The sequence below is a fragment of the Humulus lupulus genome, chromosome 2 (genome assembly GCF_963169125.1).
Source record: "Humulus lupulus chromosome 2, drHumLupu1.1, whole genome shotgun sequence".
NCBI classification, from domain to species: Eukaryota; Viridiplantae; Streptophyta; class Magnoliopsida; order Rosales; family Cannabaceae; genus Humulus; species Humulus lupulus.
The window spans coordinates 142,963,424-143,035,512 of record NC_084794.1 but is presented as its reverse complement, the minus strand read 5'-3'; the positions used below and the strand labels follow the sequence as shown (position 1 = coordinate 143,035,512).

At 40.2% G+C, this 72,089-nt stretch overlaps 2 protein-coding genes and 1 pseudogene across 2 annotated transcripts in view; 1 reads left to right on the top strand and 2 right to left on the bottom strand.

Annotated features, from left to right (window-relative positions):
- Positions 1–3,283, bottom strand: part of LOC133818591 (probable fructokinase-6, chloroplastic) — a 4,919-nt gene extending 1,636 nt beyond the window's left edge. Inside the window, exons 1-4 of the mRNA XM_062251554.1 lie at positions 2,830–3,283; positions 1,329–1,537; positions 552–764; positions 1–39 (exon numbers count right to left, since the gene is read on the bottom strand). The exon at positions 1–39 is cut by the window's left edge and continues 159 nt beyond it. Coding sequence (XP_062107538.1) covers positions 1–39; positions 552–764; positions 1,329–1,537; positions 2,830–2,974 — 606 coding nt within the window. The 5' untranslated portion in view covers positions 2,975–3,283. The remainder of the gene's footprint in view (positions 40–551; positions 765–1,328; positions 1,538–2,829) is intronic.
- A 1,406-nt stretch (positions 3,284–4,689) lies between these two features.
- Positions 4,690–5,256, top strand: LOC133814806 (uncharacterized). The gene has a single exon (XM_062247720.1). The coding sequence runs from the start codon at positions 4,690–4,692 to the stop codon at positions 5,254–5,256; it is 567 nt and encodes a 188-aa protein (XP_062103704.1).
- A 7,727-nt stretch (positions 5,257–12,983) lies between these two features.
- Positions 12,984–30,563, bottom strand: LOC133818590 (thymidylate kinase-like; annotated as a pseudogene).
- Between the last annotated feature and the right edge of the window lie 41,526 nt (positions 30,564–72,089).

Sequence of the window (72,089 nt, the reverse complement as noted above, 5' to 3'; positions counted from 1 at the left end):
CGTAATAAGACTTATAGAACCATAATGAAATATTTTTGCCTGCCACAGAATAAATAAACAATATATTAGGGTGATGTTTGGTTTGAGGCAATGGAATGGAAATGAATCAATTTTCATTTCATCCATTTGTTTGGTTACATTTTAGAGTATTGGAATGAAATTCCAATGGAATGGTTATGGTTTTTCCACCATTTTGGTGGAATGAATATTTCATTTGAAAATTGGAGGAAAGATTATTCAATTGCAAATCAATTTTTTTATTCATATTAATCTCTATTCCATTCCATTCCTATTCCTTTTTCCATTCTCATTCCTATTCCTCCATTTTCATTCTCTCCAACCAAATGTTACCTAAGTTCATTAATAAGTTAAGTAAGATAATGAATAATGGACAACTAGGACAAAGAAAATGAAAACAATGAATTTATGTAACAAGTAACGACTAAGGGAAGCAAAGCAAACTTGAGGGTGAAAAATGGAATGGTGTATGAAATAGCTGGTTTTATAATTGCGTCTTCAAATAATCACCACGATTAGAAATTATTACATACCTTCCTAATCAAATCAAAATCAATTTCAGATTCTTCAAGCAACATGTCAGCACTAGGGTTACGGTAAAACATGAACTCACGCTCGCCATTATTCTTCAGCGTAACAAAAGCTAAGGCAGTCCGCGCACCACGGTCAAAACGCATTCCTTCACAGTTCACATTATTCTCCTTCAATATATCAGAAAGCATGTAACCAAACTCATCATCCCCAACCTGTTGACAGTACATGAAAATGAGTTATTTGCCAGTCAAGTATAGTTTTACTTTGAGATCATCAATAAATTAAAAGTTGGTATCTATGCAATGTTGGACTATCCACTAACTGGTTATACTTGATTATTAGGAAGCTTCTTTGCTTCATTTGTAGAAAACTCCATGGACATAAGTATGCTCAGCAAGTGCTTGGAAAATAAAATATTTATTGACATAAAAAAATAAGGCTTCATTTTTTAAGTTAGGAGAATTTTATTGTTTTCTTTATCTTGCCATCATCACTATTATTTCACTGACCATTTTTCTGGATAAGTTGAACTATTGGAATAGAAAAGCAACAGTATTTTCTACTGGTTACTCAGCCAAGAGTACATTTTCTGAAGCATTTAAATGCAAATTTTGTAACAGCTAATTTTGTCACAGGTAAACCATTAACATAAAATGTCTTGCTTATTTTTGTTAATGAATAAAATATAAAATTAAAATCTTTTTGTTCTGCTTTTCTATTTCGATAAAAAAAATCATAAATGAAATGAAAATAAAGATAAGATAATAAAGTGATACCTTGCCAATAAATGCTGATGAACCACCTAGACGAGCTATACCAACAGCAACATTAGCAGGTGCTCCTCCTGGAGCTTTCTTAAATGCAGGTGCTTCAGCCAATGACACTCCATTAACAGTCGGGACGAAATCAATCAATAATTCTCCAAAACAAACCACAAGTGAGGAATCCTCTGTTTTGGGAAATCCATCTCCTTGTAATGCTTTTGCTATAGCATAAAATGTGAATAGAAAAAATTCATCATTTAATTGGGGTCTGAACATGATATAATTGGAAAAGATAAATAAAAAACAGGACAAAATGGATAGTACATGTACAATAGTTACTAAAAAGCACATAAGATTTCCCATGTACCATAACCATAGAATATGAATTAAATAAGTTCTATGTGTGTTACATCTAAGTATATTATTATAATTTGAGCGTGTTTTTATGAATAAGAGAGGCAACAAGTTCTAGAAGAATGCTTAAAAAAATGGAGTCTCGAATCATATATTTATTTAATATTATCATTTATTTATTTGAACCTCGGTCCATAGAGAAGGTCGCTTGTATGAAATTGAGGTTCGAGAATTTTTCTTTTCCAAACATATTGTAGCGATACTCCAAGAAGCTGAAGGCACTAATAAGCAATGCTGGCAGAATTCTTCTCTCAAATATATGTACTCCATATCTATTCAAGCAATAACTATTTCATTGATTGAACAATTTAAGCCATAATTTACATCTGAACTATTGCTATTTACTAATCAATTTTTAAACTTTCTTAATGCTTGAGTTCAATCAGTAGCCGCTATGACAATAAGAAAATCATCAATTTGGATGCATATTAATGGAATGTGATCCACAAGCATCCCTGATAATTCAACAGACTAGTTCAATTCTTCCATATTGCCCAATATAAGTTACCATCGTATTTACTAAATGTTTCTCAGTTTCAAAACTTTCCAATATTTATAACAAGAAACATTGTAGTCAAACTAAAAGTTTATGAAATAAATTCTCACGATAATGGAAATCCTAATTTTAGAAAGAATTAGAAGTGTGGAAGTATATCGTTTTGTCAATAAAGTGAATTTTCCTAAAATGGTATGTAGGAAGTTTGCTGGGTCAGATAAACACACCGCACTCTATATTTAGTATACCAGTTCAATGAGGATGTTAGAATAACCATATTTTCCCATTAACCCACTAAATCCTTGCGTTGTATTAAACTTTCCCGTTCGTTTCCCAAAGTAGCTCTTGCAACCATAGTTCAACTTATCCATCACTAATTTTGAGAAAGAAAAATAACATTTGTATAGGGAAAATATCACGTAATGTTTGACCGAAGATGTTGCTAAGTGATAAATCAATGACATTGTAGCTATTCACACCAAGTTCAACAACTCATTCCACCAAAACCATAAAATTCTTGAATCTAAGAAGAAACTTTCTCATAAAAATGAAAACCCATAAAATATTTTTATTCGAAACAATACAATTAAGGAATTTGAGTACCTTTTTCATTCAATCTGGCAAATGAAGGGAGTGGTGGGGAAGAAAACCCCGAGGTTCTCACATTCTTCCGTTGACCAAAACTGACCGAGTTGCGAGGCAAAAAAGCCACACTACCGAAGCAGAAAGCGCCCGAATAAAGGGCCATTAAAGCGAAGGGATCACAAGTCACAACAATCCGACAGAATCTTCAGAGAACAAAGTGAAAAACACAGTTGATCTTCTGAAAGCACTATGCCCAGATGCAGTTTTGTTAGGGATTTGAGTAAGACAGAGGTGAAGAGTAGTGGAGAGACTGTGACAAGAGAAGAATGTAATTAACGGAGAAAACTGTGTCGGAAATACTATTAAGCACTTCACTTATTTATCAATGCAATTTTTTTTTCGGGACAACCAACGAATTACAACTAACTACCAAGTGCCTCATAGTTAGCAAAACAAACTACCAAGTACCTCATTATTGGATTATTTATTTATTTATTTGAAGAGATGGTTATTCATCTAATTGATCAAATATTCGCCGAAACTGGTCAAGAAATAAAATGATCGCTATAATTTAACTACTAGAATAGAAAGTATTTTCTTTTTTTATTATTAATACTAATCATTTAAGTACAAATGTTCAAGATAAGGAGAAACTAAGTGAGCTATATGTTATTACATGTTTTAGAGTCACACATGAAATTTCCAACATCCTAAGAATAATTTCTTACTTGGAAGCATAAACGTGTTGTGATAGAATAAAAACAATCATAACCTAATCGTTACTCTCTACTACAAAAATGGTAAGTCCAATGTCAGCCAACCAATGAAGAGCAAGTACTTCAACCTCTTTTAGGTGTCAAAATCAGTCATCTTTTTAAAGTTTGTGGAAAACCACCAGAATCTCGTACAATCCCTCCAATTTCTAGGACACCTTGTTGGATATTGAAAGTAGCATCGACATTCCATTTTAACTCATTCGAGTGTGGTGATCGCCAAGTGACTGGTTTCACATGTCAAGTCTCCATGCGTTTGAGAGGTGGATGTTGCTGAACCAGTAACCATTTTGTATAGAAAGTATAGGCCCAATCAAGAAGGTGTTGAGGAGGACGGGTTAGAGAACCATGCTTTACTTTGTTTTATTACCCCCAAATGCTCCACGCTATGATATACGAGTTACAAACCAGGAGTGAAGACAAAGATGTGCTTGAATAGTATTGAACATATCCACTACATCCCATGTAAGACTTGGACAGTATTAGTAGTGTGTCTGATTCAGTTATGAGTTAGTTAGCTGAGCTGGGTTCTTTGTAATATTTTGTACCAATTCTGTTAGAGTTTGTTATAACAGAATTACTTCTACAGGGTTCTTTGTGATTATATATATTTTGGAATATCATTCAGTCAAGAACTGAGCTCATTTCATTTCATTTACCTTTTGCATTTCTCTTTTAGATCCTTTCTCATTTGGTAACAGTGCTTAGGTTTTTTTCCCTCGATCTTGCTCTTGTTTCCATGGCGTCTTCTTCGAGCAATGCTCCTCGGGTTACTTCTTCCACTTCCTTCGGCATTACTCAGGCCACTGCTGCAACAGTGATTCCGGTGCACCTTGTTCCTTTGACTCTTCGTCTGGATCGGAACAATTACTTCTACTGGCGTTCTCAGGTTTTGTCTACTGTTCGTGCGCATCAGCTGGAAGGTTTTATGGATGGTACTCGACCTCATCCAACAATGGCGGATCCGGATGCTTCTGACAAATCGGTTCCTAATCCGGAGTTCACAAACTGGATTCGATTGGATTAATTTCTTATGAGTTGGCTCTTCAACTCCATTTCTAAGAGTATGCTCGGGCATGTGGCTCGATGTCTTTCGGCTGGCGAGATGTGGTCTGTGTTAACTCAGATTTTGTCCAACAAGTCTAAGGCTCGTGTTCTTCAGCTTCGTGGCTTACTTCAGACTACGAAGAAAGGGGCTACACATGTTGATGAATATGTTCTTAAGATGCAGTGTTTGGCTGATGCGTTGATGGTTGTTGGTCAAGCAATTTCCGATGATGATCTGATTATGTATATTCTTGGTGGCTTGGGTAGTGAGTATGAGTCGGTGGTTGTAAATCTCACTTCCAAGGACTCGGTTACTCTGCAAGAAGTCCAGTTCATGCTCCAAAGCCAGGAGTTGCGTCTTGAGCAACAACATGCTCTTTTTGCTTTGGATCTTCACCCTCCTACTGTTAATTATGCTTCTGTTACTAAGAATGAGTCTTCTACTTCATCTTCTGGTTACTCTGCTCATAATCGTGGTTCTCAATGTGGCCGAGGTGATCGTTTCTATCCCAATCGCAACACTGGTAATCGTCCGATTTGTCAGCTGTGCAACAAGCTTGGTCATGTTGTGCTCAAATGCTACAAGCGTTTCGATCTGAGTTTTCATGGAGATACTCGTTCTTAAGCCATTTTTGAAGTCATGTCTGCTGATCCACAAGCTCTTTATGCTTCTGCACATACTGTCAGTGATCCCCATTGGTACATGGACAGTGGTGCTTCGCATCATGTGGTTTCAAATGCTGATCATCTGACTGAGAAGTGTGATTACAAAGGGAAAGGTAAACTAGTTGTAGGTAATGGTTCTCTTCTTCCTATTACTACTATTGGTTATGTTAATCTTCCCTCTGTTACACCTCTTCACTTGCATCGTGTGTTACTTGTGCCTCATATCCAAAACAATCTCATCAGTATTTCTCAATTAACTGCTGATAATGATGTTATTGTGGAATTTACCTCTGATTCTTATGTCGTTAAGGACAAGGGGACGAGGAGAATTCTTCTGCAGGGCGTTCTTAGTCAAGGTCTCTATAAGCTTTGTCTTCATGGTTCGAGAGCTTCTAGTCTCTCTGTTCTTCCTAGATTTTTTTATTTCAAGTCTTCTGTCGGTCTTAGTACCTCTACTACTGATTGTAATAACACTGACTGTGTAGTGACCAGTCCTTCTTCATGTAATCCGTCCTCTCGACTTGCTGCTCTTTGGCACAATCGACTTAGACATCCATCTAGTGTAATACTTACCAAAGTTTTACAATTTATTAATGAGAATTTTTCCAAATCAGATTTGTCTTTCTGTGATGCTTGTCAATTTGGTAAAATTCATCTCATGCATTTTGCTCTTCTACACTTAAAACCACTACACCACTTCAATTAGTGCACTCAGATGTTTGGGAACCTTCTCCTTATCCTTCTCCTGAGGGGTATCGGTTTTATATCTTGTTTGTAGATGATTTTACTAAGTATAGTTGGATTTGTCCCATGAAAGCTAAATCTGATGCATTTTCCATTTTTCACAACTTCAAAACACTTGTTGAAAAACAATTTGCTACATCTTTAAAGGGTTTACAAACTGATTGGGGGGTGAATATTATAAACTTCAACCTATTCTTTAACAACTGGGTATTATTTTTAGGCATCCTTGTCCTCACACTCACCAACAACAAGGACGAGTTGAACGGAAACATCGCCATGTGACTGAAATTGGTTTAACTCTTCTTGCTCAAGCTAACATGCCTTTATTGTTTTGGTGGGATGCATTTGTTTCTACTGTCTATCTTATTAATAGGTTGCCTACTGCTGTTTGTGCTTTTAAATCTCCTTTTGAATGTCTATATTCCTATAAACCCGATTACAATTTTCTTAAGGTGTTTGGTTGTGCTTGTTTTCCCTTTCTCCGACCTTACAATACTCACAAGTTTGCTTTCAAAACTTCTAAGTGTGTTTTCTGGGGTATAGTCCTTTTCACAAAGGCTATCGATGTCTTTATTCTTCGGGTCGCATTTATATTGCTCGTAGTGTCAATTTTAATGAGTCTGAATTTCCTTATCGTACTCTTTTCTCCTCTTCCACTTCTGTGAATCATGGTTCTCTACGTAGCAATTTCAATGCACCTGCCTTTGTTTGGTCGGTTCCTGTGTCTTCTTCTCCTGAGTCTACCTCTCACTTTACCTCTTGTTCCTCATCTGTCTCGTCTAGTTCTACAGCTTCCTACTCTTCCCCCCCCCCCCCCCCTTGTGCTTCTGATGATGTTGTTCCATCTAAGCCAGCAGCTTCAGCTCCTGTATCTTCATAGCCTTCTTCGCCTAGTGTTGGTATGGCTGATCGTGATGAGGTTGTGGTTCTTGCGCCTACTATTTCAGCTGCTCTGCCTACTTTGCCTCACGGTCATCACATGCAAACCAGGTCTAAATCTGGTATCTATAAGCCTAAAGTTTACTTGGTTTCTGCCTCTACCTCCAAGATTTATGATGAGCCCACTTCAGTTAAGGATGCCTTGAGTCTTCCTGAGTGGAAAAAGGCTATGCAACTTAAAAATTTTGCCTTGGTGGATAAGGGTACATGGAGTTTTTTGCCAGCTACTCCTGAAATGAATGTTCTAAGTAGCAAATGGATTTTTCGCACCAAATACAATGCTGAAGGTTCCTTGGACAAGTTTAATGCTCATCTGGTAGCGAAAGACTTTCAGCAAACTCCGGGTTTGGATTTTACTGACACCTTTAGTCCAGTTATTAAAGCTTCCACTATTCGTGTTGTTTTTTCTTTGGCAGTGACTTATGGCTGGGATATTCAGCGAATTGATATCAATAATGCATTTTTAAATGGTGATTTACAAGAAAAGGTGTTTATGCGCCAGCCTACTGGTTTTGAGGACCAGTTTAAGACTCATCATGTGTGTCAACTTCACAAAGCCTTGTATGGTCTCAAACAAGCTCCAAGAACTTGGTTTGACAAGCTTCGTCAGGCTCTTATTGCTTGGGGATTTCAAGCATCTGTTTTAGACACTTCTTTGTTTCATATGAAGAAAAATGGTTCTACTCTTCTCGTTTTGGTTTATGTGGAGGATATTCTCATCACTGGCGCTAATAGGCAGCATATTCTTGAGCTTATTTCTTATCTTCATTCTCGGTTTGCTCTCAAATCTCTTGGGTCTGTTCATTATTTCCTTGGTTTTGAAGCTTATCGCAATTCCTCTAGTCTTTATCTCACTCAATCTAAATATGCTGCTGACCTTTTACCTAAAACTCAGTTTAAGGATTCTAAAGAGTGTCCTACACCTATGGTTTTAGGTAACAAGCTTGCTTTACATGACAGTGACTTGTTTGGCAAACCTGAGCTGTATAGAAGTACTATTGGCGCTCTTAAATATCTCACTCTTACACGGCCGGATCTTGCCTTTGCTGTGAACTAACTCAGCCAATTCTTGAAAGCTCCAACCGTTATTCATTGGGCCACTTGTAAGCATGTTCTTCGTTATGTCAAAGGTACTCCTCATCTTGGACTGCACTTCAAACCAGCTTCCTTATTGACTCTTGAAGCTTATTCTGATGCTGATTGGGCTTCAAGCCTTGATGATCGAAAGTCCACTAGTGGTTTTTGTTTGTTCTTGGGTGAGAATCTCATTAATTGGAGTTCTAGGAAACAGAGAGCAGTTGTTCACTCCAGTACTGAATCTGAGTACAGAGCTCTCGCCTAGGCAGCCACGGAATTGGTTTGGTTGCACTCTTTACTGTGTGAGATTGGCATTCAAGTTCACAATCAGCTTCCTATTTTGTGGTGTGATAATCAAGGTGCTCAATCCTTGGCTCTTAATCCTGTTTTTCATTCCAAGACTAAACATATTGAACTTGATGTTCATTATGTTCGTGCTCAGGTGGCTTATCACAAGTTGGAAGTTCGGTACATTCCGACAGAAGAACAACCTGCTGATTTGTTTACAAAACCTCTCTCTTTTCCTCGATTCATTTTCTATGTAACAAACTACATTTGGCTCAGTCCAAATATAGTTTGAGGGGGGTATTAGTAGTGTATCTAATTTGGTTATGAGTTAGTTAGCTGAGCTGGGTTCTTTGTAATATTTTGTACCAATTCTGTTAGAGTTTGTTATAACAGAATTGCTTCTACATGGTTCTTTGTAATTATATATATTTTGGAATATCATCCAGTCAAGAACTGATCTCATTTCATTTCATTTACCTTTTGCATTTCTCTTTCAGCTCCTTTCTCATTTGACAGCCACTAGACAGGCTACTCACATAGGACCAAATCATGCATCCTGGATGTCACACTTGTCCCGAGATGGACATGTGGCCCAATGAACAACTCACGCGAGAGCTTTTGGAAAAATACTAGTTACAGAGTCCTTAAGGAGATAAAATCACCTCAAGGAATACAGACAACTGTTGTACAGTTTTTCACCAAAGTACATATGGCATTCAAAGATTAGATCTCATGAGTTTCCAATCTGGCGAACGCCATGACACCTTCTCGCGCCATAAGCATGCTCACGACAAAAATGGGGAGGCGAGAAGAGTCCTCGTGGGAAGGAACGTACCCCAAATTCTAGTGGAACCATAAATGAGTTTCACCCTCCATGAAGCATGTCTTGCTAGAACCAAACTAGTTGAGAGATAAGAGACAACCATGGGACACATAGCAAATCCAAAAAATCTTGGTAGTAAAATATGATATACCTAGCCACCATGTCACTTGACAAGACGGTATGTCCAAGCACTACGCTCAACCACTATCACTGTGTAAGAACAGAGGAGGCACATAAATTGACAAGCGCCATTGTTGGCAGCCTGCCACCAAATTATGGTGTCAATGGAAAGTGGTTGACACCTATCCTTACATGACTTTTGTTGGTATTAATTTAGAAAATTAGGGACGCAACGGAAGGAGGTGGTGGTTTTAAAAATCTTCAATACCGAGCCAGGATCAATGCATATGTTTATACATTAAATCTACACACAAAGTAAGAACAGAAGAATACCACTTCTGGCCTAGCAAGAGTCCTTGAGTCTTTTTGTAGAATCAAACGATCTCCCTATCCACACAAAGACTCACACCAAAGTCTTCCAAGTCATTCCTCAAACACACAAGGACATGTGTGGGCATGTGAGATTCATTGGTTTGATTATTTAGGCTCTCTAGATGTTCTTAACACATGAGATCTTGAGAGTTTGGAGAAGAGAAGGCTTTAGAGAGTTCTAGGAAAAAAATTTCATGCTTAGAAAATTCCATCGACTTTTTCTGACCTAAATGTATGATTAAAGATTGCTTCTTTTTAAACTTATAAAGATAATAAAAAAAAAATTAATTTAATTAATTCAAAACTCATCTATGAGATTTGTATTTTAATTATTTATTTTAATCAAATTAAAAAATAATTAAATAAACAAATAGTATTTTAATTTTAAACAATTCAAAATTCAAATATCAGGTACACATGGGATAGGAGTGTGGCGCCACTCACTGTGCACTCACTATGCATGCACAACGAGTGGCGTGCAACATACTGCTGCGTCCCTAATTTTTCTCATTTGTTTGTTTAATTAAAATTAAGACAATATATTTATAAAAACATGTTCCAACCATTCACGATGGAAAAACCTTTGATCGTACACCCTCAGTGGTGCCCGACCCATTATTGGGATCGTGGGGTGATCCCCTACTATGATCACTAGCTTTCCCAGTACCGTTGCTATAGAGTTGATTGCCTGTCTTTACCTGATTCTACCTTCCCCGCCTAGTCCATTTCTCTATATTTCTTTTGGCCTGAACTTTTTTTCCTAGTGTGTGGTAGAGTGTCTATGAAGTTTGTGCTAGTTTCTCTATTGTGTTCATTTTCTTTCCCTAACTGGTGTAGTTTGTTCATTTCCTTAACAATGAATACGAAAGAAGTTATGGCTGTCCAGGTCGAAGTAGATGAAATCGATAAAGTTGAGAGCCAAGTTGAGAGCATTTCTTTTGAGGACTATTCTGTGGAGCTAGTGCCGGATCTCGAAGGGGCATGTGGCACGATTTCAATGTCTCTTGTGGGTAGATACTTTGCAAAACGCCCAATTGCGAAAGGTCTGTTGCGCTCGATGTTGACCAAGGTATGGAAAGTGGCTCCAGAGTGGCGCATGCAAGAAGTCTCCAAGGGTATATATGTGTTTCAGTTTACTATGGTGGAAGAGGTAACCTTCATCATAAATAACACACCATGGTCGCCACGTGAAGGGTTTATGTTACTCACCCAAATGTCGGGGAATGAGATTTGGCGCTCGGCTGATCTGACTTCTACAGATATTTGGGCAAGAGCTCATGACATTCCCATTAAATATATGATTGAAGATAATGCTAGTAGGATGGTAAAAAGGTTAGGGGTATGTCTCCGAAAAAACTGTGTGCGTAATAATGGTATCCTCCTAAGCCATTTCCTAAGGTTCAAAGTCAGCTTGTGTTTGGAAAGGCTGGTAGTGGTAGGAGTCTTTCTACCAGATGATGGGGAGAAAAAGGTCTGGAGCTACCTAAAATATGAACGTCTCCCTTTGATTTGTTACAAATGTGGATTTGTTGGCCATGAGGAGTTTTCTTACTCAGGGAGAAAGTGGATGATGATCATGGAAGATGGACATACCATGTTTGGGGTCATTGTTCAAGGTGGGTTCCAGCATAGACAATGCTTTTTCCCTCCTGGAAGCAGAGGATTTTCATGTTTGACTCTAGATTGAGATGGATGCCAGACCTAGAGTCATTCATCGTTCTGAAATTGGTTTAGAACTATAACCAGTGGGCACGCCTCTCCAGGCAGAGGCGGTGAAGGAAGAGAATCGACAAAAGAAGCCTACCACAGACAACAGTAATGCGGTGTTACCGCGCATGAAAATTCCCCACTCTCACACTGCGTGTACGGAGCTGCAAAATAAGGGTATGAACACTCCGTGGTTGCATAGGGTGTTTGGCACCAACACCACCTTTCTAGTGATGGAAAATTCAAATGCAAAAAATGTGCCCATTACAGATGAGAATGTACAACACGTGGAAAATATTTTCAAGTAGTTGTTTGCCTCTGAAAATTCAAAATCAAAGGCCAAATGAGGTGGGCATAAAAAAGGGATAAATTGGAGGCAAAATCACAAAGGCCCATTGGACCCAGGGTAGTCTAGACAAAACCAATTTTTGGGCTGTTTAAAGAGGAGGCAATGTACATGGTGGGCTCCAAGAGGAAAAAGTTAAATGATCAGGAGTAGTATATTGGTGATAACCAGGGAGAATGTTTAGAGAGTATTAATGGGAATCCTTGGGTTCCAGGCGAGACAGGAGTGTTTGGCAAGGAAAGTACTACAATCCCAATAGGGAGAGACAACAATGAGGCATGTGATATCCAAAAAGAAGTCGAAAAAGGCACAAGAAAGGGATTATCAATGATCAGACCACAAATGGTAACTTGGGGGACCAATCTACAGATGGTAAGATGGGGGATTCACAAGGTAACCCTATATCGATTCCCTTGGAAGTACTCAACCAGTTGCCAACAATCATAATTCTTCTTATAATTACAACACCCAAGCTCAAGTGGGTTTTGGGGAGGCTGAGGAGGCGGGCCTTATCATGCCCCCATAATCCTCATGAGGCTACTATCCTGGAATTGACGAGGTTTAGGGAAACCCCGCGCTTTCAAAGTCGTTAAGGCTTTAGTGGTAGCTGAGGATCCATATTTGGTTTTCTTGATGGAAACAAAGTTAGATGAATCGTGCATGAATCGACTTTGGCGTCGATTAAGTTTTTTCAAAGCTATTGTTGTTGAACCTATTGGAACGACAGAGGGCTTTATGTCTATGCTAGAAAGTACGCCTTCAAGTTGAATTCATTTCCTCTTCTTTATCCCAAATTGTGGTGAAAGTTTCAACTGTCTTGAATGGACCGAGATGGCCAACTCACTACATATATGGCTCGTCATTTAGAGGAGAAAGTTCCCAGTTTTGGGAGAATTTGGCCTTGGAGTTTACTACTGCAACTGACCCTTGGGTCATAATTGGATATTTGAATATGGTGGTTAACCAATTAGAAAAGTTTGGAGGAAGTGAATTCCAATCAAGGGACGGTAAATATTTGCAAGATATTTTAACGATTTTGGGACACTACTACAAAATTGACATGGGATGATTGTTTTAAACCGTTGTATGGACTCTCGTACGTCGGTTCTAATAATGTCATCCCATGCAATGTCATGCCATGTAAAGCATGAAATGACGGTTTAAATAAAAGTGTCTTCTCTTGTCGTACATGAGACGACAGTTTTTGTGCAAGTGACATCCACTGCAGTAAATGAGATGACAGTTCCTACTCAAGCGTCATCCTCCTACAGTACATGAGATGACAATTTGTGTGCAAGCATCGTTCCCTGCAATACATAAGACGACAATATTGTGGAGACCGACGTCCCATGTAGAATATGAGAATTTTTTTCATTTATCTATTTTCAATAACTATATTCATTCATAATTTCCTGTGTAATTACAATATAGTTCAGATAGAATCAACGGGCAGACAAAATCAATAGAACTCAGTATGTTCCAAATCTAAAAATTACAAGATCAAAATATGTAAGTGCTAAATCACTTGGAATATAGAACTCACTTGGGATAACTATGTAAGTGCTAACTAAATACTACAGTTAGTATATATTTTTAATTATGATTTCAAAAGTTACTCTAGCTATGACTCACCCACTCAAGAAACTCTAGCTATGATTTCAAAAGGTAACTCTAGCAAGCCTCTTAGACCCTTACTCTATCTATGACTCATCCGCTCAAGAAACTCTAGTTATCATTTCAAAAGGCAACTCTAGCAAGCCTTAGACCCCCCAACCACAGGCTTATGAAAGTAGTCACTTTGTGTGACACCTCGACTCTGGCCTTGAACTCGACCGAGGTGCTCAGCAGTACCTAACACTTGTGTTAGGATGTCATTTGTTCCGATCTCAATCAGTTTGCCCTCTTTTATTTCCTCAAGCATGTCTTCCTATACAAAATTTAATCAATTATTTGTTTGTTACTAAAATATAAAAAATTACCAACAGTCATTTAATGTTTTACAACTTACGATGGCCTCTCCCATGACCTTGTCACGCTCGGTGACATAGTTGCCAGAAGAATCTTTTCTGGCCTCCTTCCAGAGTATAGGTCGATCTATCTGCTCTGTTGTGCCCCACTTAGCTTGCTGCATATAATATAATTAGGTCAATTTTAACATCAAATGAGGAAAATATAAAATCAAGCATAATTCGTTCTATATATGTACTTACTAAATCAGCTTCCAATTCAGTATAGCTATGGTGTGAAGTCCTACGAGGGTATTGTAAATGATTACACCTTTCTTGTTGTATTTTTCTAAAATCTTGAAACTCTCACAAATACCACAAGTAAACACTTCCACTCTCACAAATAAATCACAAGTAATAAAACACCACATTCAAAGAAACAAATATTCAACAAAATCATTAATATTCAATCATTATATGCAGATGAAAGAACTCCTAATAGAGTTAGCAATGCGCCACTACCAAGGCTAGAAATTCATATATTTCATACTATACTCGTTTAACATAAGATGATCTATATAATCTATCTGCTCCGTTATATGACATTTTGGTGTCTTTATCATCTATTGAAAACTCAAAACTCTGGACAATCACCGATTAAAGAAACTCAAAACTGAAAAAGAAGGTAATTACATGTAACACAACATTTTATATGACCATAAGTTGACTGTTAACAATAAAAATTCAAGCTAAAGTGCAATGCTCTGTTTATAGAGTAAGAATCATAAGTTGGTTTAAAAATTCATCGAGGCAAATGAGGAATATGTAAGACAAGCCTCAATTTAAAGAACCTTGCTTCTCCAACCTTTTAGGTGTTTTTGAGAATAATTATATATTACTGTTGACGGTGAGAACTCGTCAACTAAGTTAAGTTGGAAGAAATTATCAAGTTAGGATGGTCAATAAAAAAGCTATAGAAATCAAAGCAATAACTCAAGAATTATGACAGAATAACAATGGAGAAATCAATCAATCTTTCATTAACTCTCAAGCCTTTGCTACAGTAAAAATTCCAACCCCCCTTCAGGTGGTGTTCCAGTTCATTTTATAGTAGGCTCTAATGGCCTTAGGTACATGGTGGTCCAGGAGACCAAGTGGTACATATGTACTGTGTTAGGGGAGTGGCTTCAGAGGTTGTGATCGTACATCCAGTACAGGAGCAGGTGTCAGGTGGATGTCTCCACTACTTGTCTGTACCCATGTCTGATGAGTGGTGGCAGGCATAGTGGCGCAGGAGATAGTGGTGTCGACTCTGTCCTTTGGCCATAGATGTATGGGCCATAACTCTTATCCCAGTAGTCCCACTGGTACTGGTGTCCGTACTCAGTACTAGGTCGTACAAGTACGTTCCATTCAAGTCATACCCGGGCCACTAAGCATTGTGGTTACGGTGCCGTGGGATGCGCCTGACGCTGGCGCGCGCGGGGCCATGGAACATGCGCATGCGGGGCCTAGCGAGGCCGTTGGCATCTCGCATCTAGGTGGCTGGGCGTGGCCGAACGAGGCCATGGCATCCGCGCCTGGGTGGCCGACCGAGTCCGATGGAGGCTGATGGTGTCTTGACCTCTATGCCGTGCAAATGGGGGCCTCATGGCATGGCGCAAGGCGAGGGCTCGCGTGGGCACTCGGGTGCGCGCATAAGGACGCGAGGCGGGGCCTTACGTGGGCACTCGGGTGCACGCATAAGGACACGAGGCGGGGCCTTGCGTGGGCACTCGGGTGCGCGCATAAGGACGCGAGGCGGGGCCTCGTGTGGACAGGCGGGGGCGCATGGCGTGACGCGAGGCGAGGGCTCGCGGGGGCACTCGGGTGCGTGCATAAGGACGCGAGGCGGGGCCTCGCGTGGGCACTCGGGTGCGCGCATAAGGACGCGAGGCGGGGCCTCGTGTGGGCAGGCGGGGGCGCATGGCGTTACGCGAGGCGAGGGCTCGCGGGGGCACTCGAGTGCGCGCATAAGGACGTGAGGCGGGGCCTTGCGTGGGCAGATGGGTGCGCGCATAAGGGCGCGAGGCGGAGCCTCGCGTGGGCACTCGTATGCGGGTCACTGATGGCTGCGCGTCATGAGACCCTTGAGGCTTAGGCGGTACCCACGCAAGGCCAGGCTAGACCTTTGGTGAAATTTGAGCGTCTACACTTGCCCCTCAGTCTAGGAGAGGACCTTTAGGTGCTCTTGTAGACTATTCACCTTGATTCTTATAAATAGGCCTTCATGCATGGCCTAATATTTTCACCTTACTTCCTTGGCTTAGTGGTTTGGAGAACCCTTCCTTTTTCAAGAGGTAAGAGGTTCAATCCTCCACAACCCCATTTTTTCCATAGTTTCATTTTTTTTTATTTTTTCACTTCACTTCATTTCATTTTTTTTTTTTTTTACATATGAGCTAGTTTTATGGTGTGTCTATTTTGTGACTAGCATATCCTTTTTGCCTATTTTTGCAGACGTGCATTTTCGCCCCTTTGGTGCTTTTGGCTCCTCGACCTCCTCTTGACCCCAGCTTCGCTCTCGTAACCATTTGAGGTATATTTTCTTTCCTTCTCCTTTTTATTTTATTTTTTATCGGGTCCAAACTAGCATTACTTGGGATGGGGTACCTTAGCCTGAGCTTGTAGTGAGTTTGACCACATACATGCCCCCCCCCCCCCTTTTTTTTATATATACCTTGTAGTGGGCCACTTAGGACGCTTGCATCTAGAGATATTGAGCCTATTCCTTTGTGTTTTGTAGCCATCCCCTCATTTATACGCGAACCCCTTTTTGCTGTTGGGACGTGGTTTCATGGCCAGTGACGGCCCGTCCAACATACCTCCGGGGGCTGAATTTATCGACCTGTCCTCGGATTCAGAGTCCCTTGAGGGAAATCCTTACCAAGACTATGACTCCTTAAGGCAGGCCCGTATCCGCCACCTTGAGTACATTGCTGAACTTAGGCGCAAAATTTGGTTTGTGGAGAGCGAAATTGACTCGGTGTTGAGAGGAGATGGAGGACCTTAACCCCCAGACCTTAGTGACCATATAGCGTCTTAGGACGACCCTTTTTGAATTGCGGTGGGAGTTAGAATTTATGGAGGGACACCTTTCGCCAGAACCTCCCACTCCCTCCTCGCCTGATGACGGTCATTGGGTTGCTAGCTCCTATCCCCAGCCCCTAGTCTCAGTTTATCCCAGCTTAGTGCTTCCGCCATCGCTCCCTCGATGGAAAACTCTTGCTAGGAAGAAAAAAATGGAGGGTTAAGTGTTCTGCCTCTTCCTCACATCTTTCTTTTGATTTTGCAGATATGCCGAAAGCACGCAGACAGGTGTCTGTCCAGGAAGAGGACGACGCCCCTCTACTGGCGTCCAGTCTGGTGTCACATGTGTCTGCGAACAAATTGAAGGAGATCGTGAAGCACTACCGTGTTGCTCCAGAATACACCCTATATGCTCCTCAGGAGGCATGCCGGGCCGACCGCCCTAGGAAGGGTCATCTGGCTTTGAGTGAGCATATTTTGAAGGCGGGTGGTACCATTCCTTTGCACCCGTTTTTCGTGGCGGTTCTCAACTACTTCGACTTGGCCCCTCTTCAACTGTCACCCAACAGTTGGTTGACTCTAAGTTGCCTTTTTATTTGGTTCTAGGGAAAGGTCGAACGTGCCCCGACGGCGCAAGAGGTGCATTCCCTGTACAACCTCATGGCATTGCACAAGTCCAAGGTCTTCTACTACCTGCAGAAGGCCAACAACGAGCTCCCCTTGATAGAGGGCTCAGTGTCCAACACAGGGTCTTGGAAACAAGACTTTTTCTGGGTAGAGGGCCCTCTCTCTGTTCGTGAAGACTTTTGCGCCGGCCCCAGTAAGTACCCTGGTCTTTCTTTTCTTCTTCTTAGAACTTACTGTTTTATACTGACAATGGCATGGATCATGCAGAGCAATTTCCTGATCCTTCGGTCATTGGGGCGGAGGCCATTACTGCCCTCATTAATGCAGACTCTGCCCTGAAGAAGGTGGCGTTCTTATTTACTATGGTGAACCTCAACCGCCACCAGCTGTCCCCAGTCTCTGACCCCAAGCTCCTGTGGTCAGTTTCTGGGTCTAAGAAGGCTATGGCTATGCCGGCTGAGGCCGAGGAGGAGATGGGGGATGCCCCCCTCGAATGTGGGGGATCTCACCAGCGCCCCCTGTCCCCCAGGGGACGCCCCCCTTATGGCTCTTCCGACCAGGACATGGCCTTTCAACCTCAGGACCAATAGGCCGCAGCGGGATATTATGCTCCCCCTGGCCTTGATGGCTGCGACGCCTTTCCTCAGGTTCCTCATGACATTGGACCACCGGGGGCTGATTTCATCGACCTTACGGAGCCCCCCTCTAATCTACCAGGGTCTCAGTTTTTCTCCTTCCCTGCGCCCCCTCCTGCTTCGGTGAGCGGGTCATCCGTCCCTGTCCAACAAGATGCTCCCAGTACGGAGGCGGAGCCTTGGGTGACTAGGATGGCCTCATCTTATGGGCAGCGTTACATTCAAATTGCCTCGGGCCTCCCTGTCTCCGACTGGAGGGGTCTAGGGAATGTGACTCAGCCAGACCTTGGGGACACCCTAAGGCGCGCCGCGGCCTGGGTGAGTTCTTGCACCTTGCGTCGATTAATATTATGTATAGATGTACATGTGTTTTTCTTTTTGTTACTTATCGCTGACGCCATTGACTTTCTTGTGCAGATCTACACCGTGTCTCTTCGGTATGCTGACACGTCCGGCATCCTCTCCGCATCTACTGCTGAGAGGGATTGCCTCATAGCCTGGGTCTAGGAGCTCGAAAATGAGCTTAACGAAACCAAGGTCAAGTTGTCAAAGGCTCGGACTAAGTTTTCCAACTTGCTCTCAAAGAGGGAAAAAGTAAAGGCCAAGACGAAGGAGCTAAAGGGCAAGGTTAAATGCTTGGAGCGCGAGCTCCAGGAGGTCAAAGCCACTGCGGATGCGTCGCAACAGAGGGTTTCCCAATTGGAGACCGAAGCCAAGGCCCTTAGGGCCAAACTATAGTCGGCGCAGGAGAAGAATGCTTCCTTGGAGGCGGATAGGGCTTCCTTGGAGGCGGCGAGGGCTTCCTTGGAGGCGGAGAGGGTCACCACCGAGTGTCAGTCTATAGATCGCGCTCTTTACAATGTATGGAGGCAGGATCCTAACTTCGACTTCTCCTCTTTTGGTGAACAGGCCGTTGCCCGAGCGGCCTTGTGGAGTGCCCACTTTAGGAGGCCTTGAAGTAGTCTTGGTCCTTTTTTTTTTTAACTTTGTAATACCATTATCACTGCTACTTTTCTTTTGGTAACTCTTGTACTATCTCAAGAACTCTTTTTTTTTTTAATGTATAAATACATGTGTTGCTGTTTATTTCTTGTTCTATTGCATTTGAGGCCCTTTTAAGCCTGTATGATGGGGTTTGGTTGGTTCCCCTCTTTTATCTACCAGGTTGGAGGTCCTTTGGAGCCCATGTGAGAGGGTTCACTGGGACCTCTTTTGGTGCCTCTTGGTTGCTTCTATAAGGATATTTTGACCCCTTGGGTTCTAGTTATCCTTTTATGTTTTTCTTGCGCGCGCTTATTATTTCTTTGCGAGAAGCGTCCTTCTCGTCGTTATTCATAGTACTATTTTTGCAAGGGTCTCCTTTGGGACCCTTTTTGGCTAGGTGGCTTGGTGGCCACTCTAGACTTATTATTATTATCGTCACTATACATTTTTTGTAAGCCCCTATGGCCTCCCTTGGTGTTCACAAGGGTAGCTAATCCTCATGATCCCAAGGGATGCCCTGTACGGACTTCGTTTAAGACCCTAGTATAGGGGGTCCCTTTGTTTTTGGGTCACTTCTTCTTAATGGAGGGTCCTTTTTGGGATCCTCTTGGTAGAGGGTCCTTTTTTAGGGGCCTCCTTTTCAGAAAGGCTAGGGGTCCTCTTGGTAGAGGGTCCCTTTTAGGGGCCTCGTTTTTAGGAGGGCAAGGGGTCCCTTTTTAGGATCCTTTGTTATAGGGCCCTTTTTAGGTTCCCTTTGCTAGCCGCCTGCTGTCGCCTCCTATCCTGCCCCCCAAGTGTCTGGTGAAATTTATTTCAGCAGGCACTTTGGCTGATGCCCACGTAGCGAAGGAAAATAATACATGAGGTTGCGAACAGTTTCACCCATAACATGCAGTTTCATTCATCACATTCATAATAAACAGTCTCATACAAATAGTTGCAACGGTACATATGAGATTTTCATAGAAAACAAAAATAAAAAGACTCACACCTACTCAGGAGGCTATCTAAGTAACCTCTTTGATTTCTCCCTATCATATTAAGACAGCATGCAACACTTGTCCTTTTACCATCGGACGTGGGCGCCTTACTGGTAGTACTTCCTCAGGTGCTCCGCGTTCCATGCTCGGGGTATGATGGTGTCGTCCATGCGTGCCAGCTTGTAAGTGTTCGGGGGTATGCACTGAGCAACCTCGTAGGGCCCCTCCCAATTCGCCCCCAGCACTCCTGCGCCTGGGTCTCGCGTGTTAGGGAGTACCTTCCTTAGCACCAAGTCGCCAACTCTGAAAGTTCTCTCTCGCACCCTCGAATTGTAGTACCTTGCGGCGCGTTGCTGGTATACTGCCACCCTCATTTGTGCTTTTTCTCTCTTCTCTTCAAGCATGTCTAAGCTTTCGGCCAGGGCTACACGGTTGGCCTCGTCTCCATATGCCTGTACCCTGTGGGACTCAACTCGCATCTCGACTGGGAGCACGGCCTCGCACCCATAGGCCAAGGAGAATGGGGACTCCCCAGTAGTCGTGCGTGGGGTGGTTTTGTAAGCCCACAGCACATTTGGTAGCTCATCTACCTAGGCTCCCTTCATCTTTTCTAGCTTTGTCTTCAAATTCTTCTTAAGGACCCTGTTTATGGCCTCCACTTGCCCATTGGCCTGAGGGTGCACAACCGCGGAGAAACTCCTCCTTATGCCCCTTTCCCTACAATATTCATCGAAAGCTCCTCCCTCGAATTGGGTACCATTGTCGAAAATAATTTTGTAGGGTACTCCATATCTACAAACAATGAATTTGTTGACGAAAGAGGTGATGTGCTTGGCGGTTATCTTCACAAGGGGTTCTGCTTCTACCCACTTAGTGAAATAGTCCACTGCCACCACCGCGTATTTCGCTCCACCCCTGCCTGTAGGAAGAGCGCCGATAAAGTCTATTCACCAGATCGTGAAGGGTCAAGGACTGGTCATGCTGGTCAGTTCACTTGGGGGTTTCCGAGGGTAGTTGGTGTGCCTCTGGCATTTGTCGCATTTCGTGTCAAAGTCATGCGCATCTCTCTCCATGGAGGGCCAGTAGTATCCTTGTCTCATGGCCTTCCTGGCTGTGGAGGGTCCGCTCTTGTGGTTGCCGCACTCTCCCTCATGTATCTCATGTAACACTTTCAGCGTCTGCTCTTCTTCTACACACCGCAGGAGTGGCATTGAGAATCCTCTTTTGTAAAGGAACCCATCTACCAGGGTGTATCTTGCGGCCCTGTACACCAACCTCCGGGACTCGTTTTTGTATGCAGGCAAGGTTCCTTCTTCCAGGTACCTCTTGATTGGCTTGGTCCATGACCCCCTGGGACACTAATCATGTGTAAGTCCGCGCCTTCGATGCTGGGCTTGGGTAAGTACTCCACAGGTATTGACTCCAAGATATCACCATTCTTGGTAGACGCCTGCTTTGCGAGTGCATCGGCATGGGTATTCTTTTCTTTGGGGATTTGCTCTATATTATATGCCACCAACCATCCCAGATAGCCCTTCACCTTCTCCAAGTAAGCTGCCATCTTGGGTCCCCTCGCCTGGTATTCCCCCTTTACTTGGCATACTACCAATTGAGAGTCACTGAAGATATGAAGGCGCGTCACTCTCAGTTCCTGGGCTAAACGCAGGCCAGCCAGGAGCGCCTCGTACTCTGCCTCATTATTGGAGGCCTCAAACCCAAATCGGATTGCGTAATACATTCTGTGTCCCTCGGGCCCAGTCATCATGATGCCCGCTCCAGATCCTCCTTCATTAGACGCCCTATCAACATGCAACCTCCACTCCTCTTAACCTCCTAGCTCTTCCTCCATAACAGGCTACTCCCCTTCTTCATTCCTTCCTTCATTCGGCTGATGGGTGAGCTCTACTATAAAATCTGCCAGCACCTGTCCATTGATGGAAGCTCTTGGGGGTGTATACAATGTCAAATTGACTTAGCTCGATCGACCATTTCATCAGTCTCCCCGAAGTCTCAGGCTTATGTAAGACCTATCTCAAAGGACTATCTATCAGGACTTCAATTGTATGTGCATGGAAGTAAGGCCTCAACTTCCTTGAAGCCACCACTAGTGCATAGGCCAATTTTTCGATCTCTGGATACCGGTTCTCCGCGTCCACCAAACGCTTGCTGATATAGTATACAGGTTGTTGCTGCTTCTTCTCTCCTTTAACCAAGGCTGCGCTGATGGCATGCTCAGACACTGCCAAGTACAGGTACATCTTTTCGCCCTTCTCTGGCTTTGCCAACAGGGGTGGCTTCCCCAGGTGCTCTTTCAGCTTGACAAATGCTTCCTCACATTTTTCATCCCAAGCAAACTTTTTGCTCCCTTTGAGGATGTCAAAGAATGGGAGGCACTTGTCGGTGGACCTTAAGATAAACCTATTAAGGGCCGCCACCCTTCCCATTAGGCACTGCACTTCCTTCTTATTCTTTGGCGGGCTCATCTCTATTAGTGCCTTTATCTTGTCAGGATTGGCCTCGATGCCTCTGGAGTTGACCATGAAGCCCAAGAATTTTCCTGAGGATACCCCGAAGGTCCACTTGACTGGATTCAACTTCATCCGGTATTTCCTGAGTGTGTCGAACATCTCACCAAGGTCTTTGTTGAGCTCTGCTGCTTCTTTGGTCTTCACTAACATGTCATCCACATACACCTCCATATTCCTTCCTATCTGGTTGGCGAACATTTTATTCACCAACCTCTGATAGGTGGCTCCCGCGTTCTAGAGCCCGAAGGGCATCACCTTGTAACAGTAGAGCCCTTTGTCTGTAATGAATGACTTGTGCTCTTCATCTTCTGGGTTCATTGGGATTTGGTTGTATTCTGAGTAGGCTTCCATGAAACTTAGTAACTCATGTCCTGCCGTCACATCTACTAGCTGATCTATCCTGGGAAGTGGGAAGCTGTCCTTAGGACAAGCTTTATTCAGGTTCGTGAAATCGACGCAAGTTCTCCATTTCCCATTCGGCTTCGGCACGAGTACTGGGTTCAATACCCACACAGGGTAGAAAGACTTACGGATGAACCCGTTGGCCTTCAGCTTGTCAACCTCCTCTTTTAATGCTGCGTATCTTGTTGGGTTTAGCGCCTGCCTCTTTTGCCTGACGGGCCTTGCCTCTGAGGAGATATTCAGGTGGTGGCACATCACACTGGGGTCTATACCCACCATGTCCTCATGACTCCATGCAAACACGTCTAGATTATCTTTCAAAAATTTCATCAACTCCTCCTTCACGTTACCTTGCAGGCTTCTCCCTATCTTCAATTTCCTTAGCGGTTCCTCCGTCACCGTAACCTCATCTACTTCTTCTACTGGTTCTGCTCTTGACTCATCCACGACCCGAGGGTCCAGCTCCTGCGGACCCCCCGTGGGCATACGTAGCGCCTCATGTATCACCATGGCCATTGGCTCTAGCGGTTTCGCAGGCGCGCGGAGTGAGGTGTTGTAGCACTCCCTTGCCTCCTTCTGTTCTCCCTTCATACTAGCAACCCCTCCTGGAGTCAGGAACTTGAAACCAAGTGATATATTGAAGTTATGGCTTTCAATTATCTTAGGGATGGTCTCCCCAATACCGCATTGAAAGCCGATGCACAATCTACTACAACAAAGTTAGACATGACTGTAGTCTGCCGGGGTTGCACCCCCTTGGTAAGTGTCAATTCGATCATTCCTAGGGGTTGCACTGAGTCCCCTGTGAATCCGTGTAGGGACGACTGGCAGGGCTTCAGATGACGAATGTCCAGTCCCATCTTTTCCAAGGCCGGGCGATATAGGATGTCTACCGAGCTTCTGTTGTCCACTAGGACTCGATGCATGCGCATATTTGCCAACTGAACTGTCAACACCAACGGATCATTGTGGGGAAAGTGCACCCCCCGCGCGTCCTCCTCAGTGAACGTTATCGAGTCGTTTTCCCCCTTGAAGTTCTTCGGGGGTCGTTGTTCTAAACTCATGACGCAGGGAGGCGGACCTCACCGAGCCTCTCTCGCATATCTATCTCGCCCCTTCCTAGAGTCTCCCCCAAATCCTGGACCTCCAAAAATGGTTCGGACCTCCCCCTGTATTTCTGGGGCTCGCTCTTGTGCCTGGGGCGCCGCTGGCTCGTCCTCTGGCCTTTGCCTTTCTCTCCTGACGTAGCGGCCCAGGTGTCCCCGGCGGATGAGCTCCTCAATTTCCTCCTTCAGATGGATACACTCTGCCGTGGTGTGTCCGATGTCCTTGTGGTATTGGCAGTATCTACTGGGGTCCCTTTTGGACCGATCCTTTCTCATTGGTGGGGGCTTTTTGAAGGGAACTCGATCTTCGTTGGTGATGTAAATATGCTCCCTGGTATCTGTGAGGTTCGTATAGTAAGTATAAGCCGTTTGCCTATGATCACTCCCTCGTTTGGTTTTCCTCTGCTGGTCATCTCTTGACCCATCGTACGTCCTTTTCTTCTTCGCTACATTCGACCCGTTGTTAGTTGGGGGCTTCGCGTGGGGCTCCTCCTTCCCTACCTTTAAGTTTGCGTGGCCATCCTCCACGCGGATGTACTTCTGCGCTCTCTCATAGAAGTCATCTAAGTCAGTGACTTCCCTCTTCAACATGTTATCCCACAACTTACTTCCTGGGAGTACTCCAGCGGTGATGGCCATTTTTAACTCTCTGCGAGTTAGGCTCCCCACTTTTGCGGCCTCCATATTGAACCGGTGAATGTAGCTATTTAGGCTCTCATTCTCTCCTTGCTTCACGTTGGCCAGGCTGGTACCTGGCATCATGTAGTCCCGCACGACATGGTGCTGTTGGAGGAATTCGTCAGAAAACTGCTGCCAGGATCTGATGGACCCCGGCCTTAATCTTTTGAACCATTTGTAGGCAGGTCCTTTCAGAGTAACAGCGAAGCAATGGCACCTGGCACAACTTCCAATCCCCCTCAGTTTCATCAGATCATTAAACGCATCCAGGTGGTATTTTGGATCCGTGTTCCCTTCGTAGGGGGTCATATTGGGCTCCTTAAAGTTGGCAGGGAGCCGGATCGCCTGAATTTCTCTCACAAAGGGCGACTCATGGTCGAAGTCCTCCTCAAAGGCCTGGCCGCCTGACGCGGTGACGATCTTGCTCCGCAAGCTCCTCATCTCCGTGTCTAGGTCCTGCCTCCTTTTGCTGAGAGTGTCCCTCAAGGCAGACGGGCTAAGATCTGCCTTTCCCTTGCCTTCTCGAGGCGCCACAGGGGGCGTGGTCCCTTTGCCCGCCCTCTTCTTATTGAGCTCTTCCCGCAAGTCTGAGGGTGCTCTTTTAGAGGTGACCTTGTCCTCATTGTGAGGGGCAGCGTTGGTCCTCGGCGTTGGCTTCTGAGCCTGCTTAGGCGGTTCAGGGTGATCACGTTGCTTCGTTCGGGGGGTGTTACTGGTTGAATGTCAGGTTCTCCCATCATCTACTTGTACAGTGGTCTCCACCCCATCCTTGCCCTTCTCCTTCCTCTTAGGCAAGGTCATGCTCGACTTACCCTGCAACAGGCCGTTCAGGACCTCTTGCATGTTCTCCAAGGTGGTTTCCAACCTTTGGTTCTTACGGTGGAGCTCACGTATTTCCTCTTCGTAAAACCGAGATTTCGAACTCGAGTTCACGGAGTGGACCCGGGGGTGCTTATCATGCCTACTGGCAGAAGGGCCCGGGTCTTGCTGGCCGGAGTTCGGTGCCTGCGGTGGTTTTGGAGGAGGGAACTCATCAGCATTTCCCAGTGGTGCTCTTGGAGGACTTTCTCCAGGTGGAGCGGCTGGCGACGAGGCCACTCTATCACCTCTGTGAACCTCAGGGTCCTTAGGGGCCTCCACGTCTCTGGGTGGACGAGGGTCCTTCATGGAGGCCTTCAGCTGGACTCCGTTCAGGTGAACCTCTACTTCTCGTGGTTCCCTCAGTTGCTTTGAACGTCTTGGCATCTTCTTCTTGCCGGAAACAATGGTGGAACAGTAGCTTAAGACTAACGTTCCCACAGACGGCGCCAAACTATTGACGGTGAGAACTCGTCAACTAAGTTGAGTTGGAAGAAATTATCAAGTTAGGATCGTCAATAAAAAAGCTATAGAAATCAAATCAATAACTCAAGAATTATGACAGAATAACAATGGAGAAATCAATCAATCTTTCATTAACTCTCAAGCCTTTGCTACAGTAAAAATTCCAACCCCCCTTCAGGTGGTGTTCCAGTTCATTTTATAGTAGGCTCTAATGGCCTTAGGTACATGGTGATCCAGGAGACCAAGTGGTACATATGTACTGTGTCAGGGGAGTGGCTTCAGAGGTTGTGGTCGTACATCCAGTACAGGAGCAGGTGTCAGGTGGATGTCTCCACTACTTGTCTGTACCCATGTCTGATGAGTGGTGGCAGGCATAGTGGCGCAGGAGATAGTGGTGTCGACTCAGTCCTTTGGCCATAGATGTACGGGCCATAACTCTTATCCCAGCAGTCCCACTGGTACTGGTGTCCGTACTCAGTACTAGGTCGTACAAGTACGTTCCATTCGGTTCATACCCGGGCCACTAAGCATTGTGGTTACAGTGCCGTGGGATGCGCCTGACGCTAGCGCGCGCGGGGCCATGGAACATGCGCATGCGGGGTCTAGCGAGGCCGTTGGCGTCTCGCGTCTAGGTGGCTGGGCATGGCCGAGCGAGGCCATGGCATCCGCGCCTGGGTGGCCGACCGAGTCCGATGGAGGCCGATGGCATCTTGACCCCTATGCCGTGCAAATGGGGGCCTCATGGCATGACGCGAGGCGAGGGCTCGCGTGGGCATTCGGGTGCGCGCATAAGGACGCGAGGTGGGGCCTCGTGTGGGTAGGCGGGGGCGCATGGCATGATGCGAGGCGAGGGCTCGCGGGGGCACTCGGGTACGCGCATAAGGACGTGAGGTGGGGCCTCGCGTGGGCACTCGGGTGCGCGCATAAGGACGCGAGGCGGGGCCTCGTGTGGGCAGGCGAGGGCACATGGCATGACGCGAGGCGAGGGCTCGCGGGGGCACTCGGGTGCGCGCATAAGGACGCGAGGCGGGGCCTCGCGTGTGCAGATGGGTGCGGGCATAAGGGTGCGAGGCGGAGCCTCGCGTGGGCACTAGGATGCGCGCGTAAGGACGCGAGGTGGGGCCTTGCGTGGGTAGATTGGTGCGCGCATAAGGGCGCGAGGCGGAGCCTCGCGTTGGCACTCGGATGCGGGTCACTGATGGCTGCGCGTCATGAGACCCTTGAGGCTTAGGCGGTACCCACGCAAGGCCGGGCCAGACCTTTGGTGAAATTTGAGCGTCTACAATTACAATTTGTAACTTCAAACAAAATATATTCATATGCGCTTGCTAATGACTTATAAATTACTTCTCCTAAATATATAAACAAATGTAGAACTTATGCAAGGGACTGGTAATATTGACAATCCTTACTAATGAGCAAATGAAATAACATAAATTAGTAGTTTTAGTACCTCATATGTGACTGTTCATGAAATAACCCATCTCTTTATTATCATACTTTAATCAATATTAAAAAAAAAAGATGACTTTTAAAGTTGCATTATGCTTTATTACTTGTCACCAAACGAAACACAAAATTACCTTCCAAGAAGCATCATGGAGAGCCTTGTAACATTGCCTAGCTTTCTTCTGAAACTCCAGCTGCTCATACCTCTCTCCTCCATATCCTCCTCTTTCTGTGACTTTCTGAGAATCATAATGTAATGTCGCAGTTCAGCACAAAGTTTAGACCAAAAAAAAGAAAAGATATAGATACCTTTTCACCATGTGAGAAACTACAATTAAAGGTCTTCCTGGAGGTTTAAAACTTAAAATAAGGCAGATTGAACATCAGGGAGAGCTTTGTATCTAGATTGTGTAAATGGTCCAAAACAATGTATCATTCATTGTAAAAAAGTTATAACCTCAAAATTGGCAGTAACCAAAATTGGTACATTCATGAATTTACATACTAGCCTGAAAATTATATAACTTAATTACCTCTGGTGGTATATCAAGATATACTACAAGATCTGGAGCCAATAACCCTTTTTCTGGAGCCTACAAAGATGATCTAGATTGTTAGAAATTAAATACAAACAATTGTTTATAAAAACAACTAAGCATATCTTCACCTTACACCACTCAAAATCTAGTCCTTTGGCAGAAGAGAAAGCCACCCCAGAATAAGAATATCGGTCAACAATGATGGTGGTTCCAAATTTCAATTTACTTTCCATCAAGGATCTGCAAAGAACAAGAATTTTTCAAAAATCCCACATTTGCTTCTGTCATACAACATGGTTTTAATGAAAAGTCCAACATTTATCACAACAGCAATGATAGGAAGCATTATAATCTTAATATATATTTTTTTAATTTAACAAACCAAATATTCAACAAATAGTTTACTATTTCACCACTAGCCATCCATTTGGACTGTCTTTACCCTCTGAATAATCTGAAAGATAAGAGCAGTGCCATGACTTTTGTTAAATCAACATATCATCCATCACCACATTAAACCAATTACAGATATGAACTCAGCCAATTTTTGTTTCAAGAACCAATAAATAATACAAAAGGCTAAATAAACAGAAAAAAATTATTCGTTATCTAAATCAACCATAAAGCAATAATGAACTCCAATGCATATAAAAAATTTAGAATGACATAGCTAACCTCTTCTCCCAACGGTTGGCACTGAAAAGAAGATGTATAGCATGATCATCAAGTTGAGATTCATTGAAAAGATAGGATGATATCATTTGCCCCACACTTGTTGTTCTGTCTGGGAATCACCATAATTCAGCTGAATGCCCCAATCCTTCCAAGTACTTGTGTAGACTACTAGACTGTTGTTTTTCCACAACGATCTAAGCCTTCTAGAACAATCAATGCACCTCTTGAGCCACTGCTGCCAGTTGACTTAAAGCCATGGATATTTTCCATTTGAATAGACCTAATAAAGCCCTTTGAAGGATACTTCAATTGTATATTCAATGACCTTGTTACAGCTACTGTCCCAAAATTCCTACACAACAAAAGCACTCAAATTGTGGAACTTACCAAGAGCAAAAAATCAGGACACTTGCTATTGGGTATGAGAAAACAAAGACACAGATATAAAACTGGCACACCTATATGATTTATCCAATTAATGATTTTAAAAAAATCAATTTTGCCACTTGAGTTGGATTTCTGTTTACTTGACACTCAAATATATCTAATTAAACTCTTTATGCAAAGGGATACTAACTGTAGATGCAAATATGCCAAGGCCTTTATACTGCTAGTTTGCTATTGTACCAAAATTCCTACACAATAGAAACATTAAATTATAGTAACCATCAAGAGCAAAACCTTTCGATGATAGTTGTAATTGGGCATTTATGAAAGGGGCATAAACATCACCTATAAATTTAAGGGCTCATTTTTGTTTGATGATTCAAAGTGTGTAAAGAACAAGAAATCATTTCACTTTTCTGAATTCTATGTGCTATTTTCTCCCACCCTCCATTTTTTTAGGATTCACTACCACATCTGAGAACTTATGCATAAAAAATATACATTTTTTAAGACAAAAAAAAAAAAGAAATAGACTATAGGAAACATGGAAAAAAAAAATTAATAATCTTACAAAGCCTTAGAAACAGTCAGATGAGAAGCAATGACCATTTATCTTCCAACCTATTAAATGAGATAAAATAAAATAAACACAAACATCAAGGCCCAAATCCATAGGAAAAGCAAAAATTGGAGCCTAAACTAGGTAAGCAAACTAAAACTTTAATATAACTATAGACAAACCAAAAGCTATTCACGAATAGTTTTTTTTATTTAGATGGATTTTTTGGTTTGAGTAAAATGAAAGCAAATAAATAAATAAAGCAACCATAAAAATTCAACGAATATTGTTCCTGTATTAGAGCCATTCAGATATTTATCAAATCGACATGTTACAAATGAAGAGACATAAATTCAACTAATACTGTTCTCTTCTATGGGGGTGAAATATGAAGAGAGATTTATCAAATCGATATTTTTTGCAGTGAGGAGAGAAAACGCCGAAGAGTTTCACTACAATGAGAGAGAGAGGGGCTCTCTAAAATCAAGAAACGAGAATTGGGCTATTGGAGAACTCATAGCAGAGAGAGAGGTCAGAGAAGGGGGGCCTTGAAGGTCGAACAATTTGTGAAAAATTAAAGAGCGCCTCTGTGAAAATGTAGAGAGGAGTAAGGAAGAGAAGGATGAAGAGGTCATTTTTATATCTGTGCGAAGAAGAGAGAGATTATTTACTACCAGTACTTGCATAAGTCCTTATCTCAATGCAATTTTCTAGGGGCAGAGTAGTTTTCTTTACCAACTAATATATCCAACTAATGTTTCAAACAAACAAAGAAATAGAAAAGTGAAATTGTAGTTTACAATCATTGACGACATTGTAAAGTCATGTGTAGTTAGTTATTATTGACTGAAGTCTTTATTTAGTGCTTACTATTGTCCGAAACAAAACACAATCTGTATTCACAGAGGATAAAGAAATAGTGGAAATCTTACTTCATTGTTGTCAATCACAAATTCACAATTAAGACAGGCTCTAGCGGGGTTGCTTTTCCATTTAATTCTTTCAAGATCATGGTTGCTAGAGGCACTCTTGATCTTTGTAGAGATTCTGTTACCATATACTAACCATGATGGTCTGCACAAATTACACCAAAAAAATTGCAGTCAGGATTATTGTTGTCACAAGCAAAATACTAAGAACAAAAAATTATCAGTCTAGCTTTAAAAGATGGAGAAAACTTTTACAGTTTAGTTACAAAAATGTGGAACACTTCAAAGAAGCTATCAAAAGAAAGAACTTCATAATTAGCTGTCAAAAGAAATTTAGGAGAAGTTCGATTAATAGCTATGGTGGAAGGTAAGATAGCAAGACTTAAGAACCAAATCAATAAAATTAAACTTGGACTGCAACATGAACAAGAAGCAAAAGAAGAATCAAACCAATAGTAGCTCTTCTACAATACATGATAGTTTCTATAGCTTTATAAACAAATCAAGGTAAGATTTAACAACACAAAACTCTACAAAGAGACCCAATTCGACATTCTGAATCTTCAATCCCAGAAATCAAAAGAAAGAAAGTTGAGAAGAATTATTGGGAGTTTGAACTTTGAGAGGAAAAAAAATAAAGAAAAGGGAAAGAAAGCAATTGGGACTCCAGTGATTGCTCTAATATGGTGTGAGCTATGAACATATATGAGAGAGGGCGGAGGTCCATACCTGGAGAATCCGTAGCGCACCTGAGGTGTTGTCACCTGAGAAGGATGAATCCAGTCGTCAGAGAAGAGAGGTTGACTCCAGTCACACGAACTGTTGTGGATGTCGAGGAATGGCGGGCTTGCTGTCCTGGGGTCGAACGGCGACTGGGCTACTATCTTGGGGTGCTGTCCGGGGTTGTCGAACGGAGGTGGGGGGCACCGTCATGGAGGAGGTGCTGCGCGCAAGGTCAAACGAGGGTGGAGGGGTTCACGATTACTGGGGCAATTTTTTAACCTAGAAATAAGTCATTCTTTACAAAATAAAAAAGAGAAAAAATAATCTGTTTTTTAAAAAATAGTTTTTATTAGTTTTAAAAGAAAAAAATAAAATTAATACTATAAATTTTTAATAAGTATCGGTTGTGTTTAATTAGTAAAAAAATTTATATTGTTTGGTAACACTTAAAAAATAATGTTTTATTTAATTAATTAAAAATTTAACAATTAAATATAAAATATGTTTAGTAATTCTATTTTTATTTGTTATTTCTTAAAATTTTAATTAAAATTTATTAAATTTTGAAAATAGATTTTTTTCACTTTCTAATTTTTTTTAAACTGCTTTCGACTTTTCCTTTCTTTTTATTCTTCTATTCTTCAAATCAACACCTCATATTGTTAAACAAAAAATAAAAATAAAAGTTATCAAACGTGTTTATTATTATTTTTGTTTTTAAAAACAATAAACGCGTTTGATAACTTTTATTTTTATTTTTTGTTTAACAATATGAAATGAGGTGTTGACTTGAAGAAGAGAAGAAAAAAAGAAACAAAAAGTCGAAACGGTTTAAAAAAATTAAAAGTGAAAAAAAATTCTATTTTCAAAATTTAATGAATTTTAATTAAAATTTTAAAAATAATAAATAAAAATAAAGTTACCAAACACTGTTTTATATTCAATTCTCAAATTTTTGATTAACTAAATAAAAACCTATTTTTTTAAGTGTTACCAAACAGCACCATCATTAATGAATTTTTAATAAAAGAAATATTATTTTATTAAATATATAATAAGTAATTCAATTAGCAATTAATATTACAAAAAAATATTAAAAAATTTAAAGAATTATTTGAATAACTCATTTAAAAACAAAACCCATTCTTTAACTAGTAGCTATTTTGTGTGTTGCAAATTATTAATTAATATATTTAAATAAAATATATTAAATTATATTAAAAAATACAAATTAAATTAGTACTTGATTAGAAAAATTGTATTGCATTAGACAACAGTTTAAGTAGAAATGTTGTCTCATGTTAAAAATAGACATGTTACAAAAGTCTCATTAGAACTGTCGTTTCATGTGAGTTTTAATTTGCATGGCACAACAGTTTGTGAGCGACTGTTGTGTCATGTATATTTTTAACATGACACGACAATTTTACCACAAACATCATCTCATGCATGTCGTCTAAGTACAATTTTGTAGTAGTGGGAGGAATAGATCTTGGAAGTATGGGAACTTTTTTCACATTGACGAATGGTCGAGAGCTTCAGAACTTGGTGAGGAGAGATTGGATAGAGTTTATAGGTGCTCTTGAGTGGCTTATATATTTCGCTAAAGTGGGGGTGCGATCCCTCGTAATAAAAGATTAAGATCATTCCCCTTTCGTGTTAGACTTGTTATTAGACGTGAAAGGATCAACTCACCTTTTAGATTCATATGCCTGAACCAGAGACCCAGGCTGTCACATAGTGTTGCAAGAAGCATGGGAAATTGTAGTTAGAGGAATCCGAAGCTTCCAATTAGTGACAAAATTAACCAACACCAACAAACGACTGCAAATATAGAATCGAGAGCTTATGGTTTTTGCAAAGAGAGGATGGCCATCCTAAAAAAACTCCTCGATGAGGTCTAGTGCAAGCCACCATTACAGGAAAACCTAAAATTGGAGGCTAATATTATGCTGGAGATGGAGGAAGTTATAAACCAATAAAATGAGATATGGCATAAAAAATCTGGGGAACAATGGCTAAAACAAGGGGATAAAAATTAAGGTTCTTTCATGCATCAAGAATTATTAGAAGACACAAAAATTTCACAGGAGCAATCTTCGAAGACTGTACCTCTTGGATTCAGGGGCGAAGAAATGTGGGAGACTACTTCCTTAATAAATTCAAGAAGTTGTTCTCTTCCTCTAATCCTAAAATTGATGACGAGTTGGAGGACTTAGTCACACCAGCTATCTCCAATGATATCAATACTAATTTGTCCCAGATACCTACTAGGAAAGAGGTTCTTGAAGTTGTATGGTAAATGGGATCCTCAAAGGCAATAGGATTGGATAGGATGCCTAGCTGTTTCTATAGGGCACACTGGGATATAGTTGGGAATGATTTAATTGAAACAGTATGCCAATTCTTCGTGACGGGAAAATTCGTGAAAGCCCTAAACAAGACGCTCCTCATGCTCATCCCAAGGAGAAATTCCAGTCAGAATTTTGATGACTTTAGACCAATTAGTCTCTGCAATTTCACCTATAAAGTGATATTGAAAATTCTGGCAAATAGGATCCGTGTGATTCTGCCATCAATAATATCCCCTTTCCAAGTCGCTTTTGTTCCAAGCCGTTGGATTGCGAAAAATGGTATTATAGCCCATGAGATCTTAGACTCTTTCAAAAGAAAAATAGGTCTTGAAGGACATGTGAGAATGAAGCAAGATATGTCTGAAGCATACGATAGGCTTGAGTGGACGTTTGTGCATAGGGTCCTCAACGACTTTCATTTTGATGACAAGTTCCGAGGACTAATTATGAGGTGTATTACTTCAGTCATCTCTTCAGTTCTTCTTAACAGAAGCTCGCTAAAATAATTCGTGCCTTTTAGGGGTCTAAGGAAGAGAGGCCCTTTTTCTCCGTACCTATTTGTAATCTACAGTGAAGTTCTTTCCCGTCGGATCCTAAAAAATAAGCAACATACCACATTAATGGATTCAAGGTATGCTCTCGAAGTCCCTCCATATCTTACCTAATGTATGCTGATGATACGTTCATTTTCTGCAAGGCGGAGGAGGAGGAGGAGGAGGAGGTTGCAGTAGTCTAGGATTGTTTGGATTTGTATTATAAATGGTCAGGGAAACTGCTAAATACTCAGAAATCATCCTTAGTTTTTTCCAATAATGTCACTCATCATTCCTGGGATTGTTTGTTCCATAATTTGAGATTTAGAGAAATGAATAGGAGAGACAAGTTTTTGAGAAACCCAATCCTCATGACCAGAAACTGATCGAAGGATTTTGAGTTCATTAAAGATAAAGTGATGGCATGCTTAGAAGGTTGGAAATGTAAACTCTTATCCCAGGCAGCCCGTTCAACCCTTACCAAGGCGGTAAGCAAAAGCACACCGATTTACTCCATGTCATCATTTATTTTTACAAAATCTACCTGTGAAGAGTTGGAAAAAACGGTAACACATTTCAAGTGGATAGTGGATATATCGCGATATTTAGCTCTCGCAAATTGGGATTCCATATGCCTTCCAAGGGAGTTTTGGGGGGGGGGGGGGGGAGTCTTGGTTTTAAAAGGTTTGCCAGATTAATCAAGCCCACATTGCCAAGTTAGGCTGGTGGCATGCTAAGGATAGACAAGTGCCATAACTCCCCAAAATTTATAGTAAGGCTTAGTGCCTTGATTAGTGTGTTAGGAGGGCATAATTGGATCTATATGTGATACTATGTGATTTTATTGAATATTTATGTGATTATGTGAATTACATGAGTTATCTTATAATATGAATGATTATGCATGTTTAAGTGTATTAAATGTGGTTAAAGGCCCGCTTTTGTTAAAAAGGAGCATATTCGTAATTTTGACCTATTGATGGTATAATTGTAAATATACGTGTTATATGTTTGAGACCACATTATTATGTGGATAAATTTGATATATTTGGCACGAGTCGGTCCTTTTGAGCAATTGGTGGACAAATCACAACAGGAATAAATACCCGGCTCGGGGTGAGCCTAGAGGTATTTCGGTAAGTTGGTGAATTTCCCAGAATTATCTGGATATGGGTTGTATTCAGGAAAGATATTCGTATTTGGAGGATTAGTGGAATTAATTATGAATTTTAAGTGTAATTTGTGGTTTAGTGGGAATTGGTGTCAAATGACTAAATTACCCTTGGCAGGTTACTGTGGGGTTTATTGCATTGAGGGGTATAGTGATCTTTTGACCATGTGACTAGAGAAACTTGAGAATATGTTGAGGGGTTGCCTTACACATTCTCAGCTCATCTATGCACCTCTTACTCTCTCTTGTCTTCTCTTTCTCTACCTTACTTCAAGCATAAAAAGCTCTCAAACTTTGGCTTACCAAAATTGAAGAATTGAGAGTTTAAGGGGAGATGTTGAGCAGCAAGGAGAAGGATTATGGAGCAGTCAAGCTAGGGAATTCAGCTGGGAACTTAAAATTTTAAGAGGTAATCTAAATTCTTGAAGCTTTTTGAATTGTTCTTGGAGTGTTTTTGACAATTTATGTTGTTGGGGTTTTGTTGGGTTTTGGAGTATTTTAATGTTGTTTTTATGATGCTTATGGGTGGTATGACTGATTTGTGGTTCATATTAATCTCCAATTGGTTAAAATTATGTTTTGGGATGATTTTCGGTCGGTTTGCGATTTCTGAAATCGCAGAAATTTTGGGTTTAAGCAGTGGCACCACAATGCTTGGTTCTTGAGGCTAGGTTTTCCCTTGGAACATCATAGCATCGCCACTCAAAATGGGAAAATTTTTATGGGTTAGCTCTCTGCCATGTGGGGCGCCGTGACCATTAGTGGTGGCCACCGCGACGCAAAATGCCTGAGAATTCAGGTTCGCCTCTCGGCCTAGTGTGGGGACGCGACGTAGGTATGGGGTGTCGCGATGCTAAATAGGGATTTTAGAATTTGTTAAGTTTGGGTTTTGGGAAACCGAATCAAAGGGCTCGGGAACAATTCTATTACCCGGTTTAGTGGAATTCAATGTCCCGAGGGCTAGGGCTTGGTCTTGAAGCCCTCTGCCGATTCATTTTTTGATGAATATTTCTTAATGGGTTGTAACTAAGGGAGTTTCTGCTAAGCTTGGGAGGAAAGGATCGTGCTCGGGGTCACCTCGCTTTATCGCTAAAGACTTGAGGTAAGAAAACTACACCTGTGTTGAGATTAGGGCTTGGGCCCCAGTCATTGAACATGGTTATGGCCATGCTTTGGAATGTTTATTTAAACATGAATGAGTGTATTATGCATAGTTATTTTATGTGTGAAATGCATATCTTGTTGTATCCAATTGAAAAGCTCAGCTTATAAGTCGTGGTCGACATTAGCATGCAGAATGCATGTCGTTATGGTTGGGCCAATCTGGAAGCGTGATACGCGCTTGTATGCTCTATAGCTGCTTGGAAGAAATGAGTGTGGTATGCGCTCGTGTGGCTCTATGGTCACATAGATGGATTGAATGCCTGCTTGAATTGTGTTATAACTTCTAAGCATGCTAATCATGAGTTATATCCCATTGACTATCTGTTATATGTGTTTGAGTTTTCTTGCTGAGCCTTAGCTCACGAGTGCTACGTGGTGCAGGTAAGGGCAAAGAGATGCTGGACTAGCCATGAGTTGGAAAGCTTCGGGGGTGATGTGTACATATGCGGCCTGTTCGATCATCGTGGTCGAGACTTCTTTTGACGATCTAGAACTATAGTTCATTTTTCAACTTAGGACGACTATTTTGTATTATGTTTGTGTTGTAACTTTTGGTAAACTCTTTTCTAGGATCCCATGTATATACTGAAACATTTTAATTATAAATGTTATTCTTTTTGGCAAAAATTTTTAGTACCTAACCTATTTATTAAATTTATTTACATGTTTAAGTCCAAATGACTCGCCTATCGTGTTAAGCATTGTTTTAAACACACAGTGTAACAATTCTGGATAAGTAGGAAGTTACAGCTTGGTATCAGAGCTGCCAAAGTTTAATGGTTCCTGAAGATTTACTAGGCATCTACACTTACCGCTAAAGATAAACTCGACTCAGCGTTTGGTATCTACTGATGTGATTATGTGCTTAATTTTTTATTTGACATATAAATGCCTTATTTGCATGCTTGAATAAGGAGCATGAGTTATATTGATAGGGCTTGGCCCTTGATTGATATGTGAATATTAAAGATGTGCTTATTAGCACTACTGTTGCTTGTGAATAATGGGAACGTGCTTATTATCATTGTTGTTAAACATGAATATGAAAAGACATTCTTATTAGCATGATTGATGTATGTGAAAGCTATTAAAATGCTTATTGTTGGGGTTTTATGCCCTAATTAAAACCCAAATTCTTTGTAATCTTATTTTATTATCAATAAAAGAATAAAAATCATTTTTTGACTTGGTCAATCACTTTGCTCACATGTTTTATTTTCATGATTATTTGTTTAATATAAACTTCTATTAAATCCCAAGCATATAGTTAATCTTATTTACAGTGACGTAATCACAGTGGAATATAAATATGATTATATGTTCAAAATAAGTTAGTCCTAAGATTAGTCAGTGCCCAGGATTTACACTGACTTGCCAATCTACGATATGATCTACTTACACATTATAGTGTTATGTTCTTTCCAGAACATTAGTAAAGTAGATAAGATCGGATGTATTTGTTACATCGGACAAGACCGATATTGACAGTTGATAAGATAAGTAAGCATACCGTTATTATCTATTCTAGTCATATCATATAGTTGACCATAGGTCAATTCAATCTCAATTCTGAGTGGTTAGTATTCTAACTGATTGAATTATTTGAGTTCTTTGACTTGTTCGTTACCAGCTTACCCTACGGATTAGCCCATACTTACATCTTGGGAACTCGGTAGTATAATTGAGTGGGAGTGTTAATCAAGATATGAACATCTATAGCTTCTAATGAAGAAGTGAAACAGTGGTTTCCTTTTAGTTTGGTTCAAGGTGTTAAATGATAGAGATCTCATTTCAGTAGTTAAATTAGTTTACTGAAATATCATTTACAAGGAACTAAGTGTTTTAAGGATAAAATACAATGAGGGGTAAAACAGTATTTTAGTCCTATCTCATTGTAGACCGTCTATAGAGGATTGAGTGACAATTATGGTTGTAACAATTGATAATTAATAGCGTATCTATATTTGTTATAGAGCGTTCTATGAATTCAAGAGTGCAATTCCAAGTCTATAGTGAATTAATAAGTTAGTAAATTTATTTGTTAGATTTATGATAACTTATTGGAGCTTGATTTCATAGGGTCATGGTCCCCATTGTACCTTGGATAAAATCATCTAGATAGTCTCAATTAATTGATTTAATTATCAATTAGAATTATCAAAGTTGACCAAGTCAATTTTGGATAGTTTCACAGAGTTGTGTAATTTTGAGAAGAAAAGAGAAATTATGGCAGATTTATTAATTAAGATAAATTGGTATCTAAATTAATAAATAAATTTAAATCAAGGTTCAAATTATAAATAATTAATTTGATAAATGATTTAAATAATTATTTAATTAATTAAATCAATAGAAAATAATACAGGCCTTGATTTTAAGTCCAATGGGCTTATAATCAAATGGGAAATTTCACGGGCCTATAGCTCATGATAATTTCAACCTAGGGCTTCAAAATGGCTATTATTTTATTGATTTTTTAATTAAATTAAATGACCTAATTGTGTCTATAAAAGGAGTGCTTAGAGAGAAGTGAAAATAGAAGTTTGATAAGTCACAAGTCAGATTTTCTGATAGTTTTAGATTTTCTCTAAACACAAGTCCTTTTCTAAGCCACTTTGCTATTTTCTCTTCTTCTCTCTATATCTATCTCATGTGTTGAGAATTTCCCACACTAGTCTAGGTGGTTCTAAGGATACATTGGAATATTGTGAAGAAAATAGAAGATCGGTTCAGTTTCTTGATAATACTCTGCGACAGAGAGGATACAAGAGTTAGAGAAACTGAAGGAAGGACTCTTTAATTCCGCTGCGTATACTGTAAGTATTATATTCTTTGTTTCTCTTTGAATTCAATTTTAGAAACATGTTTTAGGCTATCTCGTATTAATTTGTTTAATATTAGATATACATGAAAATAAATAAAGATCCTGTATAAGCTAATCCAACACTTATTGAATGTGTGTGCTTATTTGTTCAGTTTTGGGACCGTGTGGGTGGTGCTGGGTACCGTTATCATTGCATGATGGGTCAATTCATTGATTGAAGATATACTTGGAAATTATGCTTCAAAGGTGATCAAATAGACTAGTCAGTGCCAAGATCCAAGCTAGAGATGATGACTAGGGTTAGAACCCTCTGCCAGCCCTTGAGAACTCGTAATAGATGTTTGCTGAAAAGCAAGCCAGACTACAGAGACAAGAGGATGAGATCCATTTGTTGAGATAGCAAGTTCCTCTAGGGATCGCTGCAACAGTTGTGCCACCTGTTGTGGCACCAGTTTTATAGCAGCAGCTAGGGGATGAGAACAGGTGGGAGCCGTTATATGAACAGTTCAGAAAGAAACGCCCTCCTACTTTTGAGGGAGGGCCAGACCCACTGCGAGCTGAGCACTGGATGAGTATGATTACCTCCATCCTGGATTTCATGAGGGTGGTAGGCAACGACAGAGTGGCATGTGCCTACTTTTGAGGGAAGGCCAGACCCATTGCGAGCTGAGCACTGGATGAGTATGACTACCTCCATCCTGGATTTCATGAGGGTGGTAGGCAACGACAGAGTGTCATGTGCCACATATATGTTTTGGGAGGATGCCTATATCTAGTGGGAGATGGTATCCCAAACTCGGGATGTGACTACATTGAGTGGGAAGAGTTTAGAGATTTGTTTAATGAAAAGTATTACAACAATGCCGTTAGGGCTGCAAAAGCATATGAGTTTACCAATTAGGGCACCATGACAGTGACAAAATATGCTCTGAAGTTTAATGGGTTGGCCAAGTTCGCTTCTGACTTGGTGGCAAATGATGTAACAAGAAAGGAACGATTTGTTCGAGGGATAAATGTTATGATAGCTTGGGATGTCAGGATGACCTCTGTACCTAGAGTTACGACTTATGCTTAGGTAGTGGAGAAGGCCCCTACTGTTGAGTGCGCAGAGAATAATATTTGGCTTGAAAGTGTTGCCAGGCAAGACACAATGAGGGGGTACTTCCATTTTCATATTCTGGAAGGCGCAGAGGCCGTAGTGTCCATAAGAGGAATACCCTAGACACTTCTACAGTTTCAGGCCCAGATAGGAGGGCCCAGGGCATTCAAGTTGGCTCCCAAGGCGGCAATGAAATTGGGAGGACTTATCTAGAATGTGCCACATGCAAGAGACGCCATATGGGAGAATGCCGAGCGAAAGCATGCTTTTTATGTGGGGGTGGTTGGACATCTCAGGAAATATTACCCACGGGTGAAGAAGGAAGAACCAAAGAAGGCAAACAACTTGACTCTAGCTTGAGTGTTCACCTTGACGCAATTAGAGGCCGAGGCTAATCCTTTAGTAGTGGCAGGTCAGATTTCTAGTGCTGGTTCTTCTTATACAGTGTTGATTGATTATGGTGCTACACATTCTTTTGTATCTAGCAAAGTGATAGATAGATTGTGTAGACCCTGTGATTATTGTGCTGTCAGATTTGGGAATTTAGTACCTACTGGGGAGTTGGTAGTCTCTAGGATATGGGTCAGATCATTACCAGTAAAGGTTGATAGTAAAGAGTTGTATGTAGATTTTATTGAGCTTGTGATGGAATATTTTTATATGATCTTGAGTATGGATTGGTTATCCAAGTATGGGGCTACCATAGATTGTAAGAGGAGGATGGTAAATTTTGAGCCTGAGGATGAGGACCCATTTGTATTTGTGGGTAATGTGAGCGGGCCTCATGTTTCTCTAATTTAAACATTGATGACTAAAGACCTTTTGCGTGGAGGTTGTATGGGGTTCCTAGCTAGTGTGGTGGATACCTCTAAGGTTGTACCAGTTGGACCTGAAGAGACTAGGTTAGTCTGTGAGTTTCTGGATGTATTCCCAAAGGATTTACCAAGGTTGTCGGTGCATTGGGAGATCAGGTTTGTGATTGAGTTGACACCAAGGATGGAACCAGTGGCCAGAGTACCGTACAGAATGGCTCTAATAGAATTGAAGGTACAATTGCAGGAGTTACCCAATTTGGGGTTCATTAGACCCAGTTTTTCACTGTGGGGTGTACCAGAATTGTTTGTTAAGAAGAATGATGGGACATTAAGGATGTGCGTTGACTACAAAGAGTTGAACAAGCTGACTATCAAGAATAAGTATCTGCTACCTAGGATTGATGATCTGTTTGACCTAGGATATGCAAGGCAAGACAATGTTTTCAAAGATTGATCTTTGATCTGGTTATCACTAGTTGAGGATCAAAGACGAGGATATCTCGAAGACATCCTTTCGCACGAGGTATGGGATTGTCTTTTGGATTGACAAATGCCCCAGCGACATTTATGGATTTGATGAATAGGGTGTTCCAAGACTACTTAGACAAGTTTAAGATCGTCTTCATCGATGATATATTGATTTATTCCAAGTAAAAAGCAGAGCATTAAAAGCATCTCCGGTTGGTACTAAAGAGACTAAGGGAGCACAGATTGTATGCAAAGTTCAAGAAGTGTAAGTTCTGGTTACCATAGGTGACATTCCTTGGTCACATTGTTAGTAAAGACAGGATTAAGGTAGATTCAGCCAAGATTGAGGCAATCAGAGATTGGCCAATGCCAAGGAGTGCTTTAGAGATAAGAAGTTTTCTCGAATTGGCAGGGTATTACCGACGCTTTGTAGAAGGGTTCTCAAAGATTGCTACACCACTGACACAGTTAACATGCAAGAATTTGAAGTTTGTTTGTTCGGATAGATGTGAGAACAAATTTCAAGAATTGAAGCGATGATTTATCACTACTCCAGTTTTGAGTCTTCCATCAGATCAAGAGAAGTTTATGGTCTACTGCGATGTGTCTAGACAAGGGTTAGGTTGTGTTCTGATGCAGACTAGGAAGGTGATTGCCTATGCATCATGATAGTTGAAAGAATAGGAACAGTGCTACCCTACTCATGATTTTGAGTTAGCAACATTGGTATTTGAACTGATGGTGTGCGCGACACTATTTATATGGAGAGAAGTATGAGATATACACTGATCACAAGAGTCTGAAGTACTTTTTTACTCGGAAGGATCTGAATATGAGAATGAGACATTGGCTAGAGTTGGTACATGATTATGACTGTGAAATCCTCTATTATCTCGGGAAAGCCAATATGGTGGTAGACGCTTTGAGTTAGAGAGGGCTGGGACAATTATTTAGTCTGAAGTAGATATCAAGAATGTTGGTAGAAGATATGACTAGAGTAGGGAAAGAGTTGGTAGTGGGCCAGTTAGCAAACACCACTCTATAGTCTACTCTTTTGGAGAGAATAAGAGAATGTTAGATGAGTGACCCCCAATTGATGAAGTCTAAAAAGGACGTCTTAGCTAGAATGGCTAAGGACTATACTATTTCTAAGATGGGTCTACTGAGATATAAAGATTGGATTTGTGTTCCGATGGATGCCAGTATTAGACGGGAGATTCATCAAGATCGAAAGTATTTGTATTGGTGGCCTGGGATGAAGAAAAAGGTGACTGAGTATGTGGCTAATGCCTGATGTGTCAACAAGTGAAAGCTAAAGACCAAAGACCAGCAGGGTTATTACAGCCTTTGTGTATCCCTGAGTGGAAATTGGAGGACATCACCATGGACTTTGTGGTTGGACTACCTAGGATAGTGGGTCAGCAAATTCAGTATGGGTGATTGTGGATCAGTATACCGAGTTAGCTCACTTTTTGCCTGTGATGACAATTTTTACAATGGATCAGTATGCTGAGCTGTATGTGAAAGAGATTATTCATCAACATGGGGCTTCGAAGTCTATTGTGTTAGATTGGGACCCCACTTTTACTTCCAAGTTTTAGGGAAGTATGAAGAAGGCTATGGGTACACAGTTGAAGTTTAGTACTACCTATCATCCTTAGAGAGATGGACAATCTGAAAGGATTAGTCAGATATTGGAAGACATGCTTTAGGTGTGTGTATTGGACTTTGAAGGGTCTTGGAGTAAGTACTTGCAATTGATTGAATTTTCCTACAACAACAACTATCAATGGAATATTGAAGTGGCTCCATATGAGATGTTGTATGGTAAAAAGTGTACATCACCTATTCATTGGGATGAAATGGGTGAGAGGAAATATGTGGGTCTTGAAGCAATTCAGAGGACCAATGAGGCTATTGAGAATATTAGAACTCGGATGCTCTCCTCACAGAGCAGACAGAAGAACTAAGTTGATCCTATGTGTAGAGATATAGAGTTCCAAGTTGGGGATTATGTTTTTCTTCGACTTTCGCCTTTGAGTTCAAAGGCGATTTGGAAAGAAGGGCAAGTTGAGCCCTAGGTTTGTTAGGCCTTTTGAGATTCTGGAGAGGATTGGGTAGGTATCCTACAGGTTGGATTTACACCCATCACTGTCAAGGGTGCATACTGTGTTTCATATTCTAGTGTTTCAGAAATATGTATCAGATGCAACTCATGTGTTGGGTTATGAGAATCTGGAGCTACAGATAGATTTATCCTATAAGGAGTGACCAATACAGATCCTAGATAGAAAAGACAAAGTCTTGAGAAACAAGACTATTCCTATGGTTAAAGTACTATGGAGCAATAGTAAGGTCGAGGAAGCAATTTGGTAGATAGATTCAGACATGCAGGATTAGTATCCCGAGCTATTTAGGTAAATTTTGAGGACAAAATTTCTATTATGAGGGGATAGTTATAATGCCCAAAAATTACTAATAAGGCTTAGTACCTTGATTAGTGTGTCGAGAGGACATAATTGGATCTATATGTGATACTATGTGATTTTATTGAATATTTAATTGATTATGTGAATTACATGCGTTATATTATACTATGACTGATTATGCATGTTTAAGTGTATCAAATGTGGTTAAAGGCCCAATTTGGTTAAAAATGGGCAAATTTGTAATTTTGACCTATTGACGGTATAATTGTAAATATATGTGTTATATGTTTGAGACCACTTTATTATGTGGATATATTTGAGATATTTAGCATGAGTCAGTCCTTTTGAGCAATTAGTGGAAAAGTCACAACGGAGATAAATACTCAGCTCGGGGTGAGCCTAGGGGTATTTTGGTAAGTTGGTGAATTAACGGGAATTATCTAGATATGGGTTGTATTCGAGAAATATATTCGTATTTGGAGGATTAGTGGAATTAATTAGGAATTTTAAGCGTAATTTGAGGTTTTGTGGGAATTGGTGTCAAAGACTAAACTACCCTTAGGAGGTTACTATGGGGTTTATTGTATGGAGTGGTATAGTGGTTGTAACGACCTACTAATCCAGTAAAGTTACACTGTGTGTTTAAAATAGTTCTCAACTCGCTAAACGAGGCATTTGGACTTTAACGTGTAATTAAACTAAATAAAGGGTAGGTATTAAAAAATTTGGCCAATGGAGTAATACTTTACATTAAAAGAGTTTAATATATACATGGGATCCTAGAAAAGAGCTTATAAACTGATACATGAAAAACAATATCCAAATTAGCCATCCTCAGCGGAAAAATGATCACTAATTCTAGATCCACAAAAGAAACCTCAATCATGGTGATTGAGCAGGCTGCATATGTACACAACGCCCCTGAAGCTCTCCAACTCATGGCTGGTATTGTAACATCCCAAATTCGCTATTAAGGCTGAGTGTCTTGATTACTGTGCCAGGATGGCATAATCGGATTTATATATGGATTTAATTGAATATATGTGAGATTATGTGAAATATATGAGTTATATTAAGATATGACCATTTATGCATGTTTATGTGTATTAAATATGCATGTCGGCCCGTTTTTGTGGAAAAATGCATTTTCGTAATATTGACTTGTTGAGGGTATAATTGTAATTATATGTGTTATGTGATTGGAACCACATTAATATGTGGATATATTTTCGATAACTGGCTTAAGTCGATCCTTTAGAGTGATTTGGCGAAAAAGTCACAACAGGGATTTATACCAAGCTCGAGGTGAGCCAAGGGGTGTTTTGGTAATTTTGTGTAGGTCAGGAATTAGTGAAATATTATTGGAGGAAATAATTGTATTTGGAGGGTTAGTAATTTAATTGGTAATTTAGGGTGTTAATTAGAGGTTTAGTGGGGTTTTTGGCATATTGACCAATTTTCCCTCGGTGATGCTTTGAAGAGAAACTTTGGGGTGAAGGTAGGATGGTCTTCGAAATTCAAAGGAGGTAAGAACTTAGTTACCCTATTTTTCATTTCCATGGTTATGTTTTGAATTTTTGGAGTTTGAGGTGTCTGAATGGAGACTGAAGTGCTTAGAGTTAGGTTTTAGGTGTATCGAGTTTTGAAATGAGTTTGGTTGCCTTTAACTTTGATGTGTTGATGTATGATTATGATTTGGGTTTAGGATTTTAAAATTTGGTGGTTGGAAGCTTGAGTTCTATGCTCAAAATTTCAATTGTTAGTATGTTGTAGTTTGATGAGTTTTGGTGTATTATTGAAGTTGGTTAATGTTGGTACTTGGTTGTTTGGGATGTATAAGTTGTTTTATGGTCGTAAATCTATTGAAATGCTGATGTGGGGTCGAGCTTTGGGTCTGAAATCCAGGAAGAAGTCGTAAGTCCGTAATTGGGAAAGAACACTAAGCTTCTGGGTAATTTTTGGGTATCTGGTGACCTAGCACGACCGTGCTAGGTTGTGGCGCAATCACGCTAGTGTCCTAGAAACCAAGGGATTTTGATTTTTAATTTTTGGTATTTAGATTTTGGAGTTAGGGGCTTCTGTGCCAGTATTCTAGAAAGCCTAAGCTTTATGCAGGCGTTACTGCACTAGGTGTCCCGAATTATGGTTTTTTTATGATTTTAGGATTAGGGCCTGGGGAGTTCGGGAATCCATTTGTTTGCCCACTTGGGTGCTTGGGGGATGTTTAAACTAGAAAAAGTAATCTTAAGTGTAAGGTCTATGGTGAGGCTCGGGATTTGAAGTCAATCCCTAAAAAGAGTATGTTTAAGTTGTGAGTAGATTATCACAAGGCTCGGGATCAGGATCGTACTTGAGGTCGTATAGTCTATCACATAGAACTCGAGGTAAGAAAATTGCACCCGGTTTATGATTGGGGCTTGGACCCCTATTAACGAATATGATTATATGTGAGATTACGATTATAACTTTATTTGAGAATAGTGAATACCTGGTAGGGCATGCTTGTATATGCTGCATCTGATTGTATGTTTTGCAATATATATGTGATTATATCTATTCTGAAGGCTGGCCTAAGGGTGCTGAGGGCCGATAGCAAATGTGTGGAACGCAGCCTAGCCTAAGCATGTCGGGGTCGGCTATAAGACCAGAGGACTCGGCCTAAGGTCGTCGGGCTTGAATGTTATACAAATAAATAAAAGTATTGATTGCACTTAACTAACTGCATTGATTGTTGAGGTACGATTATGTATTTGATTGAGCAGGTTATTCCTGCTAAGCTTATTGTTTATGTCCTGTTGTTGAATGAATTTATCGATTTAAGTTTACTGCTTATATATTGTTGCTCATTGTACCTGTTGATTTAAGTTTTCTTGTTGAGCCTTGGCTCACAGGTGCTATGTGGTGCAGGTAAGGGAGAGGGAGTGCTAGACCAAACATGAGTTGGAGAGCTATAGGGGCAGTGTGTACATATGTAGTCTACTCCACCGCCACGCCCGGGATAGCTTGGGAGGACCTAGGGCTGAACCCTGTTTTACCGTTTAGGATAGCTAATCTGCATTTTATTTGTCTTTTATCAGTCTATAAAGAATTTTTGAGATCCCATGTATAAACTTAATACTTTTAATGAAAATTAATTACTTTGTTGACCAAAAATTTTAGTGCCTAACCTTGATTTAGTCTTTAATTACACATTTAATTCCAAATGACTCACTTAGTGAGTTAAGCACTATTTTAAACACATAGTGTAACAGTTTTGGCTAACCAGGGCATTACAGGTCTAGTCTCTCTTTGTCCTTATCTCCACCATAGAGCATCCGTGAGTAAAGGCCCAACAAGAAAACATCCAGGGTATAACAACAATAGTCTCAAATATTCAAAAGCATTAAACACATGCTTCACATATATCAGATACATTTATTCCAATCATATAAATGGTAAACACATTTCAATCATATAATCAATTACACGTCCCATGAAAACAGCTGTAACGCCCTGGATAGCCAGGACCGCTACACTGTGTGTTTATAAAGTGCCAGACTCGCTAATCAAGTCATTAAAGTAAAAACGTGTTATTGAAATGGTAGAGGAACTAGGGTTAAAAGCGTTTTGGTCTCAAAAGATACGTTTTCATTGCTAAACATTGTTTATGTACATGGGATCCCAAAAATGACAGTTTAAAAGCCATACTACAAAAGTTACAAAGTTTATATACATTAACAGCCATATTAAGGCAAAATGAGCAGTTAGATAATCTCCGTCCTGACACACTCTTCGATCGTGGTGATCGAACGGCTGGCTATGTACATTTCACTTCAGAGCTCTCCACCTCAGGACTGGTCCAGCTTGCTCTTGCCTTTACCTGCACCACGTAGCACCCGTGAGCCAAGGCCCAGCAAGAACACATATCAACAATAGAACATGCACATTTACCTGTCAAGTTAATCTCACATATGGCATCTCATAAACTTTAAGCATATCAATAGTCAAGTATTTCATTTACAAAGCATATCAGCTCATATAACACAATGCACAAATGATAACCAGGGCTAGCGCTCACAAGCTGCTCCCTCTGTTATCCTTTCGTTTCTGGCTCCCAGTGACCAATTCGCGTCCCATGCGCTAAATTCATGAACGGTACTCTTAGACCGCTTACACGTGTCCCTTGGCATAATACCAACGATGACACAAAACAAATCTCGAGAGCACTTAGTCCCATCACATTCATACATTCGGGTGCAGTGTTCTTACCTTTCAATTTACTGATTTCCGATGCCACGTAGCCACAAGCACGGTCCTCTACCCTGAGCCTCTCCAAATTCCTAATCAAAACACAAATATAATATTCTTTGTCATTAACCAATCCAAGAATACCTTCCCGGTACCTAATCCACACTCTCGGAACCCCCAAAACCTTAGAATAACACCCCGGAGGCATCCCCCGAACCCCCAGAGCAAAGACCAAAAATTGCAAAATTTAACTCCCTGAAATTTGCCTTGTGCCGCGGCACCACATTCCTTGTGCCGCGGCACCCACCTCCAGAGACCCCTAGGCCGCGGCAAGCAAAAGCCGTGCCGCGGCACACCATCGCAGACCCAGATTTCTGGGTTTCCCTTCGCGTTTTTCCCAAGCCTAACTCACTCCAAATCATCCCAACTTCATACCCAAGCCCCAAAACCTGTTTGAAACCCCACATAGACCAACCAACAACTTATAAACACTATAACCCAACTCATCTACACATTTATCCACAGAATTCACACCTAAATTCAAACTCTAACACTTAAACTGAAAGTTAAGAAAAGCACAAACCAGTCCCCTAATTCCTTAAACCATAACAGCCATGAAATTGCAAATACACTTAATACCCTTACCTTTATCAGAAATTCGACTTGAGCTTCCTCCAATCCAAGCTTGAGCTAAGTTCCACCTTAACAAACCAGCTGAATCCCACACAAGAAAAACCATGGCTATTTCTCAATTCCTTTCAAAAACCAAATTCAAAACTTAACAAAACAGAGATCAATCCCTTACCTCAGTATAAACCTTGATATAAGCTTGATTCCACACCCCTTAAACCCTTCTTTAGCCTCAAAGAATTCAGTTCAGCTCCTCTCCCACCTTGCTTCCTAGGTTCTTGATTCCCCCTTTCCTTCTTGCCCTTTCTAGCCTTCCAAAAGCTTAACTTCAGTTATACTTTGCATAAACAAATCGTACCTAACTTTTTCCTTCAGCCAAAGACTCTATAACTCTGCCAAAAGACCTTCTTAACCCTCCATTAATATCACTTACTAACTAAACCTCAAGGGCTTATTTGTCCTTCCCCTAACTTTACAATTCTACCACTTTCCTTGTAATACTTGTTACTTTCTAAGGTTACTAATGGTTACACAGGTTACCAAGTCACCAGTTACCTTTATCTAGTTTCCTAGGACCGTCTTGGCACGTGCATCACGTTTGTTTCACAGCACCCACACAATACAATTCACATATCATTATTATCACATAATATAATTCACATAGTCATATAACATGCTTAAAATCATAATCATACATCTTAATCATAATAATCACACATAATTCCCATCATGCCCTCCTGGCACACTAATCAAGGCCCTTAAGCCTTATTAGTGAATTTGGGTCGTTACAACAGCCTTCCCGAACGGCCCAACCGAGCGAGATACGTACACAGGCATTCCCCTCTTGCTTTGTGTCGGGAAAGTGGGGACCGCACCCTCAAACTAAACTTGCCCTCCATTACACAGCCTAGGAAAATAGTCATGTCGAGTGGCCCAACCGAGCAAGATGCTTACTTAGGCACACAGCTCACGGTTCATGTCGGGGGAGTGGGGACTAAACCGTCATACTGGACTCGCCTTCATGACCTGCGCTCCACATGCTTTGCTGACCATCCCCACGATCAATATGATGGTTGTTTGGCCCCACATACAACATGATGACTAAATATCAGTGATACCACATATTTGCAGATAATTCAATGCTAATGAGCATACCAATCGATTAGCTCTATGTGCATATATCAGATTTATTACCTCAAGTGTTGAGCAGGTTAATACAATGACTTTGAGTACAATCATTTCCTCTCGAGTCTAGCGGTACTTCCTAGTCACAAGCATCACAAGGACATTAAGAACTGAATCGATAAAGGGCTACAAGATCAAACCCTAGCTCTCAGGACCCCGAATTCCACTAAACTGGGTAGTAGAATCATTCCCGGGCCCTTTGATTCTGGTTTCCAAAACCCTAAGCCCCTTATTTCAAATTTACCATTCAGAGTCGCGGCCCCACATTAGGGTGAGAGGCCAGCCTAAATTCTTAGGAAATTTGCGTCTCGTCGCTTAATTGGGCAGAGAGCCCACTCACAATTTCCTTGCATTTTGAGGCACGACACTGCCTGCTCAGGGTCGCGACGCCAAGGGAGTCTGAGGAATCCCCCAGCGTTGAAGACATTCAAGCGAGTCGCGGTGCTCTTGCCAAGCGCCGCGAGGCTACCTTGTAAACCCAGAAAAACCAGCGATTTTCTAAAATTCCAAGTCTCCCAAATGCAACCTCAAACTCAGTTTTAACCAGACTTGACCACCACAATGCTCCCATCAACACAAAAATACAAAATACAACCATCAAAACCCTCTAAAACAAAACCAAACTCAAAACCCAAGGATTTCATCAAAAACACCAAAAAAAAAACTAACTAAAATCTTTGAAAACTGAGGTTATCTCCTAGAATTCGAGTTCCCCACTGGGTTCCCAAAGCTTGGAACCTTCTAATCCTCAAGAACAAACTTCCAATTCCCTTCAAAGATCACATCTAGTTTTAATCTTCAAGAACTTTCCTTCACCCTTTGAGAGAGACTTTCCAAGAGAGAGAGTGTAGAGTCCCAGAATATTTACTTAGCTAGCTAGATAATAATAGTAGTAGTAGTAGTAGTAGTAGTAGTAGTAGTAGTAGTAGTAGTAGTTAGTATTAGTTTGTAGTATGTTAGATTTCGTGGATTTTGGTTCAAGTCGGGACTTAGTTGGAAACTCATAGCAATAGTTATGAATTTTATAAGTTTAACCTATAGTTTAAGAATATAAATTATAACATAAGGTTTGGTTAATATTGCTGGTCCTAGGTGTATTATTTATTATAACCTAAGGTTTAGATGAAGCCAATAAGAATATGACACTTGTCATAAGCATGTGGATTAGAGAATTAGAGTTTGTTATTTTATGGTTAGTTCAAATATTTTCAGTTAAATTCATTACTTTTATTCAAAGCCAAAAAGAAGATTTATAATCCTAGAACTCTATAAATAGGACTTAGAACCTAGCCCTTCTCCTCACTTTTCAGCTGTGATCAGACTCCAAGGGTCTAGTACTACCATAGAGTGATAAACACTTGGGTTGGGAAAAAGCTTTGCCATTCTTAAGATTTATAAAATACTTGGGAAGTGAGGCTTAGTGTATTTTGGTATTGGAGTTAGACCAGTCCATAAGGTCAACTAAGTTACTTCTATTCTTTAAGTCCATTCTTTAAAACTCTTTAGTTTCTTTAGTTCTTTTTATTCAGATCCTAACTTTCGTTATTGGTTCTTGATTAGGTTTTTGAAACTTAAGTTCTTTCTTGGTAAGTTTCTTCTTGATGGTTTAGTTTCCACATTCATTCTTTATTCTTTAGAAATACATACTCACAACTTGTATTGTTGGTTTTAGGAGTGTTCCAAATCTCGTCCTTGTTCTCATATCCCGGTGTTGGTAAGGAAAATAGGATAGATTTTATGTGCTTATATGTTATGTTATGTTTATGTTATGATATGTTATGTTATATGTTTATGCTATGATATGTATATGTATGATATGTTTTAGTACTTGGGTATATGTTTTGTTTAGATATGTTATCCCAAAATTTGAAAATGATGATGTGGCAATAGAAATGACAAGTGGCATGGAATAGTTGGGTGATCTCGCTTAGCAGCAGGCCAGTACATCCGTGAAGAGTTTGGACTGCTTGAGAGGTGTCATGTCCAAGCCAAGTGCACCCGACGAGAGTACTTGGGCTAGGGTGTGTCCGTTCAGACTTTGGTCCGAGGAGTACTCCAAAGGCATGGTCGGACTTTAGTCCGAGGAGAGCCCAAGAGTATGGTCAGATCTTGGTCCGAGGAGAGCCCAAGGGTGGTGGTCGGATCTTGGTCCGAGGAGAGCCCAAGGGTGGTGGTCAAACCTTGGTCCGAGGAGAGCCCAATGGTGTGGTCGGACCTTGGTCCAAGGAGAGCCCAATGGTGTGGTCGGATCTTGGTCCGAGGAGAGCCCAATGGTGTGGTTGGACCTTGGTCCGAGGAGAGTCCAATGGTGTGGTTGGATCTTGGTCCGAGGAGAGCCCAAGGTGTGGTCGGACTTTGGTCCGAGGAGTAGTCCAAGATGTGGTCGGACTTTGGTCCGAGGAGAGACAAAGGTCTGGTCCTTATGCATATGTCCAACGAGTGCATGGTTGTCCAGATAGAGAAATGGCATGCATGTGTCCGACCAGCACTTGTATGTATCCAACATGCATGTGTTCGACCAGAAGACGATATTCATCAACCAAATAGACCAGACTGCGTCAAATTCCCAGAAACGGCCTCAGCAAGAATCGGTCTGGGCATGCGCGGGAATCTCTCATTCTTCGCTCAAATTGAGGATTCTGTTGTATTTTGAATATTTCTTATAATTTAAATATAATACGAATAATAAAATATCCCGATCCTAGGGGGATATCAGTTTCTGATCCCAAGCCTATAAATAGAGGGTTGATAGGATCAGAAAAGGACTTTTGGGCAATTTGAATTTTTGGTCTGAGTTTTCTAGAAAGAGAAAGTGCGTTTTCTTGAGAGAGAACTCTTTTGTATATAGAGAATTTACACTGAAGAAACTCAGTTGACACTGGTTCATCTGATCTTGAGTGTAGATAAAATAATAAAATCTCTAAGTGGATTAGGCTATTACCGACTGAACGGGGCTGAACCACTATAAAAAGTGCGTGTGTTCCTTATTTTCTTTATTAAACTGTCTGTGTCGTTTGAATTCTCTTGAAGGTTTGTCATTTTTGACGTTCTCACGTCGTTGGCTAAAAACGCAGTCAACAAGATAACAAGCATATAATTTGTTTAGATAACAAGTCCCAATAGTATATTCCTTGGGCATATGATTTGTTTAGATAACAAGCCCCATAAATTTATATGACTTGTTTAGATAACTAGCCCTGTAGAATTATGGGCATATGATTGCCTAGCTAGCAAGCCCCAAGATGTATGATGGCCATTGTAATAGATGTTTTTGTAGCCATATATTTTATAGTGTATGCTTATGATATATGATATATGTTTTAGATAGTCTTATGTTCTTTTATAGTATTTGACGTAGTCTTATGCTTATGTTTACGATGTATGTTTTGATTTTAGTAGATTTTTCTTGCTGGACATTAGGCTCATTCCTTTATTTTAGTGTGATGCAGGAAAATGATTATGGAGGGGGAAGGATTCTTGGTAGCATGGAATATGTGTTGAGGATGAATGGAATGGATGGGCTGCGTGTCGATCGAAGATAACGTTTATTTTAGTCTTTTGAAATATGTCTCTTTTGTAATTCTGCATTCAACTTTTTTTTTGAACTTGTTTTTAAAGCTATGTTTTATGTTTTGTAAACACTGAGATCCCATAAAGGCATGTTATTTCTTATGTTTGTATCGAAATAGTAGATATGTCTAGTAGATTTAATGGTTCAAGGTCTTAGAAATAGTTGGGTCATTATAGAGAGAGAACGAGAGAAAGTAACGGTTAGAGCTAATCAACTCATCACTTGGCCTATTCCCAGCCTCATGGTCCCAAAAGACCAAAATGTCCTTGTCCCACAAGTCACTTCTTAAAGCCCCTCAAGGGCAAAAGGGTCATTTGACACTAGTTTCCCACTAAGCCTCAAATTACACTTAAAATTCCCAATTAGTTCCATTAATCAGAAAATATAAATATTTTCCCCAAATAGAACTGATACCCCAATGTGTCTCGATAATTCACCAAATTAACATAATACCTCTAGGCCCACCCCGAGCCGGGTATTTATCCTCGTTGTGACTTTATCGCTACTTTTCTCAAAATGATCGACTCCTGCCGAATATCTCAAATATACCCACATAACAATGTGGGCTCAAATATATAGCACATATAATTACAGATATACCCTCCATAGATTAAAATTACAAAAATGCCATTGTTAACATAAATGAGTCTATAAGCACATTTAATACACTTAAACATGCATAACCAATCATTTTATAATATAACTCATGTAATTCACATAATCACATAAATATTCATTAAAATCACGTATAATTCCATTTATTCCCTCCCAGCACCATAATAAAGGCACTAAGCCTTATTAGGAATTTTGGGATGTTACAGTAGTCTTATGACCATGTGACTAGAGAAACTTGAGAATATGTTAAGGGGTTCCCTTACACGTTCTTAGCTCATATACTCACCCCTTACTCTCTCTTTTCTTATCTTTCTCTACCTTGTTTCAAGCATAGCAAGCTCTCAAACTTAGACTTACCAAAATTGATGAATTGAGAATTTAAGGGGGGATATTGAGCAGCAAGGAGAAAGATTAGGGAGCATTCAAGCTAGAGAATTCAGTTGGGAAGTTCAAATTCTAAAAGGTAATCTAAATTCTTGAAGCTTTTTGAATTGTTCTTGGAGTGTCTTTGACAATTTCTGGTGTTGGGGTTTTCTTGGGTTTTGGTGTATTTTAAAGTTGTTTTGATGATGCTTATGGGATGTATGACTGATCTGTGGTTGGGATTAGTCTCCAATCGGTTAAAATTATGTTTTGGGATTAATTTGGGTCGGTTTACGATTTTTAAAATTGCAGAAATTATGGGTTTAAGTGGTGGCGCTGCGACGCTTGGTAGGAGCGTTGCGGCTCATTTGAAGGTTCTCAAGGCTGGGTTTTCCCACGAACCGCAATAGCGTCGCAGTTCGAAATGGGAAATCCCTTATGGGTTAGCTCTCTGCCTAGTGGGGCGTTGTGGCCCTTAGTGGTGGCCGCCACTGTGCAAAATGCTTGGGAATTCAGGTTGGGCTCTCAACTTGGTGTGGGGCCGCTGCGCAGGTGTGGGGCACCGCGACGTTAAATGGGGATCTTATAATTTTTTAAGTTTGAGTATTGGGAAACCGAATCAAAAGGCTCGAGAACAATTCTACTACCTAGTGTAGTGGAATTCGAGGTTTTGAGGGCTAGGGCTTGGTCTTGAAGCCCTCCGTTGATTTAGTTCTTCGTTAATATTCCTTAATGTGTTGTGACTAGGGGGTTTCCACTAGGCTCGGGAGGAAAATATCGTGCCCAGGGTCACCTTGCTTTATCGCTCCAAACTTAAGGTAAGAAAACTGCACTTGTGTTGAGATTAAGGCTTGTGCCCCGGTCATTGAATGTGGTTATGACCACGCTTTGGAATGTTTATTTAAACATGAATGTGTGTAATATGCATAGTTATGTTATGTGTGAAATGTATATCTGGTTGTATCTAATTGAAAAGCTCGGCTTATAAGTCTTAGTTGACATTAGCATGCGGAATGTAGGCCATTATGGCTGGGCCAATCTCGAAGTTCGATACAAGTTTGTATGAATTTATAGCTACTTGGAAGAAAGGAGTGTGGTATACACTCATGTGGCTCTATGGCTCCTTGGAAGAAAGGAGTGTGGTATGCGATCGTCTTGCTTTATGGCCGCATAGATGGATTGAGGGCCTGCTTGAATTGTGTTATATATGCTAAGCATGATAATTATGGTTTATATCCCATTGACTATTTGTTATATGTGTTTGAGTTTGCTTGCTAAGCCTTAACTCACAGTTGCTACATGGTGCATGTAAGGGCAAAGAGAAGCTTGACTAGCCATGAGTTGGAGAACTTCGGGGGAGATGTGTACTTATGCGGTCTGCTCGATCAGCACGGTCGAGACTTATTTTGAGGATCTAGAACTATAGTTCATTTTGCTGCTTAGGACGACTATTTTGTATTCTGTTTGTATTGTACATGTTTATAAACTCATTTATGGGATCTCATGTCTATACTGAAACCTTTTAATGAAAAGTGTTACTCTTTTGGCCAAAAAATTTAGTACTTAACCTATTTATTAACTCTAATTACATGTTTAAGTCCAAATGACTCGCCTATTGAGTTAAGCACTATTTTAAACATAGTGTAACAATACTTGATTAGTAGGACGTTACAAGCGCAATCCTGGATTAGTAGGATGTACAAGCCCTGTGGTGTGCAGTTTTTATAGCCAAGTATTTCACACAAGGGTCCTCCTTTTGGTCTATCACTATGCTAAGTAATGTGTCTATCATTACAAAAGGAATAATGTCCAGCATGCAACTCTTTAGAGACAAAGGGTGTGTCTAGATTGGAAATGGTTCTTCCATTGACTTGTGGAACACCCTGTGGGTGCCTTCGCTGAATTGGCAACAGTATAGAGCTACTATTCATCCCACAATTCAATAAAAAGGTTTGAACCTTGGTTCAAGCCTCCTATCCCAAGAAGGAACTTGGAATGACCAGGCCTTGGGCTCCTGGTTTGTACCCAGCTTCAAAGTGGTACAAGAAGTCCTATTGTAGACTGGTTGTTTAGTTAAATGGGAGGATAATCTGGAGAGATTCCCCTGATGGTATCTTCACAATAAAAAATGTGTATTGAGTAATTGTCAAACACAAAGCACGCGCTATTTGTGATCTTTCAAAGAGAATATGGAAAGCCACCATCCATAAACGAGTATGTTTCTTTTTGTGTAAATTGGATAAAGACATTCACCCATTCAGAAATAGGCTACAAGTTATCTGTAATGACCCAACTATTTCTAAGACATTGGACCATTAAAACTACTAGACATAGCTACTATTTTGGGAAAAATACATAAGGAATAACATAACTTTATTAAAAACCCCAAAATAAATATTGTGCAAAATACAAGATAAAATATGAAATATAAAAATATGGTATGGGTACCCATTGTTTAATACATAAAAACATAAACCATAAACTTAAATCAATTGTTTAAAAACTAAGTGCGGAATTACAAAAGAAACATAATTCAAAAGACTAAAAAAAATGTCATCCTCGATCGACATGCAGCCCATTAAATCCATTCATCCTTAACACACAAGCCAAGCTGCCACGAATCCTTCTGCCTTCCATATTCATTTTCCTGCATCAAGCTAAAAAAATAAAGGAGTGAGCCTAATGCCCAGCAAGGAAAATCTACTAACACATCAATCATAAATCATAAACATAAGACTATATCATAAATATATACTATAAAACATATGACTATAAAAACATATATCATATAGGACTACAATATTAATGGCCATTAACTCATTAACATGGCATGTGATAAACCATCTAGGTCCTCTGTCTACTAATCGAGGTAGGTTAGATCACATGGTAGTATATGATAACCCATCTAGGTCCTCTGTCTACTAATCGAGGTAGGGTAAATCGTAACTCTAACCCATGAAAATGATAAATATTTTTGGGGTTTGCTATCTAAGCAACTATAAGCCCCAAGAGACATAAAATATTTGGGTTTGCTATCCAAGCAACTATAAGCCCCAAATGACTACAAGACATATTTATACATATACATATTATAGCATAAAACATATCATAACATAAAAATAAACACATATAATCTATCATATTTTCTTTACCAAAAACTGGGATATTTGGGAACAAGAACGGGATTAGAACACTCCTAAAAGCCAACAGTAAAAATGGTGAGTTTCTAAAGAATAAAGATGAAATGAGAACTAAACCATCAAGAAGAAACTTACCAAGAAGAACCTTAAGTTTTCAAGACACTTAAACACCTAACCAAATATTATAAACAAGAGTTAGAATCTCAAAAGAAAATAAAAGAAAACTAAAGAACCATAAAGAACTGAACTTAGGGATAAGAATACCTTAAAAGATCTTATGAATTAATCTAAACCTCAATACTGAAATCTAACTATATCTCACTTCCCAAGTGTTTAGAAAAACTTAGAATTATAAAGATTTTAACCCAAAACCTAAGTGTTTACTCTCTATAATAACCTTAGGAACTTGAAGACTCTGAAGATTGCTTGAAGAATGAAGAAAATGACTAAGTACTAGGTCATATTTATAGAGTTCAAGGAGTGAAACTAACCCCTTTTAATTTGAATAAATAAATGATTATAAAATGAAAAAGATTTGAATTTTCGTTCAATTGGCACCCAGAACTCGGTCAAAATTGTTCAAAGGTAGGTCTAAGTTGTTAAGGCTAGTTTTAAAATTTAAAATCCAAACTTTCAAAAATTAAAGCAACAGGGGTGATATATCGCCTACCCTGAGCGATATATCAGCTGGTTCATTTTCCCGAGCCCTGTTCGAACGTTCGTGCAAAGTTGACATGTTTTTTGTATCTTCCGTAGGCGATATATCGCCCCTATAGTTGTGATATATCGACATACGTTGATATATCAAACACGTATTTGCACTTTTTCAGCATATTTTGAATTGGATAAACAACTTTGACTGAATCTAAACGTAATCCTAATAGCTGCTGGAAGGTTCTAGAGCTTCTAGATCTTTCTTTTATTAAAACTATTCATCAAAATACTTAATTCCTTAATAATCATGATTATGACAAATGTCATGCTCTTATTAATTCTATCTAAACCTTAGGTTATAATAAACAATATATCTAGAACCAGCAATATTAATCATACCTTATGTTATAATTAATATTTCTAAACTATAGGTTAAACTTATAAAATCCATAACTGTTGCTATGAGTTTCCATAAGTCTCGGCTTGAACCAAAAATCCATGGAATCTAACATACTACAAACTAATGCTGCAACGTTTCTAACTAAGTAAAATTCTGGAACACTACATTATCTTTGGAAATAACAAGAGATGCATGCTCCTTGATGGAAGGGAAAAATCCCCCAATAATTTGTTCTTCCAGTATGTACTAGCGCACCAATTATAGTTCAGCAGCTCGTGGTGTATTTGCATTGATGCCATGAGCTTTGACTCGGGGACGAATGTCGATTCTTGGATTTTAAACCCGTCCCAAGTCATGGGAAACACACCCCAAGTGCTAAGTACTTCTACTCAATTTGTTTCTCTTCTCTATTACAGTCTTTGGTTTGCTAGAAATAAATTGATCCATGAACGTACCAAATGGACTACTTTTACACTTCGCAACATGATATCTGTAGGAATAGAAGATGCAAAGTTTATCCACGAAAGGGAAGTCTCTGACCCAACGAGCTGCCTGCAAACCAATACTGACACGACAATGCAAGTGGTGAACATCTACATCTTTATAGATGTTGCTATTAGGGGTATGTTGGCTTTTAAGGCAACAATCGTGTATCGAGATAATGGGGAATTGGTGGATCTAAGTGCCTCAAAATTTAAGGTGTCAAACTCTCTTGAAGCAAAGACTACAACCCCTCTCCAAGTTGTCTCCAAATTTCAACACTAGACCATAAGTCGCATAGTTTCCTTTTCTGATTGCAAAATGTTGGTGGAGGCAGTGACAACTAGACGTGTGCCTTCTTGGCCTCTCACTTATTTGTTTTTAAGTTTATTTACTGTGTTACATTTCTTTACTTCTTTGTCTGTTGTTTGGATTCCTAAAGGTAGGAACAGAGCAGCTCACCACCTAGCTTACTAGGCTTCTCATGCAAACCGTTTTTGAACTATTCTTTTATGGGAAATAGACATATTTGTGTCTAATATGATTGTTTCTAAGTTTTAATTGAACATTTTATTTTCCTTAGCAAAAAAAAAAGACAATATATTTATTCAAAAATAATATAAATATTATTTCAAAATTAAATATCAGTTTAAAATTAACTTTATCTTAATTTATCAGTTTAGAATAATTATCTTATAGTAAGATAATATTAAAATCTCTATAACATTAATCTAAACATTGATTAATATTCAACTAATATAATTTTTTTCAAATAAAAAATAATTAGTCAAATATTTAAATAATTCATAATTAATTAATTACACATAATAATCACTTAGCCCTGGAAAATTAATTCATTTGCAAATTAGTCATTTTTCTCCATAAATCTTGTCTGTGACATCTTTACTCTTGACAGTGTAGTGCAGAGGTTACTCGGGGACCATGGACCTATAATACTAAGCTCCAATAAACCAAACTATTAATTAAACTCTTTAAGTAAATAATTTTATTTATTAATTTCCTTATTACTCCACTATAAATATGGAATTGCACTGTTAGTAATTCTAGAATTATATTTATAGAGTAATCTCTTGCAGCCCATTGATATAATCAATATATGTAGTTATATTCTCCATTTATTGGTTCGTTAATTAGAGTTGGTCAAGAATTATCGTTCTACCCTTCTAATTACCTCTTGTTCCTTAGTTACCATTAATTCACCAGTGAATAATTAATATATAATCATATCATAGATTGGAGCTCAATTACTATTCAGTCCCAGAATTAACCCTTAAGGGAACCAATATTCGATTCGTCAAGAAAGCATGGATTTCGTTATTGTAAAATCATGTTCTCAGCTATTCAAGATATTGAATCTCTGAAACATAAGTCACTAGCCTTATTATATTAAGAGATCTTAATGAATGAATCAAAAGATCAAATAAACATGAACAAGAGTTCATGACTACTTTGGATATAGACTGATCTACAAATGCTCATCTTTTGAGATATGAATTAAATCTTTATGACAAACCCTAAGTTTATAAAAAAATTAATTCACATTGGTCATGTCATATATAATAAGGATTATATAAAGTATCTTTACCAAGATGTCTATCCACATCAGTAATCTATATGTAATCTGAATATAGATTACTTGCATCCAACCATATTCTTAGTAAAATGCACTAACAACCATTGATTAAATATTACATACTTTAATATGTTGTTGATTATTTTATTAATTATATATGATCTTAATTCTCTCGTATGCATACAAGATCATATTCTCATAAATGAATACAAAATTTTCTGATATTTATATATAAATTATTCAAACAATAATTTTGATAATCAAATATAATAAAATTGTACTATTATGAAAATCAATAAAAATATCTTTTCACATGCTTTTAGGTCACCAACCCTAACAAAATTTTCCATAATAAATGTTTAGGACACTATTGTAAGTAAACAAGTATTCAAGAACTCCTATAAAAAGCAGAAGAGTGGTTCTAGAAGGGGATTCATAATTTTTATTCAAAATGAGTAATAATTATACAATCTTATTTTTAAAAGTTTTTCATATAACTTTGAGATCTTTCAATATATCTTCATTAAGATTTTATACTTTCAAGTTCTAACTACGCATTTTGGTTAGCAAAATTGTAGTGTTAACAAGAAGCAAAAACACTTCATATCAATTAGAATTTGTATCCTCACCATATTCCTACAAACTAGTAAAGCATCATGACAAACTAACCACATAAAAATCTTAACCTTTGGAGGTAAATGAGTTTTCCAAAAAGACTTTCATGCCCACTAATATGATCACTACTACTCCTTCTCTAAAGTTTAATCTTGTGATCAAGCAATAAGTTGTACCCTCTCCTAACTGACTAGCCTCCGCTACCATCATAATGCTAATTAATTATATCTTCTCTAGGACAATACACAATAGAATCAGGTTGTATTATATTAATGTCCATTAACAAAAGGAGATGAAAAGAGCTAGCTTGTCTTAACCACTAAAGTCATCTCTATTGAATTATTTTTTCTCTAATTTTTCCTTGGAATAAGCTCCAAAAGACATTGGTTTAGGCAACCAAGAATCACTCAATGATCAAATTAAATCTCCATTACTGTAACACCCCACGTCACTATGACTACTTCCTGGAATGATGAATGATCTTGCAAACCAACACTAGTCTTTCCAGCGTGCTTTGTCCTCACTCGCACACTTCCTGGGAAAACTTCCCAGGAGGTCACCCATCATGAGACTACTCCAGGTGAAGCACACTTAACTTTGGAGTTCTAAAGTGATGGGCTATCAAAAAGAAGATGCATCTTGTTGGCATAGGTAGTACCCATCAATCCATTTAAGCCCTCTTCAACTATGTAGTCTCATATCTACATAGTCTTAGATTCATCACACTTGACCCTCACCAGGCAATGTGGAATTGCACAACTTTTTACCTGGTCTGTCCCCCTGCGGATCACAGGATTCTTATTGTCACAATCATCGACGTCCCCGTTGGCCATAATTCCAGCTGGGTCAAGGCTATGACACCATTTGTAATGCCCCACGTCACTATGGCTACTTCCTGGAATGACGACTAGCCCTGCAAACCAACACGAGTCTTTCCAGCGTGCTTTGTCCTCACTCGCATGCTTCTTGGGAAAAATTCCAAGGAGGCTACCCATTATGAGACCACTCCATGTCAAGTACGCTTAACTTTGAAGTTCTCAAGTGATGGGCTATCGAAAAGAAGATGTGTGTTGGTTTGTAGGGCTAGTCGTCATTCCAAGAAGCAGCCATAGTGACGTGGGGTGTCACAATTACCCACCATTCAATGATTTTCTTTCGCAATAGCATATCTCCTCAGAGTAAACTCCTCTAGAGAAATGATAACCCACATTCCTTAATGTAAATAAGATTAAAACCACTAAAATATTAAGGACCTATGACATTAAAGAAGAAGGATTGCATAATCCTTTAAGCTTGCTTGGCCACCATAGCTTGATTGAATATATAGAATTTCTTAAAACCTAATCTACCTTATCACTTAGGAACAGAAACCTTGTCCACTTGATCCACGGGATTCTCTTACTTCTATTTCTAGATCCCCTCCCCCAATACAAACAAACTTATAAGAATTTTGAGAATATAACATGAGTTGGCATACCCTAGATAACCCCCTTGATCACCATTACTCTACCCAAGAAAAAAAATTCATTTCAACGTTTGAATTGCTTCCAGACTCTTTCTTAAATAACTACAAATGTCTTTCTCTTATTCTTACAAATCATAGAAAGCCCTAAATATCACGAGTTACAAATTCCCAAACCCAAGATACACTTCAACATTTCCTCATCTTCTAGACTTATAATGGGACCAAACGTAACCATCTTTAGGACTCATAACAATTTCCACTAATTCCTCCCTATGAGAATAAGCAATCCAAAGTATTAGTCATCAGGAGATTGCACCACTATTAAGCCCAATATATTCAAGATATTTCTTATAAAAGCATCGTCAATGTTAGGACTGAGGTTAATGGTTGATTTATCTATATTTAATTTATGTTATGAAGCAGATTATCCTCATAAAGATGTAGTGGTGGGTTTCCTACATCATGAGGATTAGCATGAGTAAACACCAAGCTATCATTGATAAAAAAAATAAATAAATAAGAGTTTTGCCCCCTCAAATTATTATCACTTTCAAATCGTGCCCCCCAAAATTTTCGCTTTGTTAAAAATTTCCCCTAAACTATTACCACTACTAAATTATGCCCTTCTGTCCAAAATTCGGGGGACACATTTTGGTAGTTATAATAGTTTGGGGCACAACACTATATTGATGATACTTTAAGGGGTGGGAAAAGTTACATGTCAATTTCTTAGTATGTCATGTCACCTCTTTTGGTTAATGGGGTACAGTTTTGTAGTGGTAATAGTTTGATGAGAATTTTTAACAATGCGAAAAATTTGTGTGGGGGGCGGGGGGGCACAATTTTAAAGTGATAATAGTTTGGGGGCCAAAAATCCTATTTATTCAAAAAATAATAATAAATAGGTGAGACATACTAGGGCTATTTAGGTCACACTAATACCCCACAAGATCGCCACTCTTTTCTACTTGTCTCATAATAAAAGAGAAAGAATTCGCCCAAAGTAAGAAAAAAAAAAGGTGATAAAGGATACCCTTACTAAAGCCATATAGATGGAACAATATCACCAGCAGCTTCTCCATTCAACAACACAGAAAAATAAGACATAGAAATGCAATCCATCACCCTATTCACCCAACCAACACCAAAGCACATTCAAAGCATGATCGTTTGCAGAAAGCTCCATTCGACCCTATCATAAGCCTTACTCATATCTAATTTAAGGGCCATGAAACCTTTGGAACCATTGGAATTTCGAAATAATGTATGTAAAGGCTCAAAAACAATAATATCATTATCTAAAATTAGTCTATCAGGAACAAATGTGCTTTGATTCAAATAAATAGTAGAAGGCAAAGCCACTTTCATTATATTCAATGTCTTGGTAATAATCTTATTGTGATTATTTAAATTCTGATTTCTACAACTTGATGAATATTGGTTTGCCGATTTGTCTAATTCGGCTGACTAGTTTGTGCATGAACAAATCAATAGTTCTCCCTATTTAAAGCTTTTTGTACCCTTCATTTTAGACACTTGCTTAGAATATTGAAAGAGATATTATGAGAGAAAACCATAGCATTTTGAAATTCCTAGGTTACCATTGTACAAGTTTTGAGGGATCATTGTTCTTAGTTATCCTTATGAGAGAGAGCATCAATTTTTGATTGTACAAGAGTGTTTGAGAGGTTCTTTGTATCTCTATTTATAAGTTTTTACTTCCTTAATTATCATCTTCATGGTGGAAAAGTGTTCCCGGGAGGGCTCAAACTAGATGTAAGTCACATTGACCGAACCAGTATAAATTGCTTTGTGTTCTTAGGGAATTTGAGTTTTCATTTTCTATTTTGATCTTTCTTCCATTGTTTGATCTTTGCCTTAGTGAGTTTGGTGTTGTAAGAGTGAATTTACAACACTTGTGTTATCCACAAAATTTGAATACGATGACGTGGCGATCAAAAGTGACATGTGGCAATACATGGTAGTCAATAAATGTGTTATCAAGAAAGGCAAAAGGTTTGAATTAATGTTCAGAGTTGCGATATTACTGGTCATAAAATTTATTTATCTAGTTTGGAAGTGGTTTAACCGACCAGGTGAAATTTCTAACCGACCGGTAAGGATTTTTTATTGACCAGTCAAGCGCTTTGGCCAATCAGTAAGGATTTTTGACTGACCAGTCAAGCGCAATGGCCGACCAGTCATTTTGGGGTCAAGTGTATCTGGTCAACCAAATGTTTTGCCTAACCAGAAGGGTGCTTTGGCCGACCAGTCTCATTTCAGGGAGTGGAGTTGGCCGACCAGACAGATCATGATTCTATGACAAGATTTCAATAACGACTTCAGCTAGAATTAGTCGTACCCACAGTGGGAATCTCTCAGATTATCCCAAAGAAATCACATATTGTTGTATTTTAAATTTGATTATTAATTAAATATTGGTTAGAGCAACTGGATGATCCCGATTATGAGGGATTTTGATTTGTACGATCCTGAGCCTATAAATAAAGAGCTCATGGCATCATTGAAGGGATTCGAATTCTGATTTTCCTGAGAGAGCATTTGTATTCTGAGAGAAATCTTGTATTTTTTTGTTCATTTACACTTAAGAAACTCAGTTGACACAGGTTCATCTAATCTTGAGTGTAGATCTATATATCACAACTCTAAGTGGATTAGGCTATTACCAACATATTGAGGCTGTGTAATGCCCTGGATAGCCAAGACCGTTACACTGTGTGTTTAGAAAGGTGCAAGACTTGCTAATCAAGTTATTTAGTTAGAAACATGTTACTGAAACTACAATTGAACTAGGGTTAAAAGATTTTGGGTCACAAAAGTCTCATTTAGTCATAATCAAACATTTTTACATGGGATCCCAAAAGTAGTAGCGTTAAAAGACACTTTACAAAATTTCAGGTTAAAAGTATAGTTACTAGCCACTCTAAGGGCAAAACAGACAATTAGGCTTTTCTCGTCTTGTACCACTCCTCGGCCATGGTGGCTGATCAGTTGATTATGTACATTCAGCCCCAAAGCTCTCCATCTCAGGACTGGTCCACTTTGCCCTTGCCTTTACCTGCACCACGTAGCACCCGTGAGCCAAGGCCCAGCAAGAAACTAGACAACAGAGCATAATCATTAAGCAATCAATTTGCAAATCAGCAATCAAGCAACTCATAATGTATAGCCATATGCTCAACAATCCACAGTGTTCATCTAAATAGATATGCAGCATACCAAACTCATCGTTAAACATTTAGAACCAATTCACATAATAAACAGGGTCGACGCCCTTAGGCCGCACCCCCTATTTACCCCACTGACTCCAGCCCGCTTAAACCGAGCTTAGTGAATATTAAGCTATCCTCAGCTACTAGTGGTCGAGCCGCGCCCTGTGCGCAAATATAGATTCTGGCACCCTTAGGTCGTTTATCACATGTCCCATGGAATAATACCATCTATGACACAATTCATGTACAGGGAGCTCTTAGTCCCATCAATAATAAATAATCGGGTGTAGTTTCTTACCTTTAGATTCCGATATCTTTGTTCAATTCAACCCTCAAGCACGATCCCATCCGAGCCCTAGCGTACACCTATTCACGACCACAAGTTAAATCCATACCAAAATTCAAATCCAAAACCTAGCCTCGGGACCAATCCCAAGCCCTCAGGAAGCTTTAATTCCACCAAACGGGGTGGTGGAATCAAACCTTGAGCCCCCGGGCAAAATCCCTAAGAAATATCCCAAAAAACCTATTTTGGAAACAGGGTAGCGCTACATCGCCATAAAGAGGTCGCTATAGCGCTACAAACAGAGCCAATAGGCGCCCAGACCACAAGGCCTTGCGATGTAGCGCCCAAAGGCTAGCGCTACAGCGCTAGTCAAAGCACAACCAACCCTATTTTTTCTTCCTTCGATTTTCCCCGAGCCAAACCTTTCCAAAACTCTTCCAAAATTCAACCAAATGTCAAAGCAAGCCTACCAATATCTCCAACTCACCCGAAATGACCTAACCATATGAAATTCAATCACATGCACCCCAAAATTCAGAAATCACCAAGGCTGTGCTTAGCGCTCAAAAAGACAACAGAAAACAACTAAAACCTCAGGACTTTAGAGCTAGAATTTCATACCTTCAATGGAGATTCTCAATGTAGATTATCCCTAGTGTCCTTTCAGCCTCAAGCCCTTCACTTCCTCAAGATTATCCCCCTTGTTTCCATCCAAAACTCAAGTTAGAAAATCATCTCAGCCAAAACAAGAAACACAAGGGCAGAACTTAGAAACTTACCTCAGTTGGATGCCTAGTCCCTGCTGAATTCTCAAACTTGATCAAGGTCTCAAGTGCATAGCCTTAGCTAAGAGCTCCTCTGAATTTTAGTTCCAAAAGACCCCAAGAATTGAAGAAAGAACCCCAAACCATGAGAGAGACTTCTATTTCATTTTTCTTCTTTCCTTTCTTTTCTTCAGACTTCTACTACATGCTACACATCCCACTAAGGCATAAAGCAGCATGACCCTTATCTCTGATTTTAAACACCAAAAGACCAAACTGCCCTCCCATTTAAAACTAAGCGTTTAAACCTCCTAAGGGCATTTTGGTCATTACACCAAATTCCCGCTAATTCCTCAAATGTCTCTAATATTTACCGCTTACTTCCCGACACCTAACTAAACACCAATTATATTCCTCAATATCAAAATAGACTCCAATATATTTCCTAAATCCCCATAAATACCCCGAGGCTCACCCCGAGCCGGGTATAAATCCCCGCTGTGACTTTTTCGCTAAACCATTCACTAGGATCGCCTTGAGTCACAAGCTACAAATATATCCACATAATAATGTGGTCTCAACAATTTATCACAGTTATTTACATTTATGCCCTAAATGGGTCAAAATTATGAATATGCCCTTCTAACCTAATCAGGGCCTACATGCATACTAATACACATAGTCATGTTTCACAGATATCCAAATAATCATATAACATGCTTTTAATCATTTAAATCACATATAATCCAGTTATGCCCTCCCGGCACACTAATCAAGGCCCTTAAGCCCTATTAGTAAATTTGGGTCATTATAGGCTGAACCACTATAAAATTATCAGTGTCGTATTTTCTCTTGAAGGTTTATTCTATTTTTGATGTCTACTCGTCGTTGGCCAAAATCGTGGTCAACATTTTGGTGCTTTCATTGAGCGCTTGACGAGAAGAAACGCACTATTCTCATATCAATATGGTGCCTAAGAATACCAATGCAGCCTCCAAGAAGCCAGGCACATCTAAAGAGCCCGCTGGATCAGAAGTTCCTGGCTCTCAAGACCATGAGACTGAACCCAGGGTCTTTCTCGAGGAAATGACTCCAGAGGTTGAACAACTCCATGAAGCCATGGGGGCCTTCCAAGAGGAGATGGCACAATTCAACGCTCGACAGGAGTCATTTGCTAAAGAGATGGCCATACAGAAAGCTGAGTTTAAGTAGAAAAGACGGGAGATGGATGCCAGGAGCGAAGAGATCAGGCGACAGGAGGAGGAGGCCGATAGGCGACACCGCGAGGCTGCACTTGCTCTAGAAGCGGCTACGCAGTTGGCCCAGGCCAATGCCCAAACTGCAGCACGAGGAGCAGCTACTCAGGGAGCAAGGAATAAAGATGTTGGTCGAAAAAATACTGACAGAGCCAATTCTCAGGGACCAGATAGAAGCAGGAGTAACCCCCCTGGTCGGGAAGATGATGGGGTCCAATCCGGAACTGCCTCGATGCAAAGGGAGAACTCTAGAACCCTCACCAGGAGCCACCAATCAGAAACTTCTAGATCAGGGAGTCACCGATCGGACAGTAAAAAGACTCCACCTAGGCAGGATCAAACAAAGACTCCTCGAGGTAAAGGAACCTCACAGTTCAAAGATGGACATAGTCGTGATGAGGCTGATAGTCATCACACTAACCGATTGAAGGAAAAAGATGGTAATGGCCAACAAGGAGGAAATGAGTGCCCATCACAAATAGGAAGGCCACCATTGCATCCCAGCCAGCAACGCAGTGGCAGAGAGCACGTTCCACGCGGTAAGCCTTCTGAAAAAAGTTGGAGCACAGTGTTTAATCGGTTGGAAAGACGCACTTCTCAGAAGCATTTAAGAGATGTCATCACTGACAAGAGAAGGACCATCCCAGTCGAAGGGCGAGATCTGACCCGACCTGCCAGTCAAGTAGAAATACTTGGTGACAGTGTACCAGACAGGAATGCCCGACCAGGCGGTCAAGACCTTGAGCCCCCAACGGTCTCCCCAGGCATCCAGGCCCAGCTTGATGCACAAACGGCCGCTGTTCAAGGTTTGTCGAAATGACCTTCCGCAATCGATCTGGTAGACCACAAGAGTGGCAGTCTGTTTTGTGCCTGAATCAGAGCAGCCCGACCGCCAGCAAAGTATAAAGCACTGGTACTGCTAGTATATATAGAAAAGGCAGACCCCATAAGGCATGTTGGGAATTTTGAGGACCAAATGGAGCTACTCGGGGTGAGTGATGATTATCGCTGTAGAGTTTTTCCCACTATGTTGTCTGATACTGCCCAAGAGTGGTATTGGAAATTTAAGCCAAACTCCATTACCTCTTGGGAGAGTTTCAGGAAAGAATTTTGTAGACAGTTCAGCGCTGCTCTAACTCCTCCAGTTTATGCCAATCACATGGTAAATATCAAACAAGGGAAGGATGAATCTCTCAAGAATTACATACAGAGGTTCATGAGAAAAGCCAACCGAGCAACTGTTGTTGGAGATGAGGGGAAGATGGTTGCCATATTTTTTGGTATAATTTATCGGAGTCCTTTGTGGGGCAGTATACATCGCAATCCAATTTCAACACTCCAACAATTTCTTGACCGAGCAGACAAATATATGAAATTGTATGACGCGATTGAGAAAGGAGAGAAAGGCCTAAACAATCAAGGTAGATCAACTGATCCTCCTAAGAATGGTGGAAATGGACAAAATGGTGGAAAGAAACGTGGAAATAACGGGTCTGACCGCCACGAGGAAAAGAAGGCTATGTATGGACCAAACGACAATCCAACTAAGAATGAACCTCGATTCACCAATTACACCACTCTTTCGGCCAGCCGAGCATAAATATATCTTACGAGTCATCAAGAGGTTCCCTACTGGCAACCCCCACCCATCAGAAAGGAGATGAGTAAGAGAGACATGAATAAGTTTTGGCATTTCCATGGAGATTATGGTCATGACACAAATGAATGCAACCATCTCAAAGATAAGATAGAGTTTCTCCTCCGATCGAGAAAGTTAAAAAAGTATCGAGCAGAAAAGACCCAAGGAGAAGGAAGTAACAACAATCTTGGGTTTAAGCGACAGCGGTCTCCACCCTTGCAACTCGAGCTTGTGGACTTCACTTTAGACACTATATGTGGAGGTCCACACCTGGCTGGGGATAGTAACAAAGCAAGACAGAGATATGCTCGAACACTTCGACATGAGTTGGATGCAGCATCGACATCTGAGGTCATGGCTGTAGTGGAGCGACCACCAAAGAATCCACGGTATGAAAGTGAGTCTCTCACTTTTACTGAAGATGATGCTCGGCATGTAAGATATCCTCATAATGACCCACTCGTCATTATAGTCCAAATAGAAAACATGAAGGTGAAGAGATGTCTGGTCGACACGGGAAGTTCTGTGAATATTATTTACAAGTCGTCTTTTGAAAGGATGAAATTATCCAGTAATGACATGAAGCCATGCTCTCAAGTTATTTACGGATTTACTGGAGAAGGGTTGTCACCAGCCGAAACAATCAAGTTACCAGTCACAATAAGAGATGCTCCTAGGCACGAGACAGTCATGACAGAGTTTTTGATAGTCAATTGTTCATCGGCTTATAATGTGGTGATTGGTCGACCACTACTCACAGCCTTGCATGCTGCAATCTTTATATGGCACCTTTCCATGAAGTTCCTGACCAGTACAGGAATAGGTTGTGTCCGAGGAGACCAAAGAGAAGCTAGAGAGTGTTACAATGCTTCGATAGTTAAGGGACAGAAGGGAGCTAAGGAGAATAATATGATTGTGTGTATAGATAGAGAAGAAGTAGAGGAGATGGATGTCGACCAACAAATTATTATGGTTGTAGTTGACCAGGAGAAAGTGTTAGAAGTTCTCAACCAAGAAAGTACTCTTTGTTTCAATAAGCAACAAGCCCCATCTGGTGATGAAGTCACCAAATAGGGCGTTGCCCAAAGCGAGGGAATGGACTTTGATCCTCACTTTGGGGATTTGGATAGTGAAGTGGGACCCATGGAAGAGTTAGAGGAGGTTTCAATAGATGAAATTGACCCGACCAGAGGGGTCAAAATTGGAAAAAAGTTGAAGTTGGAAGTGAGAGCACAGCTGGTAGAATTTTTGCGAAGGAATCAAGATGTCTTCGCTTAGTCTCACAAGGATATGGTGGGTATCTCACCAATTATGATCAACCACATGCTTAACATGGATGAAAGCTACCCAGCAGTGCAGCAGAAGAGAAGATTGCTTGACAAGGAGCGAGCAAAGGCTCTCAAAGAGGAATTCAGATGACTAAAGGAAAATGGGTTCATAAGAGAGGCTTATTACCCCGCCTGGGTTTCAAACCCAGTATTAGTGCCCAAGTCCAATGGGAAGTGGAGGACTTGCGTGGATTTCACCAATCTGAATAAAGCATGTCCTAAGGATTGTTTTCCTTTACCAAGGATAGACCAGCTGGTTGATGCAACTTTTGGTCATGAAACTTTGTCTTTCATGGATGCTTACTCAGGGTATAATCAGATTAGTATGCATCCTCCTGACGAGGAGCATACCAGCTTCCGAACAGACATAGGGTTGTATTGTTATAAGGTTATGCCATTCGGCTTTAAGAATGCAGGAGCCACCTAACAGCATCTAGTGAATGGCATGTTCCGTGACTTAATTGGCAAAAACATGGAGGTGTACGTAGACGATATGCTGGTAAATTCAAAGGAAGCTTAAGGACATGTATGATAT

What these genes read in the sequence shown, in the direction of transcription:
- LOC133814806 (XM_062247720.1), top strand. Translation starts at nt 4,690, where the DNA reads ATGTGGTCTGTGTTAACTCAGATTTTGTCCAACAAGTCTAAGGCTCGT.